Source organism: Nicotiana tabacum, chromosome 21, assembly GCF_000715075.1.
Source record: "Nicotiana tabacum cultivar K326 chromosome 21, ASM71507v2, whole genome shotgun sequence".
Taxonomy (NCBI): Eukaryota; Viridiplantae; Streptophyta; class Magnoliopsida; order Solanales; family Solanaceae; genus Nicotiana; species Nicotiana tabacum.
In genome coordinates this window covers 89,147,914-89,220,002 of record NC_134100.1, presented here as the reverse complement: position 1 = coordinate 89,220,002, position 72,089 = coordinate 89,147,914, and the positions used below count along the sequence as shown (strand labels likewise).

General features: G+C 37.7%; 3 protein-coding genes across 5 annotated transcripts; all 3 read left to right on the top strand.

Moving 5' to 3' along the window:
- Positions 1–19,913: 19,913 nt before the first annotated feature.
- LOC107791239 (mediator of RNA polymerase II transcription subunit 20a-like) lies at positions 19,914–27,382 on the top strand. 3 transcript variants are annotated; one of them, XM_075242378.1, is made up of 6 exons: positions 19,922–20,113; positions 21,391–21,520; positions 21,654–21,796; positions 22,977–23,158; positions 23,889–23,978; positions 26,876–27,382. In XM_075242378.1, exons 2-6 carry the CDS (start codon positions 21,507–21,509, stop codon positions 27,116–27,118), a joined length of 672 nt encoding a protein of 223 aa, XP_075098479.1. In that variant the 5' UTR covers positions 19,922–20,113; positions 21,391–21,506; the 3' UTR covers positions 27,119–27,382. The 3 variants fall into 3 exon arrangements, with proteins under 3 accessions (XP_075098481.1, XP_075098479.1, XP_016468746.2); XM_016613260.2 differs by having other exon boundaries at positions 19,923–20,113; positions 22,980–23,158; XM_075242380.1 differs by lacking the exon at positions 23,889–23,978 and having other exon boundaries at positions 19,914–20,113.
- Positions 27,383–29,170: 1,788 nt separating this feature from the next.
- Positions 29,171–30,431, top strand: LOC107813528 (F-box protein At5g42460-like). The gene is made up of 2 exons (XM_016638808.1): positions 29,171–29,706; positions 29,837–30,431. The coding sequence occupies exons 1-2, from the start codon at positions 29,171–29,173 to the stop codon at positions 30,429–30,431; spliced, it is 1,131 nt and encodes a 376-aa protein (XP_016494294.1).
- Positions 30,432–51,701: 21,270 nt separating this feature from the next.
- Positions 51,702–58,801, top strand: LOC107813529 (uncharacterized). The gene is made up of 13 exons (XM_016638809.2): positions 51,702–52,438; positions 53,217–53,369; positions 53,728–53,940; positions 54,025–54,114; positions 54,258–54,377; positions 54,477–54,746; positions 55,036–55,198; positions 55,319–55,396; positions 55,983–56,083; positions 56,232–56,402; positions 57,393–57,467; positions 57,600–57,704; positions 58,289–58,801. The coding sequence occupies exons 1-13, from the start codon at positions 52,043–52,045 to the stop codon at positions 58,625–58,627; spliced, it is 2,274 nt and encodes a 757-aa protein (XP_016494295.1). The 5' UTR covers positions 51,702–52,042; the 3' UTR covers positions 58,628–58,801.
- Positions 58,802–72,089: the final 13,288 nt, after the last annotated feature.

The window sequence follows — 72,089 nt, the reverse complement described above, 5'->3', positions numbered from 1 at the left end:
ATGCCCCGGGTTAGGAGGCACGTTATTTCCGATGATGAAGCTACCCCTCCTCCAAGTTCAATCCCTTCGAGACTTTTAAATGAGCCCGAAAGTGCTACATTAGTGATTTCTGATGAAGAGATGAATATTCCTCCATGTGATTCTGCTGATCAGTTGTTTACCCGTGGTTTTGATAATGAAGCCTTTGGTCCCGTTTCTGAAGAGTTGCCTCTAGCCTCTCTTCCAGTGTCAGTCCCCGTTTGTTCTCAGGCTCCCCTACCTGAAGTTGCTGCTACTGCTCCCCCGTGACTGCTTCCACCTTCTCTACTATTCCAGTTGCTACTACTTTTCATGCAGAAGTTGGGCCTTATAGTAGCAATAAAGCGATGAAGAAGATTATCATTGAGGTTCCTGAGAGTGGGAACTTGCTAAAACAATCTGCTCAAGCTGATGTATGGTTGAAACCTTTGCTTGGTCCAATAGAGAAGGCAAAATTGGAGAGTCACGGTTCATTGAATTGGATGAATGATATTGTTCATTCATCTCTGAAGGTTTGAGTTTTAACTTTACTTCTTTTCTTTTCCTTGTTGTTGTTTTCTTTTATTTAACCACAAATCCCTTCCTTTCTTTTATAGATCAATTTGATAGGTACGGAGCTTATGAAAATGATTGTTCATACCGAGCAACTAGTCATTGATTACCGTACCGAAGCTGACAACTGGAAGGAGCAATTTGAAGGTCTTCAACTGGAGAAGAAAGTTTTGGCTGAAGAGAAGAATGCCTTGGAGTAACAAGCGAAGATGGTTGCGGCTGAGTTAGCAATTGAAAAGGTATCTTCAAGTCAAGTTGGCAAAGACAAGGATATCCTTGAGTCTTCATTCGCTGAGCAGCTTTCGAAAGCCACTAAAGAGATAAGGGGTCTGAAGAAACTTCTTAACCAGAAAGAGACTTATGCCGGAGAGTTAGTTCAATCACTTACACAAACTCAAGAAGATCTCTGTGCCTCTTCTGATAAGATCAACTTCTTGGAGAGTTCTCTAGCCCCTTTGAAGACTGCCTTCGATGCTTCCAAAGTTGAGAAAGAAGAGCTGAATGATGAGATTGATCAGTGGGAGAAAGATTATGAAGCTCTTGAAGATGAGTTGACACTCGATGTGAGTTGGGATTTTTTGAATACCCGCCTCGAAACTTTTGATAGAGGCTAGCCAGGAAGGCTTCGACCTGAATGCTGAGATCGCCAAAGCTAAAGAAACGATTGAAAAAACTCAGCTAAGTCAAAGCTTTTCCTCACCTGAGGTTGATGTTCCCGAAGGTGATGATCCTATTCTTGGTGAAGTTAGTGCTCAAGCCCCTACTCCCCAAGCTGAATCTTCTCCCGTTGCTTATGATTCCACCTTGGATGCTACCCCTTAGTTTTATTTGAAACTTTTTGATGGGAATTTTTTTTTCTTTTTGGAATGGATGTTAGTTTTTACCCCTATCTTGTTTTGGGGTTTGATAACAAACAAGTACCTTAGTTTTGGCCAAGTTTAATATATAAATCTTTGCTTATTTTGATGTTGAGTTTTTGTTTTACTCTTTGGTTTTTAAACCTGCATTTAAAATGCTTTAATATTTCGTGATTTTGATAGACACGAATTTTTATAAAAGAGGGCCCTTTTATAAACGACACTAATGAAGAAGACGTCTCAACTTCATATTGGTGTAAATATATGAAAGTAGTAGAAAAGGGAATACTTTGAGGAAGTTTCATGAATAATTTAAGGAAGTTTCATGCTTTGAACTTTCAAATTTTATATAATACTTTTCATGTATACAAATAACTTTTTGTACAACAACTATAATTCTTTCATAACTATTTTCTTTGTAACAAGTTTCAAAATTTCGGGTCTATTTAGTAACCCGTGACTAATTATTGCCCTTAATCTATAAAATCGTAGGAACTTGAAATGTATCTTGTGTCCATCTTGTATCTTTCCCGTGAGTTTATACCTTATCAAGGCTACTTCAAAGGTTTTTGACCCCGGCTTATTTTTTGGCTCTTGATTAACTCTTGACTTTTGACTTTTGGGCTGATCCAGGCTTGAATTCTGACTTTTAGTCTTCTTTGACTTTATATATACAGTCTCCCAAGTGTTAGAGCTTTGAAGTATGAAATCTCGAGCACTTGATTGTTCCTTCCATTTGGTCCATTTTTTGAAAAGGAAAATACATACGGGACTCGGAGGTATACATTTAGATGATGACTGCTTAACCCTTTTTATTTCCATCGAAAAGGTGTAACCTAGACCAGGAATAATTCTGTATTCCGCGTGTCTTTCGGGTCTAATGTCATCATTTGGTATGGGCTAGCTTTTTGCCTATCATCTAAAATTGTTAGTATAATTTAAAAGAATAAAATAAAATCATAGTTGAGCGATACCTGACCGTGGGTACTTCCTTTGCCTAGAAGTAATACTTCTTTAAATGAAAAGCATTCCAATTCGACGGTAGTACCTTGCCTTCCATGGTTTCCAACTCATAAGCCCCTTTTCCAGCTATGTTTCGAATCTTGTAAGGACCTTCCTAATTTGGACTCAACTTCCCTGCACCAGCTGCTTTTGTTGTTTGAAAAACCTTTTTGAGAACGAAGTTCCCAATCTTGAAGTATCTGAGATGAGCTTTCCTGTTGTAGTATCGCTCAATAATTTACTTCTGAGCTGCCATTCTTATTAGAGTCGCTTCTCTCTTTTCCTCAATTAAATCTAAATTCGTTCTCATCTCTTCACTATTTGATTCATCAGTTACTTGTGTAAATCTCGTACTTGGATCACCTATTTCAACTGGAATTAAGGCTTCAACACCATAAACAAGTAAAAATGGAGTCTCTCCCGTGCATGTCTTTGTTGTCGTTCGATAAGCCCATAACACTCTTGGTAGCACCTCAGGCCATTTGCCTTTTGATTCCTCTAATCTCTTCTTCAAATTATTATTAATAACCTTATTTGTTGATTCAGCTTATCCATTGTCCACGGGGTGATAAGGTGAGAAAGATATTTGTTTAATCTGCCAACTCTGAAAAAATTCTATGACTTTCGTGTCTATGAACTGTGGGCCATTATCACATACGATTTATCTTAGCACTCCAAATCGGCATATAATGTTTCGCCAAATAAAGTCCATGACTTCCTTCTCTCGTACCTGTTTGAAGGCTCCTGCCTCTACCTATTTGAAAAAATAATCTGTTAATACTAACAAAAACTGTACCTTTCCTTTAGCTTGTGAAAATGGTCCCACGATATCCATCCCCCACTTCATGAATGACCATGGGGAAATAACCGTATGTAATAGCTCTGCTGGGCGATGCATGTTATTACCATATCGTTGGCATTTATCACACTTTACCACAAAACTTTCTGCATCTTCTTCTATTTTCGGCCAGTAGTATCCTGCTCTAATTAAAGTCTTTACCAAGGATCTTCCTCCTGCGTGATTTCCACAATGTCCCTCGTGTACTTCTCTCATCACATATTCTGTCTGAGCAGGTCCGAGGCATCTTGCTAAAGGTCCTCCGAACATTTTTGGATATAAATTTCCTCGAATTAAGCAATAACGGGCAGCTTTTCGTTGAAGTAACTGAGACTCTTTCTTGTCTTAAGGTAAGGTTCCATACTGCAGAAAATTAACAAATTCGTTTCTCCAGTCCCAAGTTAAATTATTGAAATTTACCTCATTTTTATCTTGGTCGATTGCTGAATGAAACAAATGTATTACGATATTTTTTTTTTGCATTTGTTATTTCCGCAACTGACGCGAGATTCGCTAGTGCATCTGCTTCCGCATTATCTTCCCTGTGTATTTGCACAATTTTCCATGTCTGAAATTATCTTATCGATTCTCGTGCCTTTTCTAAATATTGCTGCATTCGTGCCTCTCTAGCTATATAAGTCCCCTGCATCTGGTTAACTACGAGCTGGGAATCACTTTTAAATATGATTTGCTCTATATCCAATTCTCGTGCCAGTTCCAAACCTGCAATTACAGCCTCGTACTCTGCTTCATTATTAGTAATGGGATAGTATTTTATTGCTTGTCTTATACTTTCTCCCGAAGGTGGGATTAAACAATACCTAAACCTTCTCCTTTAACATTCGAGGAGCCATCAGTAAATAGAGTCCATGTACCTGGATTAGATCCGGCGAATACTTGTAGTTCCTTTTCTATTTCAGGAACTATTTCTATGCTAAAATCCGCTACAAAATCTGCTAAAATTTATGATTTTATTGCAGTTCTAGGTTGGTACATAATATCATATTCACCGAGTTCTATAGCCCATTTAGCTAATCTTCCTGAAAATTCTTGTTTATGTAGTATATTCCTTAAAGGGTAAACAATTATTACAGAGATAGGATGACATTGAAAATATGGTTTCAACTTTCTAGATGCCATAACTAATGCTAAAGCAAGTTTTTCTAAGTGAGGATATCGAGTCTCAGCATCTAACAAAGATTTACTAACATAATAAATTGGATATTGTTTACCTTTATCTTCTCGTACTAAAATCGTACTTACCACCATTTCTGATACTGCGAGATAGACGAGTAGCCTCTCTCCATCTTTTGGTTTAGCTAGCAGGGGTGGATTTGACAAATATGCTTTTAAATTTGTAAGGGCTTGTTGACATTTATCAGTCCACTCAAACTGATTTTGCTTTTTTAATACTGAAAAGAATTTAAAACTTTTCTCCGAAGATTTGGAAATAAATCTTCCCAAAGCTGTTATTCTCACTGTCAGCCTTTGTACCTCTTTTTTGCTCATGAGTATATCTAGAATTTCTTAAATGGCTTTGATCTGCGCAGGGTTCACTTCAATACCTCTGTTAGATACAAGAAAACCTAAAAACTTACCTGAAGCCATGCCGAAGGCACATTTTTCTAGATTTAATTTCATATTATATTTGCGAAAAATTCCGAAGGTGCTTGAAAGGTATTGAAAGTGATCTCCTGCGCGTGCAGATTTGACTAGCATATCATCGATATAGACTTCCATAATCTTTCCTAGGTGTGCTTGAAACATTTTGGTCACCAATCTTTGATACGTGCCCTCAACGTTTTTCAAACCAAAAGGCATAACTTTGTAATAATAAATCCCCCTGTCTGTAATAAATGAAATTTTTTCCTCATCTAGGGGATCCATCTTTAATTGACTATAACCTGAATATGCATCTAAAAACTCAACAGCTCATGACATGCTGTAGAATCAATCAATTGATCTATATGTGGTAAAGAAAATAAATCTTTTAGGCAAGCTTTATTAAAATTAGTATAATCTTCGCAAACCCACCATTTTCCATTTTTTTTTGGAACTACCACAGTATTAGCTAACCAGTTCGGGTATTTTTACCTCCCGTATTGAACCGATTTTTAAAAGTTTTTGTACCTAATCCTGAATCACTTGATTTTTGAAAGAGCCTTGCTTTCTCTTCTTTTACTTGACATGTAGGTACAAGGAATCTTCATCCAGTTTATGGGTTATCTCCTCCGGAGGTATACCTGTCATATCTGAATGCGACTAGGCAAAACAATCTGCGTTAGCTTTTAAAAATTCAACTAATTTACCTCTCATTTCTGGCTCAACTTCGCTCCAATATAAACTTTTCGGTCTCGCCATTGCTCGAATAGTACAACAACTTCGAATTCTTCAATTGTTGTTTTGATGTTTTCATTCTCCTCTGGTTCTTGAATGACATCAGGTCTGAAATCTACATCTGTTTACCTTGAGCCACTTTCAGCTGAGATCTGATTTACCACATCTTCGACGAGATTCTTGTTCGTATCTTCATTCATCGTGCGCGAATCTACCACTGAATTGATATTTTTAGAAACCCATTGATCTCCGCGGATTTGCCGAATTCCCAATTGTGAAGGAAACTTAATGACTTGATGTAACATAGATGGTTGTCACGACCCAAAATCCCAACTTATCATGATGGCGCCTATCTCAATATTAGGCAAGCCGATAATCTCAATAAACCACAATTTCTCTTAAGTTTGAAAATATAATATTTAAATACAATACAAAATCCCACAAATACTGATACAATCACTCCCCAAAACCTGGTGTTACTGAGTATATGGGCATCTATATATTACAAGTATGGAGATTACGGTCTATAATAATCTGAGACCAAATACAATAAACAAAAAGATAGGGAAAGAGAGACAAGGTCTGCGAAAACATGGCAGCTACCTCTGAATCTCCGGAAGATCAGCTGCGCGGAAGAATCAACACCCGCTATGTCCAGGAACACCTGGGTCTGCACACGAAGTGCAGGGTATAGTATGAGTACAACCAACTCAGCAAGTAATAATAATAAATAAGGAACTGAAGATAATGACGAGCTACACGGTTACAGTTCATTTCCAGTAATTCCAGTAAAGAATAGACATGCTTTCAAATCCTGCAGTTTAAGTCAAATCAATTTTTATATTGTTCAACTTCATGTAATCCGTATATAAAATCTTTTAGAGAATTTCACAACGATAACAGATAGAAACTAAGTGCAATCACAAATGAAAAGCAAGTACAGCCTCTCAGGCCAACAATCACTCCACTCGTCATAAAAACTCATCCACTCGGCTTTCAACCCTCAGCACTCACACTCAATGGGTACCCGCGCTCACTGGGGGTGTACAAACTCCGAAGGGGGCTCCTACAGCCCAAGCGCTATAATCTGCACGGACAACTCACGTGCCATAATATAAATATCTGGATTTGTACGGCCAACTCACGTGGTATAGTATAATATAAGGATCCGCACGGACAACTCACATGTTGCACGGTCAACTCACGTGCTATAGTATAATATCTCACAATCAAGCCCTCGACCTCACTGAGTCATAAAGATTTCCAGTCTCCCGGGCTCTCCACAATCATAAAATCAGCCCAAACCACAATGATATGATACATCAATAATGAACAATAGAGACTGAGATAAAATAATCAAGTAAGTCGTGACTGAGTATAAAACATCAATTTAAGCAGATAATTCAACATGTACACGACCTCTGTAGGTCCCAACAATAACAACATATAGCCTAAACATGGTTTCTAACATGACTTCTAGTCAAATTTCCACAACACATAGAGGACACATAACTATCAATAAATTATTCAACTTTACAGTTTTCACGGGACGGACCAAGTCACAATCCCCTCGGTGCACGCCCACACGCCCGTCACCTAGCATGTGCGTCACCTCCAAAGTAATCACATGATACCAAATTCCGGGGTTTCATACCCCCAGGACCAGATTTAAAACTGTTACTTACTTCAGAGCGTGAAATTCTTTACTCTGCTATGCCTTTGCCTCGCAATTCGGCCTCCGAATGCCTCGAATCTAGTAACAAATAATTCGTTTCAGTTACTAAAATTTATTGGAATTAATTCTATAAGAAAATACTAATTTTTCATAAAAATCTAAAATTTAGCTCAAAAATTACCCGTGGGGCCCACGTCTCGGAACCCGACAAAAGTTACAAAATCCGAAAGCCCATTCAACCACGAGTCTACTCATACTAATTTTACCAAAATCCGACCTCAACTCGACCCTTAAATCTACAAATCTTATTTCTAAATTTCTAAGTTCCAATCTCCGATTTACACATCAAAATCATGTAATCTAGTCGGATTATTCGATGATAATTCAATATTATGGAGTAGAAATAATCACTAAGGACTTACCTCAAGTTTTCCTTGAAAATCTATCAAAAATCGCCTCTCCTCAAGCTCCAATTTGTCAAAAATGGCGAATGGGACAAAGTCCCTATTTTATAATTCTGCCCGGACAGCCTCGGTTCTGCCTCGATCTTGGCCTTTGATATTGACTTCGATCGAGGCCCTCGATCCTGGGCCTCGATTCTAACCCTCGACCCTGGTATTCGACCTTACCTTCGATCGTGGCCCTCGACCCTGGGCTCGATCATGGCTTCGATCTTGATCCTCGACCCTGCCTTCGATCGTGGCCCTCGACCCTGGGATCGATCGTGGCTTGATTCTGGACTCGTTTTTTGGGCTCGGTTCTAGCAGAAGAAATTTCCAGCAAAAGGAAATTGCAGCAGCTGTTGTAATTCAATTTTCTTGATCCGTTAACCATCCAAAACTCACCCGAGGCCCTCGGGACCTCAACCAAATATACCAACAAGTCCTAAAATATCATACGAACTTAGTCGAATCCTCAAATCACCTCATACAATGCTAAAACCATGAATTATACCACAATTCAAGCCTATTGAACTTTGAAATTTCTAATTTCTACATATGACTCCGGAACCTGTCAAATCACGTCCGATTGACCTCAAATTTTGCACACAAGTCATAAATGACATAACAGAGGTATTCAAATTTTCAGAATCAGATTCCGACCCCGATATCAAAAAGTTAACCCCCCGATCAAACTTCCCAAAAAATCAACTTTCGGCATTTCAAGCCTAATTCTACTACGGACCTCCAAAAAAAATTTTCGGACACGCTCCTAAGTCCAAAATTACCATACTGAGCTATTGGAATCATCGAAATTCAAATACGAGGTCGTTTACACATAGGTCCATATCCGGTCCACTTTTCTAACTTAAATTTTCAATTATGAGACTAAGTGTCTCATTTCACTCCGAATTCCTTCTGGACCCGAACCCACTAACTCGGTAAGTCATAAAACAACTATAAAGCATAATTGAGTAGTAAATGGGGGAACGAGGTTATAATAGTCAAAGCGACCGACCGGGTCGTTACAATTCTCCCTCTCTTAAACAAACGTTCGTCCTCGAACGGGTCTAGAATCATACCTGGAGTCTCAAATAAGTGTGGATATCTGCTCCGCGTCTCCTGCTCGGTCTCCCAAGTAACTTCTCCGGCTGGCTGGCCTCTCCACTGCACCTTCACATATGCTATGCTCTTTGACCTCAGCTTTCTAACCTACCGATCTAAAATAGCCACAGGCTCCACGTCATAAGTCAAATTACCGTCTAGCTGTACTGTACTGAAATCCAGAATATGAGACGGATCCCCGACATACTTTCGGAGCATGGATACATGGAACACTGGATGAACACCTGATAGACTAGGTGGCAAAGCAAGTTCATAAGCCACCTCTCCAATTTTCTTAAGTATCTCAAAAGGCCCAATATACCGAGGGACTTGCCTTTCTTCCTAAACCTCAACACACCATTCATGGGTGAAATCTTGAGCAGAACCTTCCCCCCAACCATGTGAACAACCTAACGAACCTTCCTGTCGGCATAACTCTTCTATCTAGACTGTGCCGTGCGAAACCGTTCCTGAATTACTTTGACCTTCTCTAAAGCATCCTGAACAAAGTCAGTACCAAATAGTCTAACCTCACCCGGCTCAAACCAATCCACCGGAGACCGACATTGTATCCCATATAAAGCTTTATACGGAGCCATCTGAATGCTTGACTGGTAGCTATTATTGTAAGCACACTCCGTGAGTGGCAGAAATTGATCCCAAAAACCCCCAAAATCAATGACACAAGCGCGTAGCATATCCTCCAATATCTGAATAGTGCGCTCGGACTGTCCGTCCGTCTGAGGGTGAAATGTTGTACTCAACTGAACTTGTGTGCCCAATTCTCGCTGCACTACCCTCCAAAACTGTGAGGTAAACTGCGTACCCCGATCTGAAATAATGGACACCGGCACACCGTGTAGGCGAACAATCTCGCGAATATAAATCCCAGCCAACCGCTCCGAGGAATAATTAGTACCAACTGGAATAAAATGTGCAGACTTGGTTAGCCGATCTACAATCACCCAGACAGCATCAAACTTTCTCAAGGTCCGTGGGAGCCCAACTACGAAGTCCATGGTAATACGTTCCCACTTCCACTCCGGAATTTCAAGTCTCTGTAGCAATTTGCCCGGTCTTTGATGCTCGTACTTTACCTGTTGACAATTTAATCACCGAGATACAAACCCAACTATATTTTTTGTCATCCACCTCCACCAATAGTGCTGCCTCAAATCATGATACATCTTCGCGGCACCTGGATGAATGGAGTACCGCGAACTGTCAGCTTCTTGAAGAATCAACTCATGCAAACCATCTACATTAGGCACACATAGCCTGCCCTGCATCCGTAATACACCGTCATCTCCAATAGTGACTTTCTTGGCATCACCGTGCTGAACCGTGTCCTTAAGGACAAGCATATATGGATCATCATACTGGCGCTCTCTGATGCGATCATATAAAGAAGTCCGAGAAACCACACAGGCCAAAACTCGATTCGGGTCGGAAACATCCAATCTAACAAACTGATTAGCCAAGGCCTAAATATCCAAGGCTAAAGGCCTCTCTGCTATCGGTAATTATGCTAAGCTGCCCAAACTCTCCGCCTTACGACTCAAGGCATCAGCCACCACATTGGCCTTTCCAAGATGATAGAGAATGGTAATATCATAATCCTTATGCAACTCTAACCACCTTCGCTACCGCAAGTTAAGATCCTTCTGTTTAAACAAATGTTGTAGACTCCGATGATCGGTATATACCTCACACTGGACACCGTACAAGTAATGCCGCCAAAATTTCAAGGCATGAACAATAGCTTCTAACTCAAGATCGTTGACTAGATAATTCTTCTCATGTACATTTAACTGTGTGGATGCATAGGCAATCATCCTACCGTCTTGCATCAGCACTGCGCCGAGACCAATACGCGACACGTCACAATACACAGTATACGACTCTAAACCTGAAGGCAACACCAATACTGGAGTTGTAGTCAAAGATGACTTGAGCTTCTGAAAGCTCTCTTCACATTCATCCGACCACCTGAACGGAGCACCTTTCTAGGTCAATTTAGTCATTGGCGATGCAATAGACGAGAAACCCTCCACGAAAAGATGATAATAACCGTCCAAGCCGAGAAAACTCTGAATCTCAGTAACTGAGGATGGTCTGGGCCAATTCTGAACTGCCTCTATTTTCTTCGGATCCACGTTAATTCCTTCACTAGACACTATATGTCCCAAGAATGCCACCGAACTAAGCCAGAACTCACACTTAGAGAATTTGGCATAAAGTTTCTCCTCTCTCAGCCTCTGTAATATAATACCTAAGTGTTGTGCATGCTCCTCCTGGCTACGTAAGTACACCAGAACATCATCAACAAATACCACTGCAAATAAATCAAGATACAGTTAGAACACACTATTCATCAAATGCATAAATGCTGCTGGGGCATTGGTTAGCCCAAAAGACATCACAAGATATTCATAGTGGCCATAACGAGTTCTGAATGTTGTCTTTAGAATATCTGAATTCCGAACTTTCAACTGGTGATACCCTAATCTCAAATCAATTTTGGAGAACACCCTCGCTTCCTGAAGCTGGTCAAATAAGTCATCAATACGCGACAAATGATATTTATTCTTGATTGTAACATTGTTCAACTGCCTATAATCAATACACATCCACATAGTACCATATTTCTTTTTCACAAACAGAATCGGTGCACCCCAAGGTGACACATTAGGCCTAATAAACCCCTTTTCAAGATGTTCCTGAAGTTGCTCTTTCAATTCTTTTAACTCAGCTGGTGCCATACGATACGGAGGAATAGAAATGGGTTGAGTGCCCTGCACTAAGTCAATACCGAAATCAATATCCCTGTCGGGTGGCATACCCGGCAGGTCTGCAGGAAATACATCTGGAAAGTCTCGCACGACCGATACTGAATCAATAATAGGAGTATCTACATCAACATCTCTCACAAAGGCCAAATATGATAAGCATCCCTTTCCAACCATACGTTGGGCCTTCAAATAGGAAATTACCCTGCTAGGAACAAGATCTAGAGAACCCCTCCATTCAACCTTTGGCAACCCCGGCATCGTCAACGTCACGATTTTTGCGTGACAATCCAGAATAGCATGACATGGAGACAACCAATTCATACCTAGGATTACATTAAAATCAACCATACCGAGTAATGAGAGATCAAATCTAGTCTCCAGTTCCCCAATAGTTACTATACACGACTGATACACACGATCCACGATAATAATATCGCCCACCAGTGTAGATACACAAACAGGTGAAACTAAGGACTCACATGGCATATCCAGAAAATGAGCAAAATACAATGATACATATGAATAAGTGGAACCAAGGTCAAATAATATAGAAGCCCCCTGTGGCACACTGAAACAATACCTGTGATCATTGTATCTGAGGCAACAGTATCTGGCCTGGCAGGAAAAACATTGAATCGAGCCTGCCCGCCACGTGATCAGCCTCCCCCTCTTGGGCGAACCCTAGCTACCTGACCCCTACCCCGTGCTGGCTGGGTGGGTGATGGAACTGCTGGCGCTGGTGCCGTCAGTCGAGGACTCTGCTGTGGAGCCCCACTAGATAGCCTAGGACACTCTCTCTTGAAAAGACCAAATTCTCCGCACTCGAAACAGCCCCTACTCTGACGGAATTGTTGCTCCTAATAACCCGAGAAATTACCTGTAGAAGCCTGAGCGGACAAGGCATGATGAGAACTCTGCGCTGGTAGTGCACTAAATGAAGACTGGCCTGAGTGAGCACTGTAAGAACCGTGGCTAGCTGATGCACCACGATGAACTGGATGACCCGTCTGAGCGTGTGTGTAAGAATGACCCTACCACGGTAAAACTAACCCCCCTAAAGGAACACCGCTGTAATCACCTGGACCACGAGGCCTCTTAGCCTCTCTCTCTCTACGTTCCTGACTACAAACCATCTCTATCTGCCGAGCAATGTCCACAACCTCATCAAAACGAGTACCAAATACTCTCTCCCTAGTCATAAGTAACCGCAACTGATATGTGAGGCCATCAATAAACCTCATAATCCTCTCCCTATCAGTGGGAACCAACCATACTGCATGACGAGCCAACTCAGAAAATCTCATCTCGTACTGTGTCATGGACATATCACCCTGGCGAAGCTGCTCAAACTGTCTGCGTAGCTCCTCTCTGCGGGACTGAGGCACAAACTTCTCCAAAAAGACCACGGAGAACTGCTGCCAAGTAAGGGGTGCTGCGCCAACAGGCCTACGCCTCTCGTAAGTCTCCCACCATCTTAGTGCAGCCCCAAAAAACTAAAAAGTAGTGAATAAGACCCCACTGGTCTCCAGAATATTCACTGTCCGAAGCATCCTTTGACACCTATCCAGAAAACCCTGAGCATCATCTGACTCAGTATCGCTAAATGGTGGAGGTCGAAGCCTCTCAAATCTCTCAAGTGTCCTCTGCTCATCATCTGCCATAACAGGAACTACCGGGGCCTTTACAACTGTAACTGGTTGGGATGGTAGTGCCCCCGATATCTGAAGTCCCTGTACTACCTGGTCTGGAGTACGGGCAACAGGGGTATGAGTACCTCCCCCGGCCTGAGAAGTGGCAGGTGCGTCCTAAGCCGAAACCACCCGAGCCAGACTAGTGCAAGCTGCCAATATCTGGGCCAAAGTCTCCTGAAGGCCTGGAATCTCAATGGGCACAACTGGTGCCTGAGCTGACCCTGTCGGCTCGGCTATATCTGGAATCTGCTCCTGAACTGGAGCAACTGGTGGTACTACAGGTGCTGGTCCAGCTGTGGTACGAGTTACACCTCGACCTCTACCCCGGCCTCTACCACAGCCCCGCCCTCTCGCGGCCCTAACTGGTGGCACTGGTGACTGACCGTCCGATCCGGTAGTACGTGTCCTCACCATCTATGAGAGAATAGAATAACATAATTTTAGTTTCCGGAATCAAAAAATTCGCACGATAGAAAACAAGAAAGTAAAATTTTTCTAAGGGTTCTGTAGCCTCTCGAAGATAAGTACAGAAGTCTCCGTACCGATTGCAAGACTCTACTAAACCTGCTCATGACTCGTAAGACCTATGTAACCTAAGCTCTGATACCAACTTGTCACGACCCAAAATCTCACCCGTCGTGATGGCGCCTATCTCAATACTAGGCAAGCCGACAATCTCAATAAACCACAATTTCTCTTAAGTTTGAAAATATAATATTTAAATACAATACAAAATCCCACAAAAACTGATACAAACACTCCCCAAAACCTAGTGTTACTGAGTATATGAGCATCTATATATTACAAGTATGAAGATTACGATCTATAATAATCTGAGACCAAATACAATAAACAAAAAGATAGGGAAAGAGAGACAAGGTCTGCGAAAACATGGCAGCTACCTCTGAATCTCCGGAAGATCAGCTGCGCGGAAGAATCAACACCCGCTATGTCCAGGAACACCTGGGTCTGAACTCGAAGTGCAGTGTGTAGTATGAGTACAACCAACTCAGCAAGTAATAATAATAAATAAGGAACTGAAGATAATGACGAGCTACACAGTTACAGTTCATTTCCAATAATTCCAGCAAAGAATAGACATGCTTTCAAATCCGGCAGTTTAAGTCAAATCAATTTTTATATTGTTCAAGTTCATGTAATCCGGATATAAAATCTTTCAGAGAATTTCACAACGATGACAGATAGCAACTAAGTGCAACCACAAATGAAAAGCAAGTACAACCTCTCAAGCCAACAATCACTCCACTCGTCACACCAACTCATCCACTCAGCTTTCAGCCCTCAGCACTTACACTCAATGGGTACTCGTGCTCATTAGGGGTGTACAGACTCTAGAGGGGCTCCTACAGCCCAAGCGCTATAATCTGCACGGACAACTCACGTGCTGCACGGACAATTCACGTGCCATAATATAAATATCTGGATCCGCACGGCCAACTCACGTGCTGCATGGCCAACTCACGTGGTATAGTATAATATAAGGATCCGCATGGAGAACTCACGTGCTGCACGGCCAACTCACATGCTATTGTATAATATCTCACAATCAGGCCCTCGACCTCACTTAGTCATAAAGCTCTCCAGTCTACCGGGCTCTCCATAATTATAAAATCAGCCCAAACAACAATGATATGATACATCAATAATGAACAATAGAGATTGAGATAAAATAATCAAGTAAGTTGTGACTGAGTATAAAATAATAATTTAAGCAGATAATTCAATATGTACACGACCTCTGTGGGTCCTAACAATACCAATATATAGCCTAAACATGATTTCTAACATGACTTATAGTCAAATTTCTACAACACATAGAGGACACATAACTATCAACAAATTATTCAACTTTCTAGTTTTCATGGGATGGACCAAGTCACAATCCCCTCGGTGCACGCCCACACGCCCGTCACCTCCAAAGTAATCACATGATACCAAATTCCGGGGTTTCATACCCTCAGGACCAGATTTAAAACTGTTACTTACTTCAGAGCGTGAAATTCATTACTCTGCTATGCCTCGCAATTTGGCCTCCGAATGCCTCGAATCTAGTCACAAATAATTCGTTTCAGTCAATAAAATTTATTGGAATTAATTCCATAAGAAAATACTAATTGTCCATAAAAATTCAAAATTTAGCTCAAAAATCGCCTGTGGGGACCACGTCTCGGAATTCAACAAAAGTTACAAAATCTGAAAGCCCATTCAACCACGAGTCTACCCATACCAATTTTACCAAAATCCGACCTCAACTCGACCCTCAAATCTACAAATCTTATTTCCAAATTTTTAAGTTCCAATCTCCGATTTACACCTCAAAATCATGTAATCTAGTCGGATTATTCGATGATAATTCAATATTATGGAGTAGAAATGATCACAAGGGACTTACCTCAAGTTTTTCTTGAAAATCAATCACAAATCGCCTCTCCTCAAGCTCCAATTTGTCAAAATGGCGAATGGGACAAAGTCCCTATTTTATAATTCTGCCAAGACAGTCTTGATTCTGCCTCGATCTTGGCCTTCGATCGAGGTCCTCGATCCTGGGCCTCGATTCTGACCCTCGATCCTGGCCCTCGATCATGGCCTTCGATCATGTCTTCAACCCTGCCTTCAATCGTGGCCCTCGACCCTGGGCTCGATCGTGGCTTCGATCCTGATTCCTGACCCTGCCTTCGATCGTGGCCCTCGACCCTGGGCTCGATCGTGGCTTGATTCTGGGCTCGATTCTAGCAGAAGAAATTTCCAGCAGAAGGAAATTGCAGTAACTGTTGTAGTTCATTTTTTTTATCCGTTAACCATCCGAAAACTCACCCGAGGCCCTCGGGACCTCAACCAGATATACGAACAAGTCCTAAAATATCATACGAACTTAGTTGAATCCTCAAATCACCTCAAACAACGCTTAAACTATGAATTATACCCCAATTTAAGCCTATTGAACTTTGAAATTTCTAATTTCTACAAATGACTCCTTAACCTGTCAAATCATGTCCGATTGACCTCAAATTTGTCTGCACACAAGTCATAAAATGACATAACAGAGGTATTCAAATTTTCAGAATCGAATTCCGACCCCGATATCAAAAAGTCAACCCCCGGTCAAACTTTCCAAAAATTTAACTTTCGGCATTTCAAGCCTAATTCCATTACGGACCTCCAAAAAATATTTTCGGACACGCTCCTAAGTCCAAAATCACCATGCAGAGCTATTGGAATCATCAAAATTCAAATCCTAGGTCGTTTACACATAGGTCCATATCCGGTCCACTTTTCTAACTTAAAATTTTAATTATGAGACTAAGTGTCTCATTTCACTCCGAATTCCTTCCAGACCCGAACCCACTAACCCGGTAAGTCATAAAATAACTATAAGGCATAAATTCAGCAGTAAATGGGGGAACAAGGTTATAATACTTAAAACAACCGGCCGAGTCCAATATAAACTTTTCGGTCTGGCCATTGCTCGAATAGTACAACAGCTTCGAATTCTTCAATTGTTGTTTTGATGTTTTCATTCTCATGTGGTTCTTGAATGACATCAGGTCTGAAATCTACATCTGTTTTCCTTGAGCCACTTTCAGCTGAGATCTGATTTACCACATCTTCGACGGGATTCTTATTCGTCTCTTCATTCATCGTACGCGAATTTACCACTGAATTGATATTTTTGGAAACCTGTTGATCTCCGCGGATTTGCTAAATTCCCCATTGTGAAGGAAACTTAATGACTTGATGTAACGTGGATGGTACAATATCCATGTCATGAATCCATGGCATCCCAAGAATCACATTATAAGCCATGTCCGTATCTATTACTTGGAATTTCGTATCCTTGATAACTCCTTCTGCAAATGGTAAGCACTATCTCCCCTTTTGTAATAACGATTGAATTATCGAATCCAGATAAGGATCGTGCTTTTGGTATTATCTTGTCGCCCATTTGCATTTCATTCACCACTCTTAGAAGAATAATATTCACGGTGCTACCTGGATCAATCAAAACTCGTTTTACATTAGTATCATGTATAAGTAAAGATATTACCAGTGTATCATTGTGAGGGATTATCAAGCCATCTGCATCTGCATCATTAAATGTTATATTATCTTCTTCCAAAACTTGGCGAACTCGCTTCCCGTGGGTCACAGTGAATTTTGACGTCTTTTTCGCAACTGTGTATGTTACACCATTGACTTCTTCCCCTTCGCTTATCACGTTAACTTTTCTTTTTGGAGACGGATGTTTTGGAGGTTCTTGTCTATTTTTCATATAAGATTGCTTGCCTTTATCGCTAAATAAGTCAGTTAAATAACCTTGCTTTAGCAAATGCTCTCCTTCACCTTGTAATAATCTGCAATCCGCTGTTTTATGGCCATGGTCATTATGAAACTCGCACCATAAATCTGGATTTCTTCTGCCTGGGTTTGATCTCATTTCCTTTGGCCACCACACCTTATCTCCCTTACTCCTTAAAATAGCTACCAACTCAGATGTGCTAATATTGAAACTGTAATCACCAATCCTTGCATTCGTGTTGGTATCTCTATCACGTACATCTAGTTCTTTTCTGAACCTGGATGATGATCCCGCATCTCTGTTCCTTGATCTAGGGTCAGACCGTACGTTTTCTGGTTTGGACTGTGAGTCCCGACTCGCGGGTCCCATATAAGGCTCGTACCTATTTTTACCGGACCCTTTTCAGACTCTGAACGCCTTGAATTTGTTCTTTCATCAACCCTTGACTGTGCGACGATGTCTTCTTCAATCCGCAGCTTGGTACTGTACCTGTTATATACATCATTCCATGTTGTAGCAGGGAATTCTCGTAAGCTTTCCTTCAGTCTTCTCGTGGCTTTTGAGCTCTTTTCATTCAAATTACTTGCGAACGCCATGGCTACCCAATTATCAGGTACTCGTGGAAGCATCATTCTTTCACGTTGAAATCTATCCACAAATTCCCTAAGTAACTCAGTATCTTCTTGTTTTACCTTAAAGATATCTTCCATCCCCTTTTCAACTTTTTGAGCTCCCGAATGTACTTTTATGAATAAATCTGCAAACTCAGCAAAAGAATCAATAGAATTTTCAGGTAAAAGAGAATACCATGTTAATGCCCCTTTCATGAGTGTTTCTCCAAATTCTTTGACCAAAATTGACTCAATTTCTTGTTTGGTCAAATCATTGCCTTTTACGCTTGTTGTGAATGCAGTTACGTGATCTCGTGGGTCAGTTGTTCCATCATATTTTGGGATGTGAGGCATTTTTAACTTCTTAGGAATGGGCAGTGGGGCCGCGCTCGACTTCCAAGGTTGTTGTGAATATTTATCGATATCCACTTCCTTAATCACATGCGGTACGCCAGGTATTTGTTCTATGTGTTCGTTTTGCTCTTTCATCTGTTTCTGCAAAGTTAGTACCAAATTTTATAAATTAGAGTTATTTGGTGTACCTGACCTCCCATCATGTGATTCATTGGGAGCTCCCCTGCTTCCTGAATTGGCAAGCCCCAAGCGTGGATTTTCTATAGTTGCCGTATTATTTGGGGGAGGAGTTGGTGGTGTAGTTGACAATCCCCTAACAAAAGCTTGGAGAGCATTGTTCACATGTTCAGCGATCAATTATTTTAAAGCATCTTGCTCGACAGTCTGCTCGTCTCCATGTTGTTCATTTGTGTGAGACATGGATCTTTTAGGTGTTCCTTATCGAGAATGACGTGGAGATTCCCGTGGTGAAGGAATTGGAGGAGATCCTCCCTCATGTTGGTTATTTTCGTTGATAGTTGACATGATTTGGTTGTGAGAAAGAAGGATTTGGAAAGTAAAAAGATTATCAGATTCCCGGTAACGGAACCAATTTATTTAACAAAAAAATAAGATCTTTAGTCAAATCCTATTTTTAGAAGAACTCGGGTTACTGATAACCAAATAATTTCCTACTTCCTCAGTAAGTCACTTAAAAGGAAATAAAGTTGACAAAAAAGTAACTAAAAAGAAAGAATAATTGATTGTTCTGAATAAGCAAGGGAAAGTGAATATATTTCGATAGTACTCCGAACGTGTCTTTACAAATGAGATTCTCTCCCTTATAAAGGAGTTTACAAATATAACGTTTCCTCCTATTTATGGTGGAATCATTATGAGCTTTAACGGCGTTAATTGTCCGTTATGATTGGTAAACGTAACTGTCTATGAAGATTTTGTAACGATTCTGATTCCCCTTCTTCATTAATTGTAGGTCCTTGAATCTTTCCTCTTTCCAGTCTTGATTCATTCCGCTCGTGCCTCTTCAGCAATTGTTTTAGGTTCGAACATTGGTTCTCCATTATCTCGTGGGTGTTCTTGCGCTTCATACATCTTTTAAATGAAATATGCTAGTTGTCATTTCCTCATTGTTCCACGTATCATGCTTTGTCAGCTAAATATAATTTCATGTGTATCATTTATTTACCGCCAATACAAATATAAGTGTTATCTTTTAAAAGGGAAAAAAATTAAAAAATTGAGTATGGCACTTGCTTTTTTCTTTACTTTTCCCATGTGTAATTTCAAGATTCCCTTCATTATAATTTTCTCCTGTAATATGTTCTTTTGAGTTTTGACTTAAATCGCATATCACGACTGCGACGTATAAATCGCATAATCAGTATTATGACTGCGACTGTGTATCGCATGTAAATGCTCATATATCCCGCCGTGATCTGGGCTCAAACATAACCTACATTCAACCTCCAATTCCTTCCCTTCTTCGTCGGAGAAAAGCCCTAATCAAAACCTTTTTATTTTCAGGTAATTCCTTAAACAAATCGTTTTTAATTTATGGGCACGATATGTAACAAGATTTCCCTTTTTGTTTTTTTAAAAAAAAAATATAGATTCTGCACAATTTGAGTTTTAAAAGTTTCCATTTTTTTCTCTTTTCAAAATCCGAGCTCCCTTCTGTTGATTATGATCTTGTGGTGTTAATAGTTGTTTTGAATTTGCATTATTTTGTGGTTTTGAGTTTGTACTTTGTTCCGATAGTGACATTTCCTCACTCGAATTAGCATTTTCCAGTAGATGACACTAATAACAGTGAGCTCTTTGTTTCTGGAAACACTTCACATTTTTTTTGGCCCGTTTCATTTGGTCTTTGCTATCAAAAAATTGGCCGTTCTCCAGTTCTGAATTTGGTCCCCTCGACCCATATATTCCCGCATTTCTCCGATTCACATGTCGCCATATAGTAGTAATCTTTGTCTAGCACAGCTTTTGTCAAGAATGGAATATTGTGGTTGTCAATTGTCATTGGGTTTAGCCAGTGGCGGAGCGACATTGAACCAAGGGGTCGCTTCGTCAGAAAATTACACTATATTGCGTAGATAAATTTTTTATTTTATGTATATTTACTATACGTTGACTCCAATTATTATTTTTTATTATATCTAATTATTTATATTTTGACACCCGATAAAATTTCTGGCTCCGCCACTGGGTTTAGCACCAATATTGGCAATTGAAAATTCATTTGTCGCCCGCAGCCAATTATCAAATGTTTGTTCTGTTAGCAATTGAGTGAAACCCATTGAGAATTGATCAGTAAAAGGAATATTTTCTGCCCTGTCATGAAATGACAAAGCCTCTGTAGCAACAAACATTTTCAGTGCATTGATCCTCAAGTTCACATAGTCGCAATTTATGGGTGTGTTTTAGTACAAATAGTCTATAGTACAAATAATCTCCGCATGTAAGGAATCTAAAAGGTAAATCGCAAGCCTTGAGTGCATTTCAATTAATTGCAATTTTTAACTGCACTTAGAGTATGAATACTCTCTGCAACATGGTCAGAGTCTGGAAAGAGCAAAATGCATTCGACCACTGAGACTTAAAAGCTGCGAATTCTAATTGAGCTTCATAAGTTGCATTCCAGTATTGAGTTTTATAAGAAGAATGCGATTTGAGCTAATGCTACTCCTTGACGGCTCTTTACGTCTGATTACTTAGGACACATGAAAGTCGCATTCCGTGTATGAGTTTTGTATATTTTGGTATTCTCACAAAAACTACATATTCCTGGAATTTTGCAGCCAACGAGCGCACACTTTGGGAAAAACATCCCTTCATTCTTTCCTCCAAAAGGAGCCAAAGGGCTAAAAGGGTTTTAGAGTGTAATTTTCTCCAGCTTGTTTTTGCAATCAACAATATGCCAATCAAATGGTAATGATTCTTGAATTTTACAAAAAAAGTGAAATAATTCTTGAATTTTACAAAAAAAGTAACATTTCTTATAGATCTTGGTGCATATGCTTATATATTTATGTGTAGACCGTGTTACTTTGTCTGTCCCTAGGGTTTTGCACTGGCAGCCAAATGCAGGCACAACAGTCAACACTCAAATACTAACAGAAGTATCTCAGTGTGTTGAGAGTATAAATGGGGTTAAAGAAGGAAGGTGGAAAGCTACTCTTAGCTTCTACAAACCCATGCTTCGAGGTATTTCATTACATAGTTAACCATATAATCTATTTAATACATGCTAGTGTTATCTTTGCATTTTTTTCTACCTGTGTTTTACTATAAATCGGTGTTTTTTTTTCTCTGAGTTCATTAAAAAAATTGGGGTTTTAGCATTTTCTGTTGATACCTGTGATTTACTATAAATGGGTGCTTTTACCCCCCCCCTGAATTCATTAAAAAGATTGGTAGGTTTTATCTCCAGTAAGGTAAATTATTTATAAGCAAAGTAGTTTTGGAAATTTGGGTCCGAATAGAGCAGAATGGTTATGAAGGATCTTTGCGTTTTTTTTTTGGGATAAGGTAAAAGTTTATTCATGTACCAACCTGTGATTTACTATAAAAGGGTGATTTTTTCCCCTCTGAATTCATTAAAAAGATTGGATTTATAGGTAGGTTTTCTCTTTTGTAAGATAAACTATTTATAAGCGAAGTAGCATTGAAATGATTTGGAGGATTTATCTAGCTGATACTAACTGTGTAGTTAATTGATTGATTGTTTGATGGATTGTTCCTCTTTTGTAAGGCAGCCTTTTGGAAGAGTGTTAAACTCGCGTAGGAGCACGAGTAAGAAGAATTTTACAAAGATAAAATGGGAGGGGGCAAGAGGATGTGAAGATTTAAAGGGTAAAAAATTGAATATGAAATGTCAAGGTAAAAGATTGAGAATGAAAAGTTAGGCTCTCATTGATCAGCCTTTGGTAAGGCTGAAAACTTGTACTTTGCGAAAAAAAGGAGTGGTCCTGTTAGGCAATATATAACAGATGCACACAAGCATTGACATATATGTTAGCGATAAGTTTAAGCTATTCATTCTCAGGCTAGTTAGGCTTGATAGTGCATATATTGTGCACATGTGAACCTGCTTCAACCTTGCATATCATTTATTTTATAAACAAGAAATTTTCCAAGGGCAGCGGTGCACGGTTCAAAACTCGATGTATACTGGGCCACCCCTCTAATTTTTGCCGCTTAAATACCTAGTTTTTGCCTGCGGCAGGCTTTGAACCCATGATGTACGTCTAACTTACACATCACACGTTGCCCTCCTCGTATCACTAGGCCAAATCCCCGGGGGCAACCTTGCTGTCATTTTTGTGAGTACTTTTGCACCTTTATAGGAGATTTGATTGTGGAGTGACTTTTTTCCCCCTCTTAGTAGAACAAGCAAATGCATTGGAGTTTCCCCGTGATTTTTTGGGTATTTCGCTTCAAGAACAGCCCAGCAAGTATTACTTTGTAATTAGAGGGCAACGGTTGATCTTGGAAGCAGAGTCATCAATTCAGACGATAATGGAGAAGTTGCAGTCTTACAAAACAAGGGTTGCACTTAATTTTGAGGTTTGTATTACTGAGATCTGCAAATTGTTGTTCTTACTGCAGGAGGATGATTAAGTTATCTAGCACCATCCACAGTCTTGGCTTTTGTAAATTTAAATGTCTATAAGTGATATTATCCACATTTATTGTGCTTCAATTATTTGTGAAGAGTGAAGAACTTCCCCACTTTAATAAAATTATTTACCTAATTAATATAAGTGAAGATTGAAGAACTTCACGACGATGACTGAATACGTATGTGGGCCCTTAAACTTTCTCTTAGACACCTAAACTATTCTCTCAGTGGATTCTTTGCCGTGTCACCAGCGTGTGAAACACACGCATGTATTTTCTTAACTGTTTCAACACATCTGTGTCTAATAGGTATAGTTTGAATAGAGATAAAACGCTTAATAGACCATGAGCTTAGTTTAAGTGTCTAAATCTAAAATCCTGACAAGTTTAGGTGTCTATTTATTCAGCCTAAAATGAAGTTTAAAGAATTGTGTTATCCAGTTGGGTGGCCATTGACCAGCTATACTTTTTCAAACAGGATTCATTTTTGAACTAGCCAAGCTTGTTTTTTGCAATACCAAAAGCACTATATGTTGCTGGTGAAGGTTGTCTGTTCTCTATGGTGATTCTTAGAAGATAATTTTCCATTTTTACTTTGATTTATCCTTCAGAATTCTAAAAATGGACTTACTTAGCACTACTTCATAATACTCATTAAAATATTTGACTTACATAGGGGTTTCAATATCAACTTGGTGACTTCCAGCTGCGAGTAGGCAAAGTTGTTCCAATCCACTCTGAGAGCTTGAGGGGAATAGTTATGGAGGTATTTAATAGCTTTAGATATTTATTCTCTGTTGAATGCTATGTGGTTAAGCCTTCTCTGGAAGATAGCTATGGAGGATTTCTGTGATCTATTATGCTTTGTATTCTGCATGGAGAGGAATTGATTTATTGTGCTTTCCTAAAAGGCAAAATGGCCTCGTGACCACTTAAACTTGCACGGTTTTTTCAACCCGGTAAACAAACTTATTACTTTCCCATTTGGACACCTCAACTTGATCAAAACTTATGATTTAAATATCTCCACCAGAGCGTGACCCTCACCTGCGCTAACAAGGATCACACATCACATGATAAGTCTTTTATTGTTTGACATGCGTAATTAGTGAGTCTCTTTTTAAAAAAAAATAATTTATCACAATTTTAAATTCTTTATCTCTTTCTTCTTCTCCATCACTATTAAAACCATTCCATGGTTAATCACTGCACGACCATCAAAAGCTCCAGCCATAAATATTAACAAGACCTATCACCAGAAAAGAAAAAAATACCAAATCAACTACAACAAACCTTACCAATTCCAACTAATAAAATTCCAGTATCAAACCAATTTTCCTTGGGGCAAGCAAAACTGGAAAATTCCTCCAATGCAAACTTTGATCTAGTGATTTCAATTAATAAAATGCTCTAACGCTCACAATTCTCTTTTACTCCAAAAATCAACCCCAATATACATTAATTACTACCGCCACTGCTATTATTGTTAACACTTAATCGAAAAGGATAGACCTTGTTTAAGAAGTGAGAAGTTAAGGGAGACGGGGGTGAGAAAAAAAGGGGGTGGCGTTTGAAATATTGCAGGAACATAAATGGGGAGGGGAAAAACGCATCTGGAGAGAAAGGGTTTAGGGTGCTAGGATGGAAAGAGGGGAGAGGGTGGGGGTGGAGAAAGAAAAGAAAACGAGAGAGAGAAAAGGGAGGCGTGAGGGGGATGATAGAAGTTTTTTTTTTTCCTTTTTATTTTAAATTTATATTTCTGACTTAAGGTTTTTGTTTTAATAAAACATTATATTCACGCGCTTTTTTTGTGTGATTGGCACATATTATTGCCACATCAGTTACATCACTTCCACATAAGCATGGTCAATGGTCAAAGGTATTTATTAATATGCAAATAGTTAAGTTAAGGTGTTCAAATGGAAAAGTTGTAAGTTTATTTACCGGTTTGAAAAACGGGTGCAAGTTTAGGTGGCCACGAGGCCCTTTTGCCTTCCTAAAATAATTACTACTTGTCCTTTACTTAGGGTGTGTTTGGTAGGAAGGAAAACATTTTTCGAAAAATATTTTTTAATTTTCTCATGTTTAGTTGGCTTAAATATTTTGGAAAACATTTTCTTCCAATTGGAGGAAAATGTTTTCCCTATTAAAAGAAGGGAAAACATTTTTCAAAACTCTTTCTCAATCTTCCCCACCGTATTCCCCATCCCCACCAATCCACCCCACCAACCCACCACCACCCCACCTTCACCCCCACCCTAAATAGAAATATTATTAATAATACTTTCTTTTCATGTTATAGATAGAGTACTTTTTCAACAAATGAGTATTTTCTTTTCATGATATAAAAATGTATTTTTTCATTTTAACAAAAAAAATATTTTTTCTTTTCATGATGTAGAAAAAGTATTTTCTTTCATTTTAACAAAATGACGTAGTAAAAAGTATTTTCTTTCATTTCAACAAAAATAGTATTTTTTTTTCATGACGTAGAAAAAGTATTTTATTTCATTTCAACAAAATGGGTACTTTGTTTTCATGATGTAGAAAAAGTATTTTCTTTCATTTCAATAAAATGGGTACTTTATTTTCATGTTGTAGAAAGAGTACTTTTTTTTTTCAACCAAAAAAAGAGTATTTTCTTTTTAGTTATGGAGCACAAATTTCAACGTTTTTTTACCTAAAAAAATAAAACATCACATTAGTTCCTTTGGGTTTGTGTGAAGTTTTGTAAGAATAATTAAATTCTTGAAGAAAACAGAGTCCGGAAAACGTTGGGTATTTGTGGGGGTGGGGAGCAAAGGAAACATGGAGACTTGGGGGAAGGGGTGAAGAGAGTAGCATAAAAAATATTTTCTACTCTCTAACCAAACAATAAAAAATATTTTACGAAAAACATTTTTCAATCACCAACCAAACAAGGGAAAATAAGTGATAAAACCACTCATTTTCCATGAAAACATTTTCCTTCGTACCAAACACACACCTAATGCTAGAACATGGTCGCATAAACATATTTTCACTTGAGACCTCTATGGGGCTAGCTGAAGGACCGAGTCTTAGTGCTTTTCGTATTAAAAGAAAGTACAATGGAATGGATAGAATCAAGTCAATAGTTGTTGGTGTCTCTGGGGGTATGTGATGCTCTGTGGGAACTATCTTGTTGATCTTATCTCTATTAAGGTTCTCGAAATGATGATGTGAGATAATGACTATCTTATCAGTATGCATTATTGGATGGATATCATTTGATGTTGCCTAGTTCATGCTCTAGCTGAGAAGATGGTCTACCTTAGAGTACGAAGAAAGAATGATGAACTTTTCTGGGTGCTGATATGTTTAGGAACAGAACTTCATGTCACACTTCACTTTGAACCTGAGTATTGATGGATTGGCTGCATGTGCTTAAATAGTAAATGGATCCCAAATAGCCCACTAGTAGGTTCTATTTCAAATACACAATGGACGTTCTTTTCTTTTCCTTTCCTCCCATTATCTTCAGCATGATCTCCCCCGTCTTTCTTCTGATTATATAGTATGCGTTAATTGGGTGTACTTAGCTTTTCTCCACCTAGTCTTTGCATTGCAACGGTCGTTTATAAATTTCAAGCAGTTCTATGTTATGAGCATGTTGACCTCACAAGTTGTTTGTTTCTTTTGTAGATGGAATATCTTCCAATTTCCTCATGGGAGAAATCACACCAGATTGTGGGTGAATTCTTCGACATATGGCAGGAAGCTCTTGCGAAAAGATCATTACCAGGTCATTTTGTGCACATTGAACCAATTTTTTCAGAGTTTGGACTCTCTGATCAATATACTTCACAGCACACAGCTGTACAGTATGCTAGCATTATGGCTCAAATGATAGCTACAGCTCAATCAGCACAAGCTGTGAGAAATTAGATTTTAGCATAATATTCTGTTGACAATATAAGATTTTAGCCCTGTACCTGCTACTACTGCCTTATATAGAAAACCGACGTTAAAGACAGAACTGAATATTAAGAAACTAAAGTGTTTCGTCATTTTTAACCTTGGTCTCAAGCTGCATAGAGATTACTGATATCCAGGACATTGCTTTCTGTAAGTTAATGTTATACTCTTTATGTTCAGAAACAGATCGGGAATATGCACGTAGAACATGATGTCTATACATAGCTACTTTGTTATTTATTTGCAACTAAAAACAAAATCTCAATACAAAGCAAGCTTAAAGCTACTATTGTTTCAGATCAGTATAACTTCTTTTCCTTTTACTGGGTGATATTAAAGGAAAATGTTTGCTTTTGTCTGAAGTGCAAGAATAAGGAAACAGGATTGTACCAGATATGGAAAAAACCCTTTCTGGGTCATTTATTAAACTTGAAAAGTTCAGACTCCATCACCATAACCCTAATGCCACGTGGCATCTTCCTAGAATATCTTGAAAAGCTGATGTGAGGCGAGGCAAAACAACCTAACTCAGCGATCATTTTTCACGCTTAATGTTTGTATCAAATCAATAAATATAACAGGTTTGTACCAAATGTCGAGTATGAGTGAATAATTAAGTTCACTTACATTTGTTTTGTCGTGCTACCACCTATTGACATACCGACATCAAAGGCTATTACACCCTGATCGATATTTTAATCATTGTTGATCAGCACAAAAAATATACGAATCATCTATCAATTTGTTTAACCGATACAATTAAGTAGAACGTTTATGTTTGCCAATACGAGTTGGATCTTGAAGCTTTGGAAACTAAATTAATTAATTGGATCTATCATTAAACGTTAAACCCTACTACTACAAGCCTAATTATTACTTAAATATATTGAAGCCAAACGACCATATATTAGTTTGTCTATACTCAAACTATTTCACCAAAATTGAAAGAAAATTTAGTTATGCATTAATACAATTTCTTACTAATGAAATAACTTCTGATTAGAAGTAAACAAAAACAAAAATATCCATTACATCCAAAGTTATACTTGAGAGGACTCCTTTTTTATTTTCTTCTTTACTTCTTTCCTCGAAGTTCAAAGTACAAAGATCTAATTATCCAATTGTCAATTTTCATTTAACTTCGAAATTTTGTAACGATGTACTTAAACTTTTTTAAAAGTACCATAAGTCACAATTTTATAATTAATTAACTTAAAATAAATAAGAATTTTGAATAAAAATGCCATTTGACTTCTAAAATGATAATCGTATCATATAAACTGAAGAAAGATATAGTGCAATTTTTTAAAATAAAAAAACAATTCATAATCATCCTTTTTAATTATTGTGCTCTAATTCTCTCACGTTTTTCACTTAAACGAAACAAATATCATTTTTCTACGTGAGAAAGAATACGTTGATTGAAAAACTTAACCTTATTTAATAATAAATAACTCTATTTACGCGCAGAATTTTCGACTTGCTTAATCCTTCAAAGCGATCTCATAGAAAAATTACATTAATCAAGAGAAATTAATGAGCAAACCATATACCACCCTGCGAAATCTGATCTTGAACTACATTATTTAGGGACAAATATTTGTTTCTTTTCTTTTTCTAGCTTCAGTTCTAATTTGGTAAAATAATGCACCCCACAGTAATAAAAGGTATAATACTCAATACAGTTCTCGTAGTTGAGATCGCATACTATTATAAAGGGAAAATATGGTAATCGCCTAGTAAGTATGAGCAAGAAGGAAAAGTTGCTGACCATAATATAAGATAAATCCCAAAAATCAAATCTCGTATTTTGCATGCCTTCTTATTTTATTTGTTTTCTTTCTATGAATATGATCTTAATTACCTGCTTTATCTTCAACGTACTTCCTCTTATTATAAATTAGTTATACTTTCAAGCTGATGTAGTGATTCAAGATTCATTAATCCCTTATCTTTCCTTACATTAACTAAAAACTCTTTATTTTCTCTAGAAATTAACTCCTTAATTAAAGAGTTCCATTAATGGCTTCTTCAGAGCTTCCATCTGATATGGCTTTCGAGATATTAACTCGAACTTCCTTGGAAACATTAGATGCTTGCAAAGTAGTTAACAAGACATGGAAAAACTTGACATATAAATTAGGTTTTATGCAAGTATATTGTCACAGAACAAATAATATTTTAGGTTACTTCGTTCAAGGTTTAGAAAACAACAAGTACGTTACAGAGTTTGTTTCAATGGACGATTGCTCTGGAAAAGATCCATTGCATCTACCAGTTGAAACCTTGAATAAACCTAAATATAAAATTTTCAACCATTTTCACAACACAAAGATCGAGGCATCTTCAAAACAAGGGATTTTGTGTTGCGTGAGAAGAATAAAGAATCGTAATCATATGTACTACATTTGCAAACCTAGTACCCGAGAATGGAAAGTGTTGCCTAATCCAAAAACGAGGTATCAAACTGTCAAGGTTGCTCTAGTGGTACTCAAATCAAGTCCTTTACATATCAAGATTATTCGTTTGTCACAAGACTTATCACCACCTCGTCGTAGGTATGTAAAATTTGCATCTTAATTTTCTTATGTTCCGAATCATATATCTATCGTTCATTGATTGGTTTTTGCTTTTGCTAAAATTAGATTTTCATATATGTATTTCCTTCATTTGAATCTTTGTTTATAGGCGCTTGGGACTTGACAATTATTGTTGCGAAATCTTTGACTCTGAGACTTTTGCCTGGAGACGAACAAATATAATCTCACTCCCTTACGATGTGTTTTTCGAATCCTCTTGTCTCCCTATTAATGCAAGTGGTTTAGTTTATTTTCTCACAGATGATGATCACGTATTAGTCTTAAACTATAATGGCAAAGAAGCTCGTTCAAGATTCTCACTTCCAGAGTCAGTAACCGAAAACAAAGATTATACAGACAAAAAACTGGTGGAGTACGAAGGGAAGTTGGGATTTATTTGTCTATCGCCGAATGAAATGTTAGAGCTTTGGTGTATTGACAATACAAGAAACCATTTGTGGAATAAGGAGAAAGAAGTGGAGATTGAAACCGTTAAAAGTGTGATGAAATATCCAAGTCCAGTTGATTTCTACGATAGTGATATTGCTCTAATGATGGGTTTTGATAAATTGGTGTGTTATAACCAAAGAAATACAAGATTTGATGTGGTGAAATTGGATAGGTCAGACTATAGTGAAATATTTCCTTTTCGTTCGGATAGAGAACCAATTGGTTTAAAAACGATAGGGGAAAATAGTGGCTAAAATTGTTATAAGAAAGAATTAAGTTGCAAGTCGATGTTCTTTTGTTCTACCTTTGTCTCTCTCTTTTGTGTTGCTTTTTAGAATTGTATTGTCTGATTATTGAGATTTTAATTGTTTAAAGGAAATTTCACTCAGATTTCTATCATAGGAACGTGCATATTTACATAGTTACGTATTTTAGGTAGAAGTTAAATATCAATGCAATTTTAGTTTTCAACTCATCTTCACCCATCTTTTTGTTTTTCCACTCATTCTTTTGATGTGACACATCATAAAAACGATTATTTTTCTTTAATATCTGTTAATAACTACATGAAATTTTTACAATGTGTACAAGCATAAATGTATAATTTTTGAGTAATTAATAGTAATTCACATCAGATACATGTGCAATATAAATGCATCATAGCTCTTGGCATTAATTCTATTGAAGGTTAAAGTAGTTAAAACCTATTCTTTATAATCTATATTCAACAATTTATACACAACATAAATTTGCTCTTTACTCCAAAGATAAAAGAAAAATATAGAAAACTTTCACTCTTTGGATTGAGTTCCCTACTACTCCGTAAGTTGAACTATTTTTCCCACTCCATAAGAGCCAAAAAGATACACAATGGTTTTAACCAGACCTAACAATATTACAAGTTACAACTAGTTAAAAAGAGGAGGTAATTTGCATATATCATGGCAGAATGTGTAGAGTGATTATGTAGGTGAAATAATAAGAATAAAATGATTTTTCTGTTACAAAATAAATAAAATTGAATTTTCTTACACAATTATCATTAGTTAAGTAATCGTTTGACTCTGAGCAATCAGCTCTGTGTAATAGGATTTTCATACAATATTACACAATTATCGTTAGCTAAGTATCCGTTTGACTCTCAACAATCAGCTCTTTGTAATAGGATCTTCATACAATATTACACAATTATCATTAGTTAAGTAACCGTGTAATAAGATCTTCATACTATAGTAAGTACACGTCGTGCCAAGATTATTTTATTAAGTACTAGGAGATCGTAGGAGTGATACATGCTAACATGATAAATAATACTTATATTGGGTAAAATACGTGATGCTACGTGGCCACTTAAGAAGGGGACGCGTGGAATCAAAACCGTGAGGATGGAAAACCGGGCACAACTACCTCGTGTGTCACCGAAAAAGACAAATTCGTAAGGGCATTAAGCATGATGCGCCCGATGACATTTAATGAAGAATATTCCACAACATTAAAGAGTAACAACTCATTAAAGAAATTTGAGCATTTATGTTTACCGTTAAGTTTTCATTATCACACTCCGATAATTGTCATTAGTGGTGGGCCCGGGCCATTACGCCCACTGAGCTATAAATAATAGGCTCAACTATTATTGTAAAGGACGGGTTTTTCCGGAATACATTGACAAAATTCTACAGAGCAATCAAATACCTTTTTTTTTCTCTCTTTCTCGCTTGTTAATCTTATCATCATTGTGTCCGGAAATCTTGTTCCCGGGCTCTTCGAATTTATCATTTCATCTATATTTTGAGCTAAGTAGCTTACATCTGATCGATTAATTCATTATCTTTGGAATCAAATTGATTCATCTGTCTAGAAACCGTGAACAAATTTAACTGTACCGTTTTACGAGCAAACAGTTTGGCGTCCACCGTGGGGCCTAGACAGTCGTGTGGTTAAGTTGATCCTTACCTCCTTCACTCATAAGCTTTGATCGTTCTTGTCTTCGCAAAATCATAAAGAATGGAAATCAGTACCATTAACAATACTCACAATCCTGAGGTTCAAGGGGAACACTCCCATTTTGAGGACTCAATTAGCGACACTCGCAATAAGGGGGGAGATTCCATGCCGGTGTATGGCGGGCGGTATCCCAGACGAGTACGGGAAGCGACTCCAGATGATGCTGACCAGGGGCACGTAGCAGACGCAGTGAGGATCCTGCAAGAGCAACATGCAATCATCTTAGGCAACCTCAAGCGGCAGGATCATGTTATGACAGAGTAAAACAAAAGCTATCGGGAACTTCAAATAATTCAAATAGGCAAGATCCAGTTCCTCTCGTTGTTCCTTCGAACCAAACAACGCAGAGAGTCGACAACAACACTCCCAGGGACGAAGTTGGCTCTGATGGGGCTGAGGGGAGCAAATCTGGACTCAACATCGACAACGACCCATTCAAGGAAGAACTTTTGCGGTTCATGAAGGAAGTCAATGCCCGCATGGGTCAGATCCCGGGCGCACCGCCTATATTGATGGGTCGAAATTCGAAGAAGTATATTCAATTACCGTACAAACCGAGTGCAGCCCCAGAACTGATCCCTAAGCGGTTTGCAATGACTGAAGTGCCGAAATACGACGGAACTTCAGATCCATATGAAGACATCACCACCTACACAACAGCAGTGAAAGGAAACGATCTGGATCCTCACGAAATTGAATCTGTATTATTAAATAAATTTGGTGAGACTCTCACGAGGGGAGCCTTGACGTGGTACTCATTACTGCCCGAGCACTCCATAGATTCCTTCTAGATGCTCTCAGATTCATTCATCAAGGCCCATACCAGTTTCAGAAAGGTACAAGCCCAAAAGGCCGACATATTCAGGATCGCGCAGGGAGAGTCCGAATAGTTACGAAGGTTTGTTAGCCAGTTCCAGAAGGAAAGGATGTTGTTACTGGTTGTTTCGGACGAAGGGGCAGCTGAAGCGTTCGCTAGGGGTTTAAGCTCAAGGAGTTCGGATGCTTCCCGGAAGCTGAAGGAAAGTCTGCTCGAGTTTCAAGCGACAACTTGGGCGGATGTCCACAACCGGTACTGGTCAAAGATAAAGATCGAAGATGATCAGGTTGACTTCCCGTGATCAGCAAAAGGACATGAGAAGAACAAAGATAAAGTGAAAGACGATGCCGACTCAGATAGACGAGTTTCAAGGGGCCGTTTTCAACCCTACGAGCGTCGGTATAGTGGAGTTGGTGTCAGCCATGAGAAACATTAAAAATACACGACTCCCGAGACCTATGAGATCTGATTCCAGTCAGAGAGATCCCAACTTATGGTGCGAGTATCATAGGACGAACGTTCATCGGACAGGGGAATACCGACACCTCCGAGAGGAGGTGGCAACATTATTGAAAAATGGTCACCTCAGAGAATTCTTGAGTGACCGAGCCAAGAACAATTATGGTCGGGACAGGGGAGACACGCAAACCTCGAAAGTAGGAGAGGAACCTCCGCGCCAAACGATCAATAGTCCTGGTCACGCCATCGGGGGAAGCCTTAAGGAAAGCCATAAGGACAGTTACTGTAAGGCCCCAGAAAAGTTTTTAACGATTTAATATTTTAAAGTACGCCAACGGTATTTGGGAATAATGTGTTAGAGTATTAAAGAAAACCCATGGGATAGAACCACATTATTTCGAAATGAAAAGTATATGTTTAAGGTGTGTTGAAACATACTAAGGAGTTTTGTGAATGGAAAGAATTCGTGTGTAATAAGTATGATACATTAAGTGGAAAGGATGTCTCAATTCGCACAAGATCCTATTTCAAACGTATGCGGCTACCAAAGTATAACGATGTATGAGGTGAGCTACCTATCATATTAAAGCTCTTTGAGTCTAGTTTCTAACGCTTTAAACCGTTCGTTATTCAGACATTCTTATAAGAAGTTATGATCAAATACCCAAAGGCCGGTCTATAACTCGCTACAGAGCTAACGAGGCCTGTAGCATGCTAAGACCAGGCTTTAGCCTGGCGAGGCCAGGCCTGTAGCGCGCTAAGACCAGGCTTTAGCCTGGCGAGGCCAAGCCTGTATCACGCTAAGTCCAGGCTTTAGCCTGGCGAGGCCAGGTCTGTAGCCCGGTCCAGAATTTCGGAGTATCCATTTTCATATGTTTTAAACCCGACCCTATTCCGTTAAAACACCTACTTGGACCATTTTAAAAATATTTTCTGATATTTTGAGAGTGATAGAGAGAGTCCTAGAGGGAGAAGTCAATAATCATCAAAATTTCACTTCAACTCTTACTTAAAACCTTGAAGATTATCAAGAGGGGTACCTAGGTCTTCTTCCTAAGAGGTAAGATTCTACATCCTAACCCTTAATTTCGAATTTTGTCTAGAATTGGGTAATTAACAAGATATTTGGGCATGAGAGTTATTTTTTTTACATGCATGTGTTATCAAAGGGTGTAGGAATATTGTTGAGCTAAGAATGGTAAAGATTGGGTTGGGGGATGATGGAATCCTCCATAAAAGGACCTTGAAACCTTGATGCACACCTAGTGTTTGATAATATGCTCAAATGAGCTAAAACCATGTTCATCTTCCTAATTATGTTGTACGTTTGTTATGTTTCTAAATAGATTGAAGTTGCTAGAATTTTTGAAATGTCGTAGTAATTTAAGGAAAGCTCAAAACAAGGTATGTTGGCTAAACTCTTCTCTTAGAATTGAATCACATTATATTCATGAGAAATATGTAAGTCCCGAGTGGTTCATTATAAAATTGGCTATTCCAAGTAAGATTGGGTTGAACGATATATATATATATATATATATATATATATATATATATATATATATATATATATATATATATATATATATATTCGACAAGTATCTCAAATTCTTTATTCATGTTATGTTATCAATTGAGGATTTGTTAAAATATAGTTGTGCATTAATAATGTTCCGACTTCAAGTCAAGTTCAAACGAAGGTTATTATGCCAAATTTTGTAAAATATCTCTATGTGTCTTAGATTCTAAATTGCTCACATATGTACTACACATCTTGATTTGAATTGTATTTGTTGTTGGTGATATTTGAAATTGAAAAGGTGAGCATGAAATACTGAATATGGCCAATGTGCCAAGATTGATCTCATAATTATGACCATTAGTTCCAATGAATTGAAAATATGTGAAAGTAATATGAAATGCGATGATTGATATAAAAAGGTTAATGTATCGAATAAGACAACCTAGCCGATCGGGTCGTGATCGGACACCATGTCGCACACATGGTGGTGATTGTGCTGGAAATTATAATTTAAATGGTAATTGTGGTTGATGTCCCTAATAGATAGCCTAGCCGATTGGGTCGTGATCGGACTCCGTGTTAAGATGGTGGTATTGAATTTGAGAGAAATTATTTTTGATGTCTCTAATGAGATAGCCTAGCCGATCGGGTCGTGATCGGACTCCGTTCTAAGAGTACTGTGGTACTGGTTTTGTGAAATTGGTTTCGTGAATAATGGTATTGTGAATATTGGTATTGTGGACAATGGTATATCGATATTAAAAACTCCCAATGTGAGATATGAAAATTTATTTGAACAGTGTCTTGATCCTAAATTGAGGTTTGATGTTGATTAAAGCTTCCTTTGATATTATGATAATCTTGTTTGTATTATTTGTCATTCTATTGAGAGGGTGTTTAGTTATACATACTAGTGCTATTCGACAGTACTAATGTCCCTTTTGTCGGGGGCGCTGCATCTTTCAATGGATGCAGGTGGTTCCACAACAGGAGATATTGGTCAGTGATAGCAGTGCACCTTCTTCCCAGCTGACTTGGTGAGCCCCATTTTATTTCGGGGTCATGAATCTTTTGTACTTTGTGTATTCTGTTTGAGTTATAGCCGAGGCCTTTTTGTCGGCATTATCATTGTACTCTTATTTATCTATAAAGGCTCCGTAGACATAATGTGGGTTCTGTATTGGTTCTGGGAAAGTCAAAATATGTTATGTTGTAGTTGTATTACTTGTCCATTTGAGACTTTAAAAATGATGAAACTATTGTAAATGAATTGGTATTATAGACATGAACACATTTTCGTCTAATTAATGATAATATGTGTTATCTATATTCGTGGATGAGTTTGGGTAGAATAAAATCTAACAGACTTGCTCGGTCGGGTTCACTCGGTTGAGCGCCAGTCGCGCTCCTCGGTTTTAGAGCATGACAAACTTGGTATTAGAGCCTAAGGTTTTAATGTATTCTAGGATGCCTCGGAGTCGTGTCTAATAGAGTCCTTATTATCGGTGTGTTGTCGACCACATCTATAATTAGGATGCTACATGGGCATTTAGGAATAATACACTTCTTTCATGTTCTTGATCGTGCGATAAAGATGATTGTTACTCCTGTAACTCCTGCGTTGCTCTAATATTCAGTACATGGCACCTAAGAAGAAGGCAAGAACTGGCCAAAGAGCCAATGTCACCCCAAGAGTGACAATTGATCGTATAATTGATGATGCGGGTGAGCACCCAAGGAGTGAGGATATTCCTCCAGTTACTACACTGCCTGACTCTACTACAACTGATCAGACCGTGCCTGTCCCTACAACTACTGAAGGTACAACAGTTCCTCCAACTGATATACCAGTTCCACCTCCAGTTCCAGCTTCTGATTTTGATGTTTTTGATGTTGATCTTAGATGAGCCATACAGATGTTGGCTCAAATAATGGCTTCCCAGACCCAGAGGTCAAATGTTGCACCTACTTCTTCCGGTTAGCCAGGAGATTCAACTAGTTCCAGGGTTAACAAGTTTCTCTAGTTGGATCCTCCAGTGTTCACTGGTACTAACCCAGAGGAAGATCCCAAGGATTTCATTGATGAGATGCACAAGACTCTCCGAGTCATGCGTGCTACTGAGACAGAGGCAGTGGAATTGGCCTCCTACCACCTGAAAGAGGTGGCATATTCTTGGTTTGAACTATGGGAGGAGTCCCGTAGAGAAGGGAGCTCTCCGGCGAGGTGGGGTGAGTTTGCCGATGCCTTCATTGATCATTTCTTGCCTGCCGAGACTAAGGCAGCCCGTGCTGCTGAGTTTGAGAACCTGAGGCAAGGTAGCCTAAGTGTGTGGGATTACTATATGAGATTCACGTACCTGTCTAAATATGCTATTTACATGTTGCCCACTATGGAGGCTAGAGTTCGCCGATTTGTACAGGGCCTTAGTCCCTTAGTAATTAATGAGGCTGCTATAGCTGCCTTGAATTCTGATATGAACTATGGAAAGATGGTGGCATTCGCTCAAGCCACAAAGACCCGCAAATTAAGGAACAGAATGGAGCGAGATGGTAGTAATAAGGCCCGGTCTGTGGGCAAATTTGGTGGTTCTTCTGGTGGTGGCAAGTCAACATTCAGGGGAGGGTCATCAGGGCCATCACAGTCCTTTGCTCAGTCTTCGGCTAGTGCACCGCCATCAGGGCCCAGTCAGCAACAGCAATGGAGCCGTTTCAGGCCCAATTAGAGCAACATGGGCTCATATCAGCAGGGTCGTCATGGTCGTAGATTCCAGCAGCAGAGGAGGCCCTCATGCCCTCGTTGTGGAAAGATGCACCTAGAAATATGCTGCATGGACTTACCCATATGCTACGAATGTGGATTGAGGGGTCACATTCAGAGGGATTGTCGTTCATCCCGCCAAGGTACGGGCAGGGGCCCCACACAGCCAGCCAGTTCTGCAAATACTACATCTGTAGCACCTCCTCCAGCTCGAGGCACTCCAACACCTACATGACGTGGTGCAACTAGGGGTGGAGCACAGAGTTCGGGAAGATCTGGCCGTTTTTATGCTATGAGAGGTCGCCAGAATTTAGAGGCTTCTCCAGATGTTGTCACAGGTATATTGACTGTCCAATGTCATGATGTATATGCTTTTATTGATCCCGATTCCACTTTGTCATATGTCACTCCTTATGTTGCTATGGAATTTAGGATAGAACCAGAACAGCTTCATGAGCCATTCTCTGTATCTACCTCGGTTTGTGAGTCTATATTGGCCGCGCGGGTTTATAGGGATTGTGTTGTCACGTTGCGTGGTCAGGACACCGTGGCCGATCTTATTGAATTGAGGATGGTCAATTTTGATGTGATAATGGGGATGGATTGGCTTTATTCTTATTTTTCCAAGCTTGATTGCCGAACCAGGACTGTTAGGTTCGAATTTCCAAATGAGCCAGTTATTGAGTGGAAGGTTGATGATGTAGTGCCGAAGATAGGTTTATTTCTTACCTTAAGGCCACAAAAATGATCAACAAGGGATGTATTTATTATCTGGTCCGGGTTACAGACACCGATGCTGAGGCACCTACACTTGAGTCCGTGCTTGTTGTGAATGAATTTTCAGGAGTCTTTCCGGATGAACTCCCGGGGATCCCACCAGACAGGGAGATTGATTTTGGAATTGATGTGGATGCCAGACACACATCCTATATCTATTCCACCCTACAGAATGGCACCGGTAGAATTGAAGGAGCTAAAGGAACAATTAAGAGATTTGTTAGAAAAGGGTTTCATCCGGCCGAATGTGTCGCCTTGGGGCGCACCGGTCCTTTTTGTAAGGAAGAAAGATGGGTCATTGAGAATGTGTATTGACTATCGGCAGCTCAACAAGGTCACAATCAAGAATAAGTACCAACTGACAAGGATAGATGATTTGTTTGATCAATTGCAAGGTGCCAGGTACTTCTCCAAGATTGATTTAAGATCCGGGTATCACCAATTGAAGATCAGGGAGCGGGATATTCCGAACACAACTTTTAGAGCCCGGTATGGGAATTTTGAATTTCTGGTGATGTCTTTTGGGCTAACAAATATCCCAGCAGCCTTCATGGATCTTATGAATCGCGTTTTTAAGCCATTCCTCGACTCCTTTGTGATAGTGCTCATTGACGATATTCTTGTATATTCACGAAGTCAGGAGGACCATGCTGACCATCTCAGGGTAGTTCTGCAAACCCTGCATCAGCACAATTTATATGCAAAGTTTTCAAAATGTGAATTTTGGCTCGAGTCGGTCATATTCTTGGGTCATGTTGTCTCTAATGAAGGAATTAAGGTTGATCCTCGGAAAATTGCAGCTGTGAAGAATTGGCCGAGGCCTACAACTCCAACAGAGATTCGCAGTTTCTTAGGCTTAGCTGGATATTACAGAAAGTTTGTGGAGGGGTTTTCTACTCTTGCCTCTCCATTGACTAAATTGACGCAGAAGGCAATTAAGTTCCAATGGTCAGATGCTTGTGAAAAGAGTTTCCAGGAATTAAAAGCAAGATTGACTACGACACCGGTATTTACTCTACCAGAGGGTATAGATGGATTTGTGGTATATTGTGATGCTTCAAAAATTGGGCCTGGGCGCATGTTAATGCAACATGGGAAGGTGATAGCTTATGCTTCTTGGCAACTCAAGAATCATGAAAAGAACTATCCAACACATGATTTAGAACTTGCAGCAGTGGTATTTGCATTGAAAATTTGGACTCATTAGTTATATGGGGTCCATGTGGATATATTCACGGACCATAAGAGCTTTCAATATATTTTCAAACAGAAGGAATTGAATCTGAGGCAGAGAAGATGGCTTGAATTACTTAAAGATTATGACATTGATATTTTATACTATCTGGGGAAGGCTAATGTTATAGCAGATGCTCTTAGCCGAAAATCTATGGGTAGCTTAGCACACTTGGAGGCATATCAAAGGCCATTGGCCAAAGAAGTGCATCGATTGGCTAGTTTGGGAGTTCATCTTACGGACTCTAGTGAAGGAGGGGTAATTGTGCAAAATAGGGTTAAATCATCGCTTGTTGTGGAAGTCAAAGAGAAGCAATACAACGATCTATTGTTGGTGCAATTGAAAGAGGGGATTCATAAATATAAGACCATGGCCTTTTCTCTTGGCATGGATGATGGTACACTAAGGTACCAAGGGAGACTATGTGTTCCAAATATGGATGGTCTCCATGAAAGAATTTTCACTGAAGCTCACACTACTAGGTATTCCGTGCACCCAGGTTCTACAAAAATGTATCATGATCTTAAGGAAGTCTATTGGTGGAATGATATGAAGAGGAATGTGGCAGACTTTTTGGAAAGATGTCCGAATTGTCAGCAAGTGAAGGCCGAACACCAAAGGCCCGGTGGGTTGGCACAGAACATATAAATTCGAATGTGGAAGTGGGAAATGATTAATATGGACTTTGTGGTAGGATTACCGTGCACTCTGCACAAGTTTGACTCAATCTGGGTAATTGTGGACCGACTCACAAAATCAGCACACTTTTTGCCGGTTAAGTCTACCGACACAGTGGAGCAGTATGCTTAGTTGTATATCAAAGAAATAGTCAGGTTGTATGGCACCCCAATTTCCATCATTTCTGATCGGGGAGCACAATTCACTGCTAATATTTGGAAGAAATTTCAGCAAGGTTTGAGTACTCAGGTGAATCTTAGTACAACCTTTTACCCGCAGACTGACGGGCAGGTAGAGCGAACTATTCAAATGCTTGAGGATATGTTGCGTTCTTCTGTGATGGACTTCAAAGGTAGCTGCGATGATTATTTACCACTTATAGAATTTGCATACAACAATAGCTATCATGCTAGTATTCAGATGGCACCATTCGAGGCTTTATATGGTAGGAGATGTAGATCTCCCATTGGGTGGTTTGAAATTGGGGAAGCAGATTTTAGAGGGCCAGACCTTGTGCATCAGGCTATGGATAAAGTTAAAATCATTAAGGAGTGGTTGAAGACTGCTCAAAGTCATCAGAAATCCTATTCGGATGTTCGTCGTAGGGATTTGGAGTTCAAAGAAGATGATTGGGTATTCTTGAAAGTTTCCCCCATGAAGGGTGTAATGCAATTTGGTAAGAAAGGGAAATTGAGTCCGAGGTATGTCGGACCGTACAAAATCATTCAGAGGATCAGCGAGGTGGCATACAAGCTTGAGCTACCACCTGAGATGTCATTAGTACACCCGGTGTTTCATGTGTCTATGTTGAAGAAAGTAGTTAGAGATCCTACACTCATTGTTCCGGTTGAGACTATTGAGGTAAATGAGAAATTGAATTACGAAGAGATTCCAGTTTCTATTATTGATCGGCAAGTCCGAAAATTGAGGAATAAAGAAATTGCCTCAGTAAAAGTGTTGTGGTGAAACCAACAGGCTGGAGAGGTTACTTGGGAGGCCGAGGAAGAAATGAATAAAAAGTATCCTTATTTGTTTGAATGACCATGTATTTTAAGTTGTGATCTAGGAAAATTATAAAACTTACTTTTTATGAATTCTGTATCATGTGAACAATTGATATTAAGGGTGGTCCTTTCTGGATATATATATATATATATATTGCTTATGAGACCACATTTGGTATTGTTTTGTATTATGTTACGTCGTTGGAATACGTATATGTTGTTAGGATGTGTTTCTGGGGCTCTCTGACAGGTGGATAGGCCTAGTTACCAGGGAAACTCTAGTGAAATATTTGGAATTTTGGGAGTTAGTCAAATTTGGGGATGCTCGAATATGGTATGAAATAAACTGAGTAGCATAAGATACTAATGGCGGATTTTTACCCTCATTTGAGGACGAATGATCCTAAGCGGGGGAGAATGTAAGGCCCCGGAAAATATTTCTAACAATTTAATATTTTAAAGTACGCCAACGGTATTTGGGAATAATGTGTTAGAGTATTAAAGAAAACCCATGGGATAGAACCACATTATTTCGAAATGAAAAGTATATGTTTAAGGTGTGTTGAAACATACTAAGGAGTTTTGTGAATGGAAAGAATTCGTGTGGAACAAGTAGGATACATTAAGTGGAAAGAATGTCTCAATTCGCACAAGATCCTACTTCAAACATATACGGCTACCAAAGTATAATGACTTATGAGGTGATATACCTATCAAATTAAATCTCTTTGAGTCTAGTTTCTAACGCTTCAAACCATTCGTCATTCAGACATTCCTACAAGAAGTTATGATCAAATACCCAAAGGCTGGTCTGTAGCTCGCTACAGAGCTAGCGAGGCCAGGTGTAAGACCAGGCTTTAGCCTGGCGGGGCCAGGCCTGTAGCGCGCTAAGAACAAGCTTTAGCCTGGCGAGGCGAGGCCTGTATCACGCTAAGAGCAGGCTTTAGCCTGGCGAGGCCAGGTCTATAGCCCGGTCCAGAATTTTGGAGTATCCATTTTCATATGTTTTAAACCCAACCCTATTCTGTTAAAACACCTAACTTGGACCATTTAAAACATATTTTCTTATATTTTGAGAGATAGAGAGAAAGAGTCCTAGAGGGAGAAGTGAATATTCATCAAAATTTCTCTTTATCTCTCACTTAAAACCTTGAAGATTATCAAGAGGGGCACCTAGGTCTTCTTCCTAAGAGGTAATATTCTACATCCTAACCCTTAATTTCAAATTTTGTCTAGAATTGGGTAATTAGCAAGATAATATTTGGGCATGAGAGTTGTTTATTTTACATGCACGTGTTATCAAAGGATGTAGGAAGATTGTTGAGCTAAGCATGGTAAAGATTGGGTTGGGGGATGATGGAATCCTCCATAAAAGGACCTTGAAACCTTGATGCACACCTAGTGTTTGATAATATGCTCAAATGAGCTAAAACCATGTTCATCTTCCTAATTATGGTGTACGTTTGTTATGTTTCTAAATAGATTGAAGTTGCTAGAATTTTTGAAATGTCGTAGTAATTTAAGGAAAGCTCAAAACAAGGTATGTTGGCTAAACTCTTCTCTTAGAATTGAATCACATGATGTTCATGAAAAATATGTAAGTCCCGAGTGGTTCATTATAAAATTGGCTATTCACGATATTCATGAAAAATATGTAAGTTCCGAGTGGTTCATTATAAAATTGGCTATTCCGAATAAGAATGGGTTGAACGATATATATATTCGACAAGTATCTCAAATGTTTTATTCATGTTATGTTATCAATTGAGGATATGTTAAAATATGGTTGTGCATTAATAATGTTTCGACTTCAAGTCAAGTTCAAACGAAGGTTATTATGCCAAATTTTGTGGAATATCTCTATGTGCCTTAGATTCTAAATTGCTCACATATGTACTACACACCTTAAATTGAATTGTATTTGTTGTTGGTGATATTTGAAATTGAAAAGGTGAGCATAAAATACTGAATATGGCCAACGTGCCAAGATTGCTCTTATAATTATGACCATTAGTGCCAATGAAATGAAAAGATGTGAAAGTAATATGAAATGCGATGATTGATATAAAAAGGTTGATGTCTCGAATAAGACAACCTAGCTGATCGGGTCGTGACCGGACCCCATGTCGCACACATGGTGGTGTTTATGCTGGAAATTGTAATTGAAATGATAATTGTGGTTGATGTCCCTAATGGATAGCCTAGCCGATCAGGTCGTGATCGGACTCCGTGTTAAAGACTGTGGTATTGATATTGAGATAAATTGTGGTTGATGTCTCTAATGAGATAGCCTAGCCGATCGGGTCATGATCGGACTCCGTGCTAAGAGTACGGTGGTACTGGTTTTGTGAATAATGATAATGTGAATAATGGTATTGTGAATAATGATATTGTGGACAATGGTGTATCGATATTAAAAATCTCCCTATGTGAGATATGGAAATTTATTTGAACAATGTCTTGATCTTAAATTGAGGTTTGATGTTGATTAAAGCTTCCTTTGATATTATGATAATCTTGTTTGTATTATTTGTCATACTATGGAGAGGATGTTTAGTTATACATACTAGTTTTATTTGACAGTACTAACGTCCATTTTGCCGGAGGCGCTGCATCTTTCAATGGACGCAGGTGGTTCCACTGCAGGAGATATTGGTAAGTGATAGCAGTGCACCTTTTTCCCAGTTGACTTGGTGAGCCCCACTTCATTTCGGGGTCATGAATATTTTGTACTTTGTGTATTTTATTTGAGGTATAGCCGGGGCCTTGTTGTCGGCATTATCATTATACTCTTCTTTATCTATAGAGGATCCGTTGACATAGTGTGGGTTGTATATTGGTGCCGGAAAAGTCAAAATATATTATGTTGTGGTTGTATTACTTGTCCATTTGAGACTTTAAAAATGATGAAACTTTTGTAAATGAATTGGTATTGTAGACAGGAACATGTTTTTGTCTAATTAATGATAATATGTGTTATCTCTATTCGTGGATGAGTTTGGGTAGAATAAAATCTAACAGGCTTGCTCGGTCGGGTTCACTTGGTTGAGCGCCGGTCGCGCTCCTCGATTTTGGGACGTGACAGTTACTTTAACTAACAATGAAGCGAAATACAAAGCTTTGATTGTAGGACTCGAATTGGACCGGGGGCTCGACTCCGAAGCAATCAACATCAAATGTAACTCGCAACTGGTGGTAAATCAGGTCTACGGAATTTTTGACACCAAAGATGAGCGAATGCAACAGTACGTGAAAAAGGTTCAGGCCTTGTTGTCACAATTCTGGGAGTGGTCAATAGCCCATATCCCGAGGGAAGAAAATGCGGAAGCAGATGCTTTAGCAAATTCGGGCTCATCAATAGAAATTCAAGGACCAGAATCGGGGGCGGTAGTTCAACTGATGAACTCAGCCTTAGACACGAATGGTTACTATAAGGTGAATTCGACCAACCTTGTCTGGGACTGGAGGAACGAGTTAACCGATTATCTCGAACACAGGAAACTACCCAAAGACCCCAAGGCATCAAGAGCACTGCGCACCAAAGCCGCATGATACAACTTCGAGAAAGGCCAATTATACAGAAAATCGTTCCAAGGCCCGCTGGCCCAATGCATAGGAGCGTCTAAAGCCAGCTACGTCATGAGATAAATCCATGAAGGAATATGTGGCAACCACTCGGGCGCAGATTCTTTGGTGTTGAAATTAGTCCGCGCAGGGTATTATTGGCCCCGTATGGGTCTAGATGCCAAGGACCTTGTACGAAAATGTGATAAGTGACAACGCCACGGACTACTGGTACATCAACCAGCAGAACCACTACATTCAATTCTGTCCCCGTGGCCATTCATGAAATGGGGAATGGACATCGTCGGATCGCTACCACCGGCTCCAGAAAAAGTAAGTTTTCTTTTAATTTTGACTGACTATTTTTTCAAATGGGTGGAAACAGGTCCTTACCAAACGATCTGAGAAAGCGAAGTGGTCGACTTCCTATGGGAGAATAAAATATACAGGTTCAGAATACCTAAGGAGATTGCATGCGACAACGGGCCACAGTTTATCGGCGCAGAAGTCACAAAATTCCTTGAAGATTTAAAGGTAAAAAGGATTACCTCATCACCATACCATCCGAGCTCAAACAGACAAGTAGAGTCAACAAATAAAATAATTGTGCAAAATCTGAAGAAAAGGCTAAAAGCAGCAAAAGGTCGTTGGACCGAGGAATTGCCGGGGGTACTCTGGCCCTACCGAACAACTATCAAATCAAGCACATGAGAAACTCTGTTTTCCCTTGTATACAATGCAAAAGCTTTGATACCTGTGGAAGTGGGGGATCCCACTTTAAGGTATTCCAAGATAAATGAAGAATCAAACAATGAGGCAATGTTAATCAACTTAGAATTACTCGAGGGACGTAGGGACCTGGCACGTGTCAGAATGGCAGCTCAAAAGCAGAGGATGGAGTGGTATTACAATCAAAGAACCAACCTTCGTTACTTCAAAGTAGGGGACTTGGTCTTGAGGAAGGTGACTCAAAACACCCGAGAACTCAACGCTGGCAAGTTAGCCTCTACATGGGAAGTCCCTTACCGAGTTTCAGCTATCATCGGTAAAGGGTCATATGAGTTGGAAAACCACAACGGAGACAAGTTTCCTAGCAACTGAAACGCGGTTCATCTCAAAAAATATTATTGCTGACAAACAACAGTCAGACGGAAAGTATGTGCTGCACTCTTTTATCCTTCGTTCTTCTTTTTATCCCAATTGGGTTTTTTCAGGCAAGGTTTTTTAACGAGGCAGCGACCACAAGCATACTACAAAAATAGCAGTAATAAGACATTTTGATGACAAGTTTTCATTCGGGGCGATTAGGTAATCATTGCTTCGTTAGCAAATTCACACTGGGAAGTTAAGTTTGCTATCGAACAAAGATTACACGATCGTTCACGAGCACAAACCACTAGAGGATTGTCAGGTATTCTTTCGCTCGACAGTATGAATTCCTAAGGGGAAAGCAAAATATGTTACCGAGCGAAGGGTTACGTAGCAATTTATCGGTGGAACCTTCGAAGATACAAGACTTCTAGTGTTCCAACATGCATTCTTCGCATTAGAACACTGGGGGGATAATGATATAATTACAAGGCAACACTGAATGCCACGTCAACCAGGAACAAAAATTCGGCAAGGCAACACTGAATGCGACGTCAACCGGGAATGAAAATCCGGCAAGGCAACACTGAATGCCACGTTAACTGGGAATGAAAATCCAGCAAGGCAATACTAAATACCATGCATCATCAGGACCGGGGACTGCACAACCATCCCCGAAGAAACAGGTTATACAAGATAGTCACAAGTCATGGCGACTTCTTTTCTACATAGCAAAATGCCTATCTAAACTATGAAAACAGAAGGAATGAAATGAAATCCTTTTGCTTTTATCTTGTTTCTTGTCTGCACGATGAGCTAATTTTGTCATTTGAAAGTTAAACAAGTACTTCAAATGTTAGTACCGTAATGAACAAGAGATGTCCTCTCAAGAGCATGGTAAACATAAGAGGGCCCTCTATTATAAAAATCCTCCTGTTAAAGGGTTAGTTCCGGAAGAATATATACCCGGAACCAAAAATGCTATCGGAAAAAAACACACCCAAAGCCACATATGAAAAAGATGCAGAAACCAAACTTGGGCAAACACTTATAAAAAAAATCCTCATGTTAAAGGGTTAGTTCTAGAAGAATATATAACCGGAACCAAAAATGCTATCGATAAAAAATACACCTAAAGCCACATATGAAAAAGATGCAGAAACCAAACCTGCACAAATACTTACTGAAACCCTAATGTAAAAGTGATAATTCTGGGAGATAGAAGTGCATCGAAGAAAATGCACCCGAGACCACATACAGAAAAGCAGGAAGACATGCACAAGGGTTTAAAAACTTCAATAGATATCCAAGCAAAGTAAGACAAATCCAAATAGTTGAGCAACAATACATCTTTATTTACAAAGGTGTACCAAAAGGAAATACAAGACAGGGAAAGAAAAAGCTAAACTACAGTGTCGCCAGTATCAGAAGGAAGAGAAGTATCAACATCCCCGGGAGCAGTAGCCAGTTCAACCGATGGCTCAACATCTTTGCCAACTTGATATTCGGCATCATCGCCTTCCGATTCCTCTTCAGTGTCAGAAATCTTGGAACCAGAATCAGAAGGACCTGGAACGTCAGACCGCGCTGGGAGTCCATTTTTTTGCAGCCAACTCAAGTTCTTATACCTTAGCGATTTCGGCATCAATATCAATAATGCCACCTTTCGCTGCTTCCAAGGTTTTTCTCCTCATGCTGTACATGGCGTAAGTTTTTTCAACAACGAGGTAAGCCTCTCGGCGCCTGAGTTCTTCTTTGAGTTGAGCGGTCTCGGCAGAAAGATTGTCCCGAGCGGACCTAACAGACTGGAGGATAACATTGAGATCATGGATAGTTGAACTATAGAGCCTGTTATGCTCGATAGTTTTCTTATGCTTCTCCTCCAACCGGGCATATCTTGCCTCTGCAACAATAAGCTCTTCGACCTTAGAATTCAAGGCTGCTTCTAAATTAGTTACCCTTTTGGCAGCAGTAGCCTCACGGTAATTGGCAGCAAGAATGGCATCCTGTACCTCAGCCCACTTAGCTTTGACTTCATCAAAACTAGCTCAGTGGCCCAATTTCATGGCTAAGGATCTCTACTTCCTGCTCACTTTGCTGCAAGCGGGCTTCCAAAGCCACAACCTTAGTGGCCCTGGTTTCCAGTATCGAGAGGCGAAGAACTGTCTAGTCCCGTTCAGCCAAAAGCCGATCCCGCTCAGAAGAGAGTTCTCCTTCTCACGGATTAACTGATGTAGGCCCTTGGAAGTAAGAAAATTGGCTTGCAAAATAAGAAGAGGTAAAATTTAAAATGCACTCATTCAGAAGCTGAGAAATAGCAAGAGAAAGACAGAAACATACCACTGCGGCATTATGCATGGCAATGTTCAACAAACACTCTCCCGAGAGTGTCTGAATCTTTTACCAATCATTCTCTAAAGCCAAGGGCTTCAGATAATTTGCAAGCTCCACCGGCCGGGAAAGATGGTTGCATCTGGTAGAGACTGAAAGGGTAACACTTCTCCTCCTCTGAGGATATTTAGAAGGGACAGCATAATTTTGCCCCAAATTCCCATGAACAGGGGACGGAGGAAGAGGAACGCCTTCAGCACGGTCAGGTGCGGCCGTTGGAGATGATGTTGTCGGTAGAAGCGTGGATGAAGATGGAAATGATGTAGCAGCTGCTGGTGGCGAAGAAGGTGGTGATAAAGCGGGTTAAGAAGAAGAACGGGAAGCAGCTACACCAAATGTAGCACTGATAGTTGGGCGCTCACCGACCGAGGACGGCAAGGACCCGGTACTCTGCCTCGCAGTACCGGATACAATGATTGGGGCCCGAGAAAGGGAGTTGGCATTTTTCACCAAATCAAACTCTCCCCAAAGTACCGAGACATCATCCTCGATGGATATGACTGCATTAACTAGTTGAGCATCCTATTAAGAGGATAAAGATCGTTGTCTTCTGTGAAGAGAAACTCCTTCATCACTAGCTTATTCATCATCAATCACTACGGTGTCTATGACCGGTCGGGAGGGAGGACTGGCCAACGTCGCCACCTGGGATGATTTGGGGGCATCAACCTTTGCCCTCTTATTCTTCTCCCCGGACGCAAAAAAATGCCTTTTTTTGGTTGCTTGTTCTCTAGCCGGGGACTCCGTGAAGAAATATTTAATCCCGGAGCAGAACCGGATGCACCCGTTAGAGCAAGCCCCTCCTGGAGCAACCTCGCCACATCAGTAGGGTCGGCCAAAACATCCTCTTCGGGGATCTCGACTTAGCCCGGGGGTAGACCTAATTTGACAAACAAGTCAGGAGATTCAGCCAAAATCCACATATGCAAAAACTTAGGCAGAGCAAATTATAGTTACCATGATTTTTGGCCTTCCACTTGTATTTAATGGACAATTCTTTCCACAAGAGAATTTTGGGAGCGATGATGTCCAAATTCGGGCAGCAACAGTCTTCCTTCCCAGTAGGGATACTGGAAGGACGAATGGAAGATGGATACATACTAACCACCCATGTATGTTGGTTATCAGTGGGAAATTTCTCCTCCAAATCCTTCAAAGTACTGAGCCTTTTGGGGATTATGAAACTTACTGTTGGGGGAGCAGAATCTTTATTTTTGTTCTTATTTTTTGAAGAACCAGAACGTTTAGATGAAGAAGCCCGGTAACACAAAGTTGTGTCACCGTAAAGCTGGGGGATTATCTGTATTGGGTAAAATGCGTTATGCTACGTGGCCACCTAAGAAGGAGACACGTGGAATCAAAATCGGGAGGATGGAAAATCGGGCACAACTATCTCGTGTGTCACCGAAAAAGGCAAGTTCATAAGGGCGTTAAGCATGCTGCGCCCGATGACATTTAATGAAGAATATTCCACAATATTAAAGAATACGGCTCATTAAAGAAATCTGAGCATTTGTGTTTACCGTTAGATTTTCATTATCACATTCCAATAATTGTCATTAGTGATGGGCCCGACCATTACGCCCACTGAGTTATAAATAATAGGCTCAACTATCATTGTAAAGGACGGTTTTTTTCTGGAATACATTGACAAAATTCTACAGAGCAATCATATACCTTTTTTCTTTCTTTCTCGCTTGTTAATTTTATCATCATTGTATCCGGAAACCTTGTTCCCGGGCTTTTCGAATCCATCATTTCATCTACATTTTGAGCTAAGTATCTTACATCTGATCGATCAATTCATTATCTTTGGGATCAAATTGATTCATTTGTCTAAAAACCGCGAACAAATTTAACTGTATCGTTTTACAGGCAAATAGTACTGAATATATTTCTTTAACAAAAAGTTGTCATATCACTTATAATTATATTGAGAAGAAGAATCTTCGAATAATGATTGGACATAATGCAAATATAATCAGGTATTCAAATTAAATTGTCTACATAAAAAGTAGAAATAGATAAACATATTTGTGTTGGGCTAAAACGGCCCAAAAAAACTTTTAACATAGTGTGATATTGTCCGCTTTGAGCCAAGCTCGCATGATTTTTACCAAAAAGGCCTCACACCATTAAGAGTATACAATTCCTTATAAGTAGAATTAATCTTTTTCCTTTCTACTTTCCATTTGGGACTTTGTTCACACACACCCAACAATCTCCCCCTTGGACTAAGTTCCACATGATCCATCACCAGTCATAGGCTAATTTGGTGATTAATTGTGTGCCACCCACATAAACTTGAGTATTTACTGTCAGTGAAGCCCAAATGTTGTGTATGCATCTTCAAAGCTACGGGTAAGAATTGTAAACCCCGTAGACGGGGGCAAAGGCACTAAGCCCGGACCCCACGCTACACTCCGCCATCTCCATAATCCCGCCAAATCATTGGCTCTAATATCAGTTGTTGAGCTAAAATAGCACAAAGATATTTTTAATATGGTGTGATATTGTACGCTTTGAGCCAAGCCCGTACGTTTTTTTCCAAAAGGCCTCACACCATTAAGAGTATACAACTCCTTATAAGTAGAATATTTTTCCATTTTACTTTTCATGTGTGACTTTGTTCACACACACCCAATAATTTTTGCTTATAATTGAACAACATTAAAAACTGTGTCATAGGATTAGGATAAGTAATAAGATCAAAATATTAGGAAAACAAAAATACGAGTCTGTTTCATTAGTACACCAAAAGTTTATTCTTAGACGAGCAAACGATAATTTAGTGAAGTAGAAATTATCGTACCTGTTGTACTGTTATTTTAAATATAATATTTATTTTAATTGTTACTTAAATTTTATTATATTGTATCGTTAAATTTATCGTTACGTAACGATAAAAAATGTCACCTTATGAAACGATCGATTCGGTGTAATCGCGTCATTATCTTATTTTTTTCCTCTATCTTGCCTTTCGTTATTATTAAATAACTCTATTTTATCCTTTACCTTATTATTTTATATAATAATTCTACCTCATATTATACTTTATTTTTAACAATATTACAAATTTATTCTTCATCTTGTTGATGCATGACATCATAAAATCACGATAAAGGTATAATTTATCCTAACATTATATATATTAAAATGATACAATACAATACGGTACGATACTTTATGAAATTATATATAACAATCTTCCAAACAAGCTGTAATTTGTGACAAACCAAATTAAGTGAGAAACTATAGCTTTTTTTGTTTTTGATGAAAAAAGAAAAATGGGTGGCAGCCATTGGTAGCAAAGTTTGGAACCGTGGCAAGAACGTGTTCGCGTCCGACACTTCCTCCGTGACACAGTTTATATGCAAAATATCACACCATAAACGTCGGTCGGCGTCGGGAAGTTAGCTTGATCCACAGAGAAGAAGAGGACGAAGAAATCACATTTTCCAATCCTCTTCTTCTCCATTATCTTTACCATAGTTTTTCCATATTCTTATTATTACCTCTTTCTCGAAAAAAAGCGACCAATTTTATTGAGCCGCGAATTATATATAACATGGCGGATCAGGAGGAATTTGTGAAATGCGTAGAAGACGGAATAAGGCTATCAAAACGAATATATTTCGGCAAAGACCGTGCCGTTGCGCCGCCTAAGCCGATGATGGCAATGGATAAGGCGGCGCAATCGTACTTGCCGACGTCACCTATGATGTATGCTGTGATTGAGAATCCTGCCATTGTTGATAACCCCGATATTCCGAGTTATCAACCTCACGTGCATGGCAGGTGCGATCCACCTGCTTTAATTCCGCTTCAGATGAACGGCGTTTCGGTTGCGGCTGATTGTTATTTTGATACGGCGGTTATTACCGTTACGGGTTCGTGGCGTTTGCATTGCGTTATGAGTAGCCGTAGCTGTGACTGTCGTTTTGCTGTTCCTATGGGCGAACAGGTAATTATGGAAATTTATAATTGTCTCTTTGATTGTAAGAGTTTAAAGTTCTATGCAATGATACGACTCAATTAGAAGTTAATTACAGATAAATCCCTATGATTAACATTAATCCTTAACAATGGTAGCTAATTTGCGCAATAGTATAGAATTTGCTCCTTTTAGTGATACAATAGACCCTTGTGGTCCGACCCTTCTCCGGACCTGTGCATAGCGGGAGCTTAGAGTAATGGGCTGTCCTTTTACCTGTTTAAGGCTTGAAACAACTCTTGTTATATTATTAATGTATTTTAACATGGTATGATATATAACTTACTATTTAGGTTACCAGTTAATGCTAATTATAAAGCGTTAGCTGCAAATGTCTTGAAATGACCTGATTGTGTAAATATCTTTTAACTGTTACTGCAAAAAAATAAATCTTGCAAAACATGCATGGAAGTGGCTTTAATTTAATAACACTGGGTTTTATAGGTTTGATTGATTTTGGTTAAGTTTTTGCACAAATTTGCCAACAAGTCAAACGCTTTTGGAAGTTAAAGGCAAGCATATATAACTTGAAAGCAATGAGCTTGGTATTCTTTTCTTGTTTAAGCCTTAATATAGTTAATATAGAACTTCTCTGAATAGAGAAATCCTTTGTTTCAGCTCGCGTAGATTTTGGGATGTGTTTGTTGAATGCTTTCTTATTTTGTGAATCCTTACCATTCTCTTGTTTCACATAAGTGAAACATTGCTGATTGTTTGTTCCTCAAGTGATGTATTATTTGGCTAACAGGGTTCAATTCTAGGTGTCGACGTTGAGTTACCAAGGAAATCTTACAGCACTAAACTAGTCGCTGAAGATGATGAAAGGGAAATTGTAAAGTTAGCCAAAGTTGAAGATGGATGCTTTCTCAAGCCCCGTATTTTTACCGTCACAATACCAGAGGTAAATTTCTAACTGTATCCTACTCCCTCCGTTCCAGTTTACTCGACACGGAGTTTAAGAAAGAAATAAAAGATTTGTGAAACTTGTGGTCTTAAAACATGCCATAACTTAAGCATGGCTATAAAAAGCTTCTCATTAAAGGTAAAATGAGTTTAATGTTATATGTTTCCAAATATAGAAATTAATGTGTCACTCTTTTTAAAATGGACTAATAAGGAAATAGTGTCACATAAATTGGAACGGAGGGAGTATATAATCTGCTTTCTTATTTTATGATGATTGTTCATTTCACTATTGGAATTACTGCTTTCTTATTTTATGATGATTGTTCATTTTACTAATGGATTTACCTTTTCAGATTGATGGTGGAACCTGTATCTCAGTAACAATTAGATGGTCTCAGAAGTTATTGTATCGCGATGGCCATTTTCACTTGAATATACCCTATAGTTTCCCAGAGTACGTGACTCCAGTTGGAAAGAAGATGTCTAAGAAAGAAATGATACAGTTAAATGTTAATTGTGGTCCGGGGACTAAGGTTTCGTGTAAGACTATCAGTCACCCTCTTAAGGTGAAGTTTGTTATGAATTCTACTGATTTATACTTTGTGGTAGATGAAACAACTGTGACACTGTTGACGATTTTGGTTTTTTAGGAGCTAGAGCATGAAGCTGGAAAGTTGTGCTTGTTCTATGAAGCTGATGTCCTTAATTGGTCAAGTAGCGACATTGTGTTTACTTACAAGGTACGCCCTAGATTAATATGTTGCAATAGTTTATTTATCAAATATGTTGCAATCTCTTGTAGGAACATTAAAGCGATATTATAAAGCTTTTCTAAAGATTTGGGTTGTGTGAAACTCTCTCATTAGTGTCATTGTGTTTTCAGATTTCTTCAAGTCCTACATATCATGGCAGTATACTTCTGCAATCGCCGCTACAAAATGACACTGACCAGAGAGAGATGTTCTGCTGCTATCTCTTTCCAGGTGCTCAAGAATGTAGAAAGGTTTGTTTACTCTTTTTTCATTGTCTACTTTTGCATTTAAGATTACTCCAGAAGTTCAATTCTTGTCAAAATTTCCAATTCTGTTGAACTTTGTGATAGGTCTTCAGAAAGGAAGTGATATTTGTTGTTGATATAAGTGGGAGCATGAAAGGAAAACCAATCGACGATACCAAACAAGCTCTCTCTGTAGCATTATCAAAACTTGATCCCCAAGATTTGTTTAATATAATCGCTTTCAACAGTGAAGAGTACCTATTTTCATCATCACTAGAGGTTGCAAGCAAGGAGGCTATTGACAATGCAACTCAGTGGATTGACATGAACTTTATTGCTGGTGGCGGTACAAATATCTTGAATCCATTGAAACAGGTTATCTTACCTTCTCATCGACTTTTCAGTTGTATGCTACCATTTATCAGTGTTCCTATTCTTATTTTCAAGTTGGAGCAGATGAACCTGTGATATTATCAATCTTCTACTTAAAGAAAGTGGAAAGAAAAGTAATAGTGTTCTGCCTTGTGTTTGGGATTGAGGTGTAGTTAATTGATCGAGATCTCCAAGTTTTACTTAAAGTCTTAAATCAAGAAAGTACATCTTAAAATAGATATCTATCCTTTTCTGTGACAAATCTGACAGCAGTGCCTTGTTCCTTTATCAGGCTATCGGGATGTTGTCTAAATCTAACGCTGGAGAATCCATGCCTATCATTTTCCTGATCACGGATGGAGCTGTTGAAGATGAAAGACAGATATGTGAATTCATGAAGAGTCATCTAATACAAAACAGAACAATGTGCCCACGACTTTACACATTTGGCATCGGTATACATTATGTTATCGGATCTTTGTGTCTGAGTTCTCTTTCTGCAATAAGTAATCTGTGCTTAGTGCAGTAGATATATGTTCTTTCAACATCTGATTCTAATTTGAGAAAATTTTCAGGATTGTTCTGCAACCACTATTTTCTGCGCACACTAGCAATGATGAGCCGTGGCCATTATGATGCTGCTTTAGATGTTGGTGAGTTCTTTTTTTATGTGTGCAAAGTTTTTCTTTCGATAACTGCTGCCCAAATGCTATTTTTACATGATTGAATGTCTTGATTTCATTGAACTGATTTGCTATAAGGTTATTACCTTTTGATTTCTGCATAATTAATTGCACATTTACTATCAAGTACAAGATCTTACTAGTAGATTCCTACATAAACTCCAATTAGTGTCCGCCAATTTGTATCAGTAATGCTCCAAAATCAAACAAAGAGTTTCTATTGTTGTGATGGAGGTTAATATTTTCCTATCGCGAGCACATGGATGTCATTATATTGTTGTCTAAAAGTTTTACATATCTGGCCCCTCAATATCTGGAAGCTGAAAAATAGCACAATTTACTTTGGGTAATCATGAGGAAAATGCTTTTTTTATCATGTAGATGTAGTTTCCAAGTGTCTCCCAAAAATTGTTTATAAGGCTGGTGTTTTGAAGCGTCGCGTTTGGTCCAATTTTGCTAGAGATACTTAGAAATAGCTTGCCTGCTCTTGTTGTGCAAATTCATAGCAGTTGTTACTCGAAACTGAATGCTATTTCTCGTGTTGGTGATTTTTCAGAATCACTCGAAATTCGTTTGGAGAGGCTGTTCTCCAGGGCATCATCCATCATCCTTGCGAATATTGCCTTTGAGAACCTTGATGGTCTTGAAGAATTCGAGGTGCGCTTATGAATATTATGTTTTTGATGACTTATTACGAGTTTTGTCTGTCGTTTCAAAAGACAGACGTAATTACAAATAGCTCAAGAATGAAATGGAAGCTCTAATTTGCATATTGTTAATAATGATATTTAATTTTTCATGACAGGTATTTCCCTCTCAAATTCCAGACCTCTCATCTGAAGGACCAATAGTCTTATCCGGCAGATACCGAGGAGTATTCCCTGAGATGCTCAAAGCTAAAGGAATCCTAGCAGACATGAGAAATTTCTCTGTGGAGTTAAAAGGGATTGAGTCCAAAGACATACCTCTTGACAAGGTAAGGAAGCAAACTCAATTATAGGTGCATTATCAACAGAAATGGCATGTTTTGTGGCTTTTAGAATCTGCATATTTCGTCCCAAGAGTAAAAAGGAAATCACAATAAATGCATGATCCCACGAGATTCCAGTATCCATATTGGCCCTATTGGCCGGATGGCTATTCATATGTATGTGAACCATAGAATCATTCGATGGTTAGAGACTGTTTCATAAAGGGGCGGATCTAATGCAAGGTTTACGGGTTCCCGTGAACCCAGTAACTTTTGCGTAGACCCTGTATTTATACTAAAAATTCATTAAAAGTAAAAGAATATTTAGCTTGGAACCCACTTCCTTAGATCAATTATTATGTATATTAACTTGAGATCGTTGTAGGAACCCAAAAGCTTGAAATTCTGCATTCGCCTCTGGTTTCATATGCATCCTATTGAAGATTTTCTTGCACTCCGTTTTACTGTGTCTGTGCAAAGTTATATGGTCGCATTTTTAGGTTGGGAATTGATAAGTGGAAGTCATGAAAAAGGGGATCCTTCTTTTCGCACTTCAGATCAAGAGGACGGATTGCCCTTCCAATATGGCCTATATATACATATTTATAACAATAATAGTTAGTATCTTCAATCTTACTGCTATGTTATTGGTAAGACAAAAAAGGAAAGGTTCACTTTCCTTTAACAGGCTCCTCTTATGTCAACTGAAAATTTCCGGTGTTAGTGCTATCAGCAAAGGGTCGGTTAAAACTTTTAAGTATGAGTCAGGTACAGAAGTACATGGATACCATATTAAGGTAAACTTGAATGTTTGTTCCTTAAGTTTTAAGTGAACAGTTTATCTGTCCGGATTCTTGATTGAACTGATGAGAACATTTTATGGCTTTCCGCTGAAATACATATTACTCTATTGATTTCCAGTTTCCAAATTAGTGCACTTGGTTTAAGATCCTCATCTTTTATATTGATTTAAGTCCTTGTATATTGAAAATGCAGATAATGGTAAAGCAGCAGGTTGATATACTCACAGCTCAGGCCTGGTTTACAGAAAATAAGGATCTCGAGCAGAAGGTTATTGAACTCCTGCTTATTATGTTTGAATATATGAATCGTTTATGCTGATCCTATTATTTCACCCTTTATATTCTTGACTTAGTTCTAAAGTAGTTATCACATTACTGAGCTCTTCTCCTTTGTTGACAGATAGCAAAAATGAGTGCACAACATGCAGTAGTCTCTGAGTATGCACGCATGGCATTGGTATCGACAGAAAGAGTAAGAGTCATTAAGCCAACCACGAAAAGGAAGGTATGCATGGAATTTGTTGTGCTTCAATTTCAGTAAACTAAGACATTCTGACATATTTAGATCAACAATTCTGAGTAGACAATTTGGTAACCTCAGGTTTCACAAATGACTAAACTTTCTCATTTAGTCCATTTATTGTAGCTCATTCATTTATATGCGACAACAACAACAACAAACCTAGTATAATCCCACATAGTGTGTCTAGGTAGGGTAGTGTGTACGCAGCCTTGCCCCTACCTTGTTGAGATAGAGAGGCTGTTTCCAATAGACCCTCGGCTAAGGGCATTCGTTTACATAGTAAATGAGTAATCTCCATCTCTAGAAGTTCACTTTCGTGTACTCTTGGCAATCTGCATAAAAGTCAAGTAACTATAGTCTGGTATTAACTTAATTATAAGGGTACTTTTAAATATTTATGGCATTGAAATCCAACAAGGGAAACCTCACACCAGACTAATAAGAAAACAAGTTTGAGTTTGTCAAGAAACATGTGTTCTCGTAATGGAGTAAATAGATACAAGACTCAGAATTAACTATCATTTGCTAAAATAGTTCATTTCATTATTACACTCGTCGTCTTTCAGGTTCATTCTGATGCTGAGAAGATAGAGGAGCGTATAGTAGAGAAGGCGATACTGCTACACTACCTTGGCATTGGTTTTGGTAACCTCACAGCAACGATTGAGAATATTCCTCCTGGAGCAATCGAGACAGAGGACGAAGCAGCAGAAATTATCGCGAAAGCAACATCTAATTGTTGCGGAAAATTGTGTGGTATATGCTGCTGTTGTGGTTGCTGTATTAGGACATGTTCAAAGATGAATCATCAGTGTGCAATTGCACTATCACAGTTGCTAGGTGCATTGGGATGTTTAGGTTGCTTTGCTTGTTGTCAATACTGCTGCTGTGGAAATGATAAGTGAGAAGAAATTACAAACTTAACTTACCACAAGATTTTGTTGTCAAATATGACAGATTATACAATTAGATGATAGTGAACATTTTTCATGGGTTTTTTCTCCTCATATTTTGTATCAATTGGAATACAATATTTTGTCAATAGGCACATATTTATTCTACTAAGTAGTTGGTATCAAGAATGTTGTCAATTGCTACCAACTTTTTGTAAATAACTGTTGAATTGGTTTTGGATATTTGTAACTGGGGAGAAGAAAATAACAAGTCAAGATAGATTATAGCTTTGGGCTGATTTAGGTTGTTCGTGGCAAAGGGAAAGATGTCCAGGCGGTGAAACTAGCAATTTTGCTAAGGATGTTCCAAATTAATATATGTATAAAAAGTAATATTTCATCTATATATATAATATAAGTTTTCGGCGAATGGTGTTCAACTAAAGACATCATCACTCTTGAAATGCGTTCATATCAATAAATATTTAATTTTAAAAAATCACATAAATAATATTTACACAATGTCTTTGGGATATAAAATAAAAAGTAGATTTCTTGAAAATGTTGAATGTTGATCCCACTTAGCTAACTCAATAAAGAAAAAAAATCTTTCTCTATAAAAATTCGTAAATGCTTTATCTTTATTTCTAAAGACTGGGAATATCTTATGAAGTTTATTGTTATTTATGTGACCTAATACTAAAAACAAGCAAGTAATGCATATATATTGTTATCAAGATTCTGTAAGGATTTGTCAAATAAAACCTATTGAGAATTAAAAGATTTATCTCTTAAGGAATTTGGGAATGAAGAGGTTGTTTCTATAGCTCAAGAAAAATTGATAACTACAGTGTAAAGTCTAAAAATAACTAATGAGCTGATATTTTACAATAGATAACTTATTAGAGATATATAGAAAACACAAGGAGTTGTCATTTGTTAGAATAAATAAAAAATAAATGATAAATTCATTTTGAATACACAATATTATCATCTACTATCTTATCCTTATTGTTTCAAGTACACACTTTTACCAATTTGACTCTAAATATTATACTTTAACTAATTTTTTTCTATTGCCTAATTGTTTTTAGCGCCAATTTTCTCCTTTAAAAAAATAAATTTATGTACCCTAACAGGTCTTTTAATTTGCAAAAAGTTATATTGGGATTATAATGCAAAAATTATAATACGAAAAATTAAATAGTAGCAAAAATATTTATTAGATATACTTTCAATTGATAAATATTTGATTCATTGAATTCAAAATTATGGAGTATAATATAAAATATATGTTTGATTTTTTCATACATAAACTTGGATAAAATTTTATTTTTAATTTTAACCTAGGTCTTCTTAAAAGATTTTGGAATTAGCGTTTTGGAGAAGGATATTTTGGTAATTTAATTATTTTACCTGGGATAGCTAATTCTCAAATATTATCCCACATTGAATGCAGAATAAGAATAGTAGCTAATTAAGATTGAGGTATGACTATTCTAGCAATTTCTTATACCAAAAAAAAACAAAAAAAATTAACCAAACATGAAATTGAATATTTCCACATTTTATCCCAAGATTATAATCCTTCAATTTTGTCTAATTCTAAATTTGTAAATATTTCCTTAGTTATTGTTTTCTAACTATGGAGTGTAATTTGAAAATATCACACATAAAATCGATGAAGAGAAAATACATAATTATTTGTTCTAATAGTTGAGTGTAATATTTAAATATTATACTAAAATTCAATGAGGATTTTTTCTTATTTGAATATGAAGGGAGTTCAAGTATTATATGGATGTGTATTATCTATTATCTATTTTTATTTGTATTATTATTAAATGCTAGAAAAATCCTATAAATTTAGAAGTCAAATAATTTGTACTTGACTTCAAAGTAACTCCGTTATTGTCGGGAGCTATATTTTTCATCGAAGACAATATGCTGTGTATCAGATTGTTTACTTTGTTGGAAATCTTTTACGTGTTTTCCTTTTCTTATTGTATTTTTACTAAATCCTAAATATTAGGACTTCATACATAATTCAAATAAGAAATGATTTAATAAATTAAATTGTAGTATAACTCCTAAATATTAGAAAAATAACTTAATTTATAATTTTATTCAATGTAAAATTTATTTTTAAAGGGTAAAAAAGGCGAACGACATTTCGCTAAGGACTTTCTTGCTTTTAATATAGTATACTAGTCTTAGAGTACGCGTTTTGCGCGTGTACCCTCGTCTGAGTAAATATAAATTTTAAGAAAAATACATAAATACTTATATTATAAGTGTATTTGAGTTACAAAACAAAAGTTAAGAAAAAGTAAAAAAAATTTAAAATGATGATTATTGATCATATATAACGAACTCAATAAAGGAAAAAATTTCTCATAAAAGTATTCAATTCTTCTAAATCTATATTATTAAACTTAAATTTATTCCAACTTTATTTATTTTAGTATAAATATAGAATATAATCTTTTAGGAATTTGTTATATAATGAATCTTTGTTTGCAATCTTATATACAAATTTCCACCATCTTTTGTTATTTTTATTTAAGTTGTGGTGATTATTCAATTTTTGGCTAAATTTTGCACAGTAATGTTAAATTATAAAAAAGGAATTAAATTATAATTAAAAATGAAAACACTAAACGAATTAAGGGGCAATCTTGTAGTACTTTGGAGAAAGCATAAGATGAAAAGAAATTAAATAAAGATCTCTAAACGTAATGGAACTAAAAATTATAGCCGGTTCGAGGATCCACGGGGAAAAGAAATTCTCTTTTTAAATTGGAAGATTACAAAGGATCATTTTGTTGTATTTTACGTAATTGTAATAAGGAAAGAATATATAAGTAGAATATTACTCGATTTAAATTTCTAAATTTTAGGAAATCCTACATAATTCAAACAAGGAAAGAATTAATAACTAATATTTTAGTCAATTTTAAAGCTCTCAATATTAGAAAAATAATTAAATTACAAATTTGTCCAATGTACAATCAAAATTTAAAGAGTAAAAAAGTTGAACGACATTTCGCTAAGGGCTTTTGTGCTTTTAATATAGTATGTATATATATATATATATACTAGATTTAGTGTACGTGCGTTGCACGTGTAATTTAACTTATTTGTCAAACATTACAAAATTAGTATCTAAAAATTATAAAGTTTTTATTTGCATACATATCAAGAATTGTTTTGAGTTATACAATAGATATTAAATTATCTAAAAAGCTTACATCTTCACATTCTCTGGGAGTTGAGCAAAGTATTATTTATTTGACTAATAATGGGTTCTATATTTTGTATTTATGACATGATGAACAATTAATGATATAATGATTTGATAGTCTATTATTTTTTTGGTTTCAACAAATGCTTCCAACTTTTAATAAGATCATTTAAAGGTTGAATTTTTCAAGAAAATTTTAGAAAAACTTTACCTCCTCACCAATAAAGTTAAAGGTTGTATAGGAGACTCTCGTTTTTTTACATTCAGTTTATTTTCGTAAGAATCTTCTTTTGATTTAATTAACGAATACCTACAGAATTAACAAATCCTCTCAATAATTAAGTAGTAACTTTTTTATAATACTATATCATACGTAAAATACATGTATGAATTTGCCGGACAATTTCACTGAATCATCTATGTCCGCACAACGTATAATAATAATAATAATAATAATAATAATAATAATAATAATAAATAATAATAATAATAATAATAATAATAATAATAATAATAATAATAATAATAATAATAATAACAACAACAATAATAATAATAATAATAATAATAATAATAAAGGTAAAAAATTAAATAGGTGTGAACTCTAGCTCGTTCTCCCATTCTCACGGATATATAAGAAAAAGTACCTAAAAGCATCAAAAGCTTTAAATCAATAATATAACCTTTTTTCATATATGAATCAATAAATGTTATTTCAACATAAAATTTATAAAATTATTTTCGTTCTAGAACGTGCCTAAGTAAAAGCATGCACATGCAAGGGGTATCAACTTTAAAATTCTAAGTTTTCTTAAAAAACGTTGACCAAGATAACAAGATGGAAAATTATTGTCTCAAAGCAAAAATAATCATGTACTCAATGACAGAAAATTTCGCTCTTTATATCTTGTAATGTCAAATTCTTAGCAATATAATTATGAAAAATTATAAAAACAATTCCTCAAATAAATCTTATATTCATAAATTGTGTATTTACAATGAATCTCTATCGAACTCATCATGTGTACTGCATGACAAAGTAAATATTTATAAGAAATGAATTCTAAAAAAAATATTAATAGTATCATAAAAGGAGTGAAATCATGAAATTTGCGTTCGTTCTTTCAACCGATTCCGACTAATGTAGTGTATTAGTTTTCTTGTATTTATAATTAGTATCATTTAAGTTCGGACTTTATGTACGTGTTAGACTAAAAAAAATTGTTTATATTTCTAAAAAAAAAAATTATGGAGAAAAAATATTTCAACCTAAAAATAGGTATATTCTAAGTCTAAATCTTATTGAATTTCTAAGCTTCAACGTTGGCCTACTTAAATCCCATTAAAATTCTGATTTCTTGTAACATTTGACATTTAGGAATTGTTTTTTAACGCTTGTTACTTGTTTTCAAATGTAGAAAGAAAAAGTTCATAACGAAGCCAATGACATATTTTATTAACTCAAACAAGGATTATGAGAAATAAAAGTGTTATGGTGCTTATATTTAAGCAAATGAAAAAATATGAAAAAAGTTATGTCCAATCAAAATTGATTTTCACCATCTCCAACAACATAATGCCGTCTCAAGCTACCGTTTATATACCCACGATAATTCAGTGTAAGCCTTATATGATTCGAGATAGAAAAAAAAGATTGGAAACTTGGAAGATCTAAAAAGATAAAGAAAGACCGAACAATATCAAAAATAAAATTTAAGACTTCATAATTTTTATTTGAGTTTAAAAAATACTACAAACATTATTAAAGAATACATATTGTGTTCACTAAATTGAAAATAAACAAGGAGACTTTAATATACAAAATTTACATAACTTAATTGAATCAAAATTTCAAACAAGGAGATATCAATGAGTCATATAATCAAATTAAAATATACACTATTGCAAAATAAGTTGATTTAGTTAATTCTTTCAACTATCTCATCAAGCACATGTGTATAATAAAGCAATGATATTATACTCACACTAATAAAATAGAGCAGAACTATAATTCCTTATTGACTAAAGACTGTTAAAGAAATCGAAGCTTGTGTAGTATTTCATGGTATTACTATAACATTAATCTTGATCGGGTCTAAAATAGCTCCACAGACCATAGTTTTTCCTTTTTTTTATCTATGATGCAAGATTTCATAATTTATTTCCTGCATGCAAAAACAAATCATATCATAATATAAATTCATCCTAACATAATAAGCACATAAAAAAAGAAAAGAAAAGAAGAAGCTCACCAGCTTTCAAGAAGACCAATAAAGAGAAAGTGAATTTAAGATGACTTCTAATTTTCATTACTCAACATAAAAAGCAATATACAATTCATCACACGATGAATTTTTATTAATATACCATAAGTTAAAGAACGACAGAAATATTGCCAATTTCTCTTCGTGCCTAGGTTTTTAAGTGTTAGAATAAGTAGTAGGAAGGTATTATAATAGTTACGTTACTTACCTAGTTCATATAAGTAAAGAATTTTAAAAAGGTAAAATGTTGATTGGTTTTATTTTCCTAAATATTTGAACTTTCTATATAATTCAAATAAGAAAAAATTTAATAAGAAATATTTTAGTTGATTTCAAAACTCTAAATGTTAGAGAAATAATTAAATGATGATTTTATTTAGTGTGAAATCTATTTTTAAAGGGTAAAACTTCATGCAAAAATAAATCATATCATAATATAAATTCATCCTAACATAATAAGCACATAAAAAAAGAAAAGAAAAGAAGGAGCTCACCAGCTTTCAATAAGACCAATAAAGAGAAAGTGAATTTAAGATGACTTCTAGTTTTCATTACTCAACATAAAAAGCAATATACAATTCATCACACGGTGAATTTTTATTAAATATGCCATAAGTTAAAGAACGGCAGAAATATTGCCGATTTCTCTTCGTGCCTAGATTTTTTAGTGTTAGAATAAGTAGTAGGAAGGTATTATAATAGTTACGTTACTTACCTAGTTCATATAAGTTAAGAATTTAAATAAGGTAAAATGTTGATTGATTTTATTTTCCTAAATATTTGAACTTACTTTTTAACCGAATACAAATATGAAAAAGCTAATTTTCTTTTTCCTTTTCACTTTTTCTTTAAGTATAATAGTCTTAAAAGACAAGTGTTTAACTTCACATACTAATATTATAAATTATATCGTTACTGTTACTTCAAGTTAATAAGATATTAGCTATATATTTGCAATATATTACTATTGTTTACCCAAAAAACGGTATAGTTGAATTTGTTCGTGGTTTCTAGACAAGTGAATTAATTTGATCCAAAAAATAATAAAATAACTGATGAAATATAAAATACTCTGCCTTAAAATATAGATAAAATGACAGAGCTGGCGAGTCCGGGAATAAGTTTTCCGGGCACAACAATGATAAGATCAAAAGCGAGAGAATAAAATTATATTAAAATACTCTATAGAATGTAGTGTAAGTTAGCCCGAAAATTTCTCTCCCTTATAATGATAATTGAGCTCTCTATTTATAGCTATATCTAGGGAAGGAAGTCCTAGGATTATGCCTTTCTTTAATATCAATTATGAGGGTCATTGATAAAGATGTAACGTTAGACATAAATGCCAAATTCCTTATAACGGGCCATCATCTTTAATACTGCAAAATATTCCATATTAAATGTTACCGGGCGCAAAGCACTTAATACTCATTTTATAATCGTTATTCCTTCCGGTGGCAAGCGGAATAGCTATGTTCAGTGGTCATCTCCATCTTGTGTTCCACGTGTCCTTCCTTTAGACGGCCACGTGTCATGTCGTATTTTTTCCTATACAAATAGTTCCCCTGCTTTCTGGTGATATAACTTTGTGTTACCAGGAAGTTGGTAGAAACACTCTTTTGGCGGGAATTACTATAATTCCTTTTGAAGGCCACTGACGGTTGATTAGACGCCTGCCTCTCCACATTTAATGCCCCAAACACGTGTCTTCTCATGATTTAGCATGCCTTTTGCCGATTATCGAGGTAATCATGGCCATGAATTTAGCCGCCAAGATTTTAGTTATACGCATCCTCCTCCTCCTATGTACTTCATCATTTCTAAAACTCCTAACTTTCATCTTTATTTCCCAACTTTTCTCTGATCTTCTTCGAACCAGAAATTTTCCTTTCTTCTATTCCAACGGCTTCCTCTTCAAAACGTGCTAGTTCTTCAAAGTGCAAGAACAAAATCGAGGATTTCGTTCCTCCAACAGTAGGTTCCATCATCCCAAGAAGGCTTAGTACTTCGAAGGATTTCGAAGAGAAATTTCCTATTGCTAACCCTCGCACATGGGTTGTTAGTAGGTACCCTTCTTCTATTCGCCTTTCCAGTATTCCTGCTCTGAAGGAGGATTGCCACTGTCATGAGTTAGACATCATTGCTCCTGATCTATCAGAGCGAGTGACCCTTCCCAAGGGAGGGTTTACATATTTTTTCACGTATCCCTTTACTTTGGGTGCATTTTCTTTGAGCGGAGAGCTGGATTCCGTGATCGCGGAGGTTTGCCTTCACTATCAGGTGTGTTTGGCACAAGTAAGTCCTTCAGTGTGGAGGACGGCCGCCTTTCTTCGGTGTTTGTGTCTAAAAACTAGAGAGTAGCTAACCCTAACTCATATGATGAATCTTTATTCCTCCAAAATTTTCCACGGGGGAATGATAAACCTTTGCAAACGTGACCACCATGCATTTTTGTCTAGCATAGACGACAACAATGATCGTGGGTGGATGGAACGGTTCGTTGCAGTTTCCAACAACGGCTTCATCCTTTCCGGTTGCTTGGAACTGCTCTCGTAAGTTCTCTTTAATATATGTTTTCTTACTAAATGTTCTTCCACGCTTGTACTGATCCTTCAACCTTCGTTTGTTATAGCGACTCGATGGATCCCACCGGTGATAGAAGGCTTAGACCGGTGGGTTCAGAAGATCTTGGACATCACAACGCCCGAAACCCGTTTATGGAAAGTACTGTCCATTAAATACGGGTGGAAGGCCAAAAATTATGGTAATTTTAATTTACCTCACTTTCACTTTTTGTATACGAAGAACTTGGTTGAACCCTTCTGACTCTCTCACGAAATTAGGTCTACCTGCAGGCTCAGTTGATGTCCCCAAGGAGGGTGTTTTGGCTGATCCTGCTGATGCGGCAGGGCTGCTTCAGGAGGCACTTACTCTAACAGGCGTCTCCGGGCCTGCTTCGGGAGCAAACATTTCTTTACGAAGTCCCTGGCCAGAGAACAAGCAACCAAAAAGAAGACGTTCATGTGCAGTCGGGGAAAAGAATAAGAAGGCAAAGGTTAATGCCCCCGCGTCATCTCCGGTGGCGATGATGACTGGTCTTCCTTCCAGGACGGTCATAGACACTGTGATGATCGATGATGAAGAAGAAGCTAATGATGAGGGAGCTTCTTTACACATAAGACGACAATCCTCATCATCTCAATAGGATGCTCAACTTGTTGAGACAGTCACACTAACCGAGTATGATGTCTTGGCACTTTGGGGGAAATTTGATTTGGTAGATAATGCCAACTCCCGTTCTCGGACCCCAATTATTGTGCTCGGTACTGCAAGGTAGAGTACCGGGTCTGTGTTGTCTTTGGTTGGCGAGCATCAAACAACCAGCATTGCATTTGATGCAGCTGCTTCACACTCTTCAACTCCATCAGCTTCATCTCCACCTTCACCATCACCAGCAATTGCCACATCATTTCCATCTTCATCCACTCTTCAAACAGCGATTGCTATATCATCTCAATAGGCTGCACCTGACTATGAAGAAGGTAACTCTCCTCCCTAGTTCATGGGAATTTGGGGGAAAATTATGCTGCCCCTTCTGTAGATCCACAAAGGAGGAGTGTTACCCTTTCGGTCTCCACCGGGTGCAACTTGCTTTCGAGGCCGGTGGAGCTTGCTAATTATTTGAAGCCTTTGGCTTTAGAAAAAGACTGGGAAATGATTCAGACACTCTTGGGAGAGTGTTTGTTGAACAATGATATGCATGTCACGACCCAATTTCACCTGTAGGTCGTGATGGCGCCCAACACTACAGCTAGGCAAGCCAACTAATAAATTAAACATATATTGATAAAATTTAAAACCAAGAAAATATAAACACAAACTCTACCAATATGTGTGCCAAGACCTGGTGTCACAAGTGAATGAGCATCTAGTAGATTATACAAAACTTCAAATACTGTCTGAAATGAAATAGACAGAATATAAATATAAGAAGAGACACTGGTAGCTGCAGAACGGCTCAGAAAGGCAGCTCACCACTATGCCTTGGAATGACGTGGGTATGTGATGATAGGTCCTCCACTAGTACCTGTCTCAGGTCCTGCACAAAAAGGTGCAGCAAGTGTAGTATGAGTACGTAAACAACGTGTACCCAGTAAGTATCAAGCCTAATCTCGAAGTGGTAGAGACGAGATGGCCGACTTTGACACTCACTAAGGGTCAATAATAATAACTGAAATAAAACTAGGATATTTAAATCAACATGATTTACAGAATTTACAATAATTTATTTAATCAGCAGAAATAATCAAATTTCCTTCAAATGTAACAATTCTCAATATATTAATTAAATTTCCTCAATTCAAATAATTTCCAATTTATAAAGTAAACCTCATTCACAGGAGTAACAATTAATTCCTTAACAAGCAAGAATAATAATTCATTAAATTTCAAAGATTTTCTAATTTATTAATTAGCTTCATAAGCTGAAATAAATTATTAAAGTATCGTGTAATTATTATTATTAAGCACGATTTCTGTCGAGGACGTACGGTCTGATCCAGAGTATCATGTACACTACCGAGGGACGTGCGGCGCGATCCATAGATGCATCTATCCTGCCGAGGCGTTCGGCCCACTCCACAAGAAAGGAGGACATTTTCTTATGTGCCTCCGGAAGGAGAGTATGTTTATTATAAGATAAATTTGGGAGGAGAATAATTTTTTTAACAATTAATTGATTTAAACAAAAATTAAGCATATGAGATTTTCATCCTTTAATATCTTTATCTAACAATTCACAATATATTCATATATATCAATTAATATTAATTAATCAAAGAATACAATTTACACAAGTAAGGCATGCTTTGAGTCCTAAACTACCCGGACTTTAGCATTAATAGTAGCTACGCACGGACTCTCGTCATCTCGTGCGTACGTAGCCCCCACAATTTATCAACAATTGTTTAATCTTAATCACCTATGAGGTAATTTTCCCCTCACAAGATTAGACAAGAGACTTACCTCGTCTTGCTCCAATTTAATCTACTATAAGGCCTTTTCCACGATTATCCAACTCCGTCTGGCTCAAATCAAGCCAAAATAATTCGATACAATCACTAAATATTATAGGAATCAATTCTATAAGAAAATACTACATTTTTAAGAAAAGATCCTGAAATTAATTAAAATTTCGCTCGTAGGGCCCACATCTCAGAATCCGGTAAAAGTTATGAAATCCGACAACCCATTCAATTACAGTCCAACGATACCAGTTTCACTCAAATCCGACTCCGAATCGATACCGAAATCTCAAAAATTCGTTTCTATGAGATTTCTAAAAATTTCCCAAATTTAAATCTCAAAACACTAATTTATGATGAAAACAATGATATACTTGTATATATAGACCAAATCTGAGTTGGAATCACTTATCCCAAATGTCTTTCCTTGAAAATCTGTCAAAAGTCGCCTCTGTTCAAGCTCAAGTTTGTCAAAAATGGCAAATGTTGAATGCCACTGTTTTTATAACTTACAGATCTGTCCAGTTCGATCTTGGGAGCTCGATCTGTCCAGTTCGATCTTGGGAGCTCAATTTTGTCAAGGACCTCGATTTTGTCAGGGACCTCGATTTGTCAGGGACCTCGATTTTATCAGGGAGCTTGATTTGTTAGGGAGCTCGATTTTGTCAGGGAGCTCGATTTTGTCAAGGAGCTCGATTTTGTCAGGGAGCTCGATTTTGACAGGGAGCTCGATTTTTTTATCAGGGAGCTCGATTTTGTCAGGGAGCTCGATTTTGTCAGCATTTCCAGCAGAAAAATTGCAGGAGCTTTTGCAGCAGCTAAGTCCCACTTTTGATCCGTTAACCATCTGAAACTCACCCGAGGCCCTCGGGACCTCAACCCAAAATACCAACAAGTCCTAAAATATCATACAAACTTATTTGAAACCTCAAATCACATCAAACAATGCTAAAATCACGAATCATGCTCCAATTCAAGCTTAATGAAACTTAGAATTTCCAACTTTTACATTCGATGTCGAAACCTATCAAATCAAGTCCGATTGACCTCAAATTTTGCACCCAAGTCATAAATGACATAACGGAGCTGTGAAAATTTTCAAACCTGGATTCCGACCGCGATATCAAAAAGTCAACTCATCAGTCAAACTTCCAAACTTAAATTCTTGTTTTTAGCCATTTCATGCCTAATTTAACTACGGACTTCCAAATAAAATTATGAACACGCTCCTAAGTCCAAAATCACCATACGGAGCTGTTGGAATCATCAAAATTCTATTCCGGGGTTGTTTTTAATTAATTAGACATCCGGTCACTATTTGAACTTAAATATTTTAATTTTTCTTCAAAATTCCATATCTCGGACTAGGGACCTCGAAATTTGATTCCGGGCATACGCCCAAGTCCCAAATCACGATACGGACCTACCGGAACTGTTAAAACACTGATCTGAGTCCTTCTACTCAAAATGTTGACCAAAGTCAACTCAATTGAGTTTTAAAGCTCTAATCCATATTTTAAATCTATTTTTCACATAAAGACTTTCCATGAAATTTTACGAATTGCGCACGCAAGTCGAGAAATAATAAATAGTACTTTTCGAAGTCTTAGAATACATAATTAATTATTAAATTTAAAGATGACATTTTGGGTCATCACAATGCATAACGCCGCCACGTTACATTCCTTTCTTCTTTTGTTATTTCTTCTACTTTTGAACAAATGTATTCTAAGTTTTACCTCTTCCTCTTTTATAGGCCAACTTTATTGCTTCTGAGGGCCTCCAAAGGTTGGTTCGTGAGAAGGAAGAACTTACTTCTGAACGGGATCAACTTTTGGCGGAACGAGACTAGATTGTTCTCCGCCTCTTAGAACTGGAGACCAAGGCTACCAGGGCCGTTGTTTTGGAGGCCCGTTTGCAGCAGAGCAACAAGAAATGGTAGCCCTTAGCCAAGAAATTGGGCTGCTGAGGGTTAGATTTGATGAAGCCAAGGCTAAATGGGCAGAAGTCTAGAACGTCATTCTTGCTGCAAACGATCGTGAGGCTGCCTCCGCTGAAAGAGTGATTAACTTAGAGGCAGCCTTAAACTCCAAAAGTAAAGATCTTGCTGTTGTGGAAGCGAAAGATGCCCAGTTGGAGGAGAAGTACAGGAAAACTATCGAGCATAATAGGCTATATAGTTCAATTGTCCGTGAGCTCGATGTCAGTCTCAAATCTGCTAGGTCCGCCAGGAAAAACCTTTCCGCCGAAATTTCTCAACCCAAAGAAGAACTCAAGCATCGAGCGACTTCCCTCATTGTTGAAAAAACTTATTCCATGTATAGTATGAGGAGAAAAACCTTGGAAGAGGCCAAGACTAGTATCATTGACATTGATGCCGAATTTGCTAAGGTTGGAGAGCTTGAGTTAGCTGCAAAAAATGGACTCCCGGTGCAGTCTGACGCTCCAATTTCTTCTGATTCTGGTTCCGAGTTTTTGGAAATCGGAAGGTGATGATGCCGAAGACCAAGTTGGGGAAAATGTTGAGCCATCGGTGGAACCAACTCCCGGGGATGTAGATACTTCTCTTCCTCCTAATTCCGGAGACGCTGCAGCTTAGTTTTTTCTTTCTTTTTCTATTTTGTACCTTTATCACTCTGATGCGCCTTTGTATATAAAAACATATTTTTTGCTCAAGTATCGTTTGAATCTTATTTTCATTTTGAATATTCATGCAAGTCTTTAAATTTCGTACTTGCTTAAGTATTTTGCGCATGTTGTTCTGTTCGTGCTTTATTATGTGTAATCTCAGATGTTTTTTCTTCAAAGCATTTTGGTTTCGAGAATTTTCCTTTTTACATGAGGGTTTCAATGAGTATTTGAGCAAGTTTTCTTTTTGCATCTTTTTTGTATGCAGCTTCAGGTGTATTTTTCCCCGATGGTATTATGGATTTCGGGCATTG

Excerpts from the sequence above, each read along its gene's own strand:
- LOC107791239 (XM_075242378.1), top strand. Across the intron at positions 21,797-22,976 it reads CTACAAACCCATGCTTCGAG|TAGAACAAGCAAATGCATTG; the intron begins GTATTTCATTAC and ends TCCCCCTCTTAG. Across the intron at positions 23,979-26,875 it reads TGAGGGGAATAGTTATGGAG|ATGGAATATCTTCCAATTTC; the intron begins GTATTTAATAGC and ends TTTCTTTTGTAG.
- LOC107813528 (XM_016638808.1), top strand. The coding sequence starts at position 29,171 with ATGGCTTCTTCAGAGCTTCCATCTGATATGGCTTTCGAGATATTAACT. Across the intron at positions 29,707-29,836 it reads TTATCACCACCTCGTCGTAG|GCGCTTGGGACTTGACAATT; the intron begins GTATGTAAAATT and ends CTTTGTTTATAG.
- LOC107813529 (XM_016638809.2), top strand. The coding sequence starts at position 52,043 with ATGGCGGATCAGGAGGAATTTGTGAAATGCGTAGAAGACGGAATAAGG. Across the intron at positions 53,370-53,727 it reads TTACCGTCACAATACCAGAG|ATTGATGGTGGAACCTGTAT; the intron begins GTAAATTTCTAA and ends TTACCTTTTCAG. Across the intron at positions 55,199-55,318 it reads ACTTTACACATTTGGCATCG|GATTGTTCTGCAACCACTAT; the intron begins GTATACATTATG and ends GAAAATTTTCAG.